Source organism: Oryza sativa, chromosome 2 (genome assembly GCF_034140825.1).
Source record: "Oryza sativa Japonica Group chromosome 2, ASM3414082v1".
Lineage (NCBI taxonomy): Eukaryota > Viridiplantae > Streptophyta > Magnoliopsida > Poales > Poaceae > Oryza > Oryza sativa.
This window is the reverse complement of record NC_089036.1, coordinates 29805117-29874878: the sequence shown is the minus strand read 5'-3', so window position 1 is coordinate 29874878 and position 69762 is coordinate 29805117. Positions and strand designations below refer to the sequence as shown.

The 69762-nt window shown below is 41.1% G+C and overlaps 8 protein-coding genes across 11 annotated transcripts in view; 5 read left to right on the top strand and 3 right to left on the bottom strand.

The window, feature by feature from the left end:
• Positions 1-984, top strand: part of LOC4330487 (protein CROWDED NUCLEI 1) — a 6184-nt gene extending 5200 nt beyond the window's left edge. Inside the window, exons 8-9 of the mRNA NM_001401949.1 lie at positions 98-281; positions 449-984. Of these exons, the coding sequence (NP_001388878.1) occupies positions 98-281; positions 449-658 (394 nt within the window). The 3' untranslated portion in view covers positions 659-984. The remainder of the gene's footprint in view (positions 1-97; positions 282-448) is intronic.
• A 1419-nt stretch (positions 985-2403) lies between these two features.
• Positions 2404-10219, top strand: LOC4330486 (uncharacterized). Its single transcript, XM_015771208.3, has 15 exons — positions 2404-2576; positions 2978-3136; positions 3558-3624; positions 3723-3830; positions 4044-4128; positions 4550-4604; positions 4845-5246; positions 5806-5862; positions 6726-6824; positions 6903-7013; positions 7406-7477; positions 7613-7729; positions 8064-8213; positions 8705-8805; positions 9597-10219. Exons 1-15 carry the CDS (start codon positions 2448-2450, stop codon positions 9922-9924), a joined length of 2040 nt encoding a protein of 679 aa, XP_015626694.1. The 5' UTR covers positions 2404-2447; the 3' UTR covers positions 9925-10219.
• Positions 10220-15826: 5607 nt separating this feature from the next.
• Positions 15827-19216, bottom strand: LOC4330485 (protein MIZU-KUSSEI 1). 2 transcript variants are annotated; one of them, XR_001542940.3, is made up of 3 exons: positions 18602-19216; positions 18083-18477; positions 15827-17434 (listed from the first exon to the last, which is right to left on the bottom strand). XR_001542940.3 is itself a non-coding variant. In XM_015768219.3 (2 exons), exons 1-2 carry the CDS (start codon positions 19155-19157, stop codon positions 18161-18163), a joined length of 873 nt encoding a protein of 290 aa, XP_015623705.1. In that variant the 5' UTR covers positions 19158-19216; the 3' UTR covers positions 17828-18160. The 2 variants fall into 2 exon arrangements, 1 of the variants encoding a protein (XP_015623705.1); XM_015768219.3 differs by lacking the exon at positions 15827-17434 and having other exon boundaries at positions 17828-18477.
• A 6254-nt stretch (positions 19217-25470) lies between these two features.
• Positions 25471-42107, bottom strand: LOC4330484 (calpain-type cysteine protease ADL1-like). 3 transcript variants are annotated; one of them, NM_001401943.1, is made up of 32 exons: positions 41854-42107; positions 40185-40371; positions 39513-39763; positions 38852-39034; positions 38620-38755; positions 38347-38477; positions 38157-38271; positions 37035-38073; positions 36840-36950; positions 36528-36586; positions 35091-35253; positions 34419-34692; positions 34174-34324; positions 33977-34088; positions 33711-33876; positions 33523-33593; positions 33289-33380; positions 32971-33133; positions 32649-32720; positions 31944-32315; positions 31748-31863; positions 31356-31653; positions 30715-31034; positions 30171-30522; positions 29552-29869; positions 29327-29431; positions 29078-29206; positions 27473-27853; positions 27250-27387; positions 26669-26905; positions 26164-26590; positions 25471-25979 (listed from the first exon to the last, which is right to left on the bottom strand). In NM_001401943.1, the coding sequence occupies exons 2-31, from the start codon at positions 40310-40312 to the stop codon at positions 26285-26287; spliced, it is 6489 nt and encodes a 2162-aa protein (NP_001388872.1). In that variant the 5' UTR covers positions 40313-40371; positions 41854-42107; the 3' UTR covers positions 25471-25979; positions 26164-26284. The 3 variants fall into 3 exon arrangements, with proteins under 3 accessions (NP_001388872.1, XP_015625426.1, XP_025878634.1); XM_015769940.3 differs by having other exon boundaries at positions 25482-25979; positions 40185-40374; positions 41854-42095; XM_026022849.2 differs by lacking the exon at positions 41854-42107 and adding an exon at positions 41601-41728 and having other exon boundaries at positions 25482-25979.
• Positions 42108-51879: 9772 nt separating this feature from the next.
• On the top strand, positions 51880-52832 carry LOC4330483 (uncharacterized). The gene has a single exon (XM_015769374.3). The coding sequence runs from the start codon at positions 52146-52148 to the stop codon at positions 52698-52700; it is 555 nt and encodes a 184-aa protein (XP_015624860.1). The 5' UTR covers positions 51880-52145; the 3' UTR covers positions 52701-52832.
• A 2152-nt stretch (positions 52833-54984) lies between these two features.
• LOC4330482 (histidinol-phosphate aminotransferase, chloroplastic) lies at positions 54985-58583 on the top strand. Its single transcript, XM_015767604.3, has 9 exons — positions 54985-55313; positions 55571-55654; positions 55974-56128; positions 56251-56348; positions 56485-56593; positions 56693-56850; positions 57216-57358; positions 57453-57593; positions 58172-58583. The coding sequence occupies exons 1-9, from the start codon at positions 55059-55061 to the stop codon at positions 58304-58306; spliced, it is 1278 nt and encodes a 425-aa protein (XP_015623090.1). The 5' UTR covers positions 54985-55058; the 3' UTR covers positions 58307-58583.
• Positions 58584-60319: 1736 nt separating this feature from the next.
• LOC4330481 (uncharacterized) lies at positions 60320-62376 on the top strand. The gene is made up of 2 exons (XM_015768558.3): positions 60320-60974; positions 61751-62376. The coding sequence occupies exons 1-2, from the start codon at positions 60362-60364 to the stop codon at positions 62203-62205; spliced, it is 1068 nt and encodes a 355-aa protein (XP_015624044.3). The 5' UTR covers positions 60320-60361; the 3' UTR covers positions 62206-62376.
• Positions 62377-62446: 70 nt separating this feature from the next.
• Positions 62447-64869, bottom strand: LOC4330480 (RNA exonuclease 4). Its single transcript, XM_015768561.3, has 7 exons — positions 64696-64869; positions 64157-64308; positions 63912-64045; positions 63647-63816; positions 63185-63394; positions 63014-63094; positions 62447-62917 (listed from the first exon to the last, which is right to left on the bottom strand). Exons 1-7 carry the CDS (start codon positions 64731-64733, stop codon positions 62689-62691), a joined length of 1014 nt encoding a protein of 337 aa, XP_015624047.1. The 5' UTR covers positions 64734-64869; the 3' UTR covers positions 62447-62688.
• Positions 64870-69762: the final 4893 nt, after the last annotated feature.

The window sequence follows — 69762 nt, the reverse complement described above, 5'->3', positions numbered from 1 at the left end:
TTTATCCCACGTTTAATTTCTACTCAAGGTTATCATCCTTTTTTTAACTGACTTGTGGAGTAAATTGATTTCCTTTTTGCTTTATTTTGTTGGAAAGTGCAAATGCGGCAACTGCAGCCCAAACCAACAAAAAGAAAGCTGCGAAAAAGGGAAGTAAACAGACAGTAGAGGCTACCGCAGATGACACAGAAGGAACCTCAAAGGCTGAGGAACCTGCCACTGGGAGCAAAGGGGCCTCCCAATCAGCTGATGATGCATCTCAATTACCCGAGTACTCGCAGGTAAGATCCATTCTGCATTGTTTGCTATTCTGTATTTTATGTAATACTTTGAAAGGCTTTCAGTATCTTGGATGCATGCCTTTCTGGGTTGAGGCCAAGCTTTCTTTTTGGGTTTGTGTGGCATATACATTCAGGATCACAGCTAACTCGAAACTTGCTCTTGTTAGGCTGAAGCTGGTGACACACATGGCCCTGTAGAGGTCACTAGTGCAGAGGGGGTAGATATTGTGGATGGTATAGATGCAGCACCAGATGCGATGCCTATGACACCATCAGGAAGTGAACTTGGAGCTGAACAGGATGATGAGGAGGACGATGACTCCGAAAGGCGGAACCAATCAATTGGGAAAAAGCTATGGTCTTTCTTCACTACATGACAATTGCAGAGGGCTACTGAATAGGTTATTTCTAGCGTTTCTGTTTTCGATTCATGACATGCCATTCTTGGAACTCTAGGTTGTGTGCTTGGTGATGATGATGATGTACTAGTAGATTTTCCCACTTCAATTATGTTCTCCCCCTGTAATTGAAATATATTTGTAGTAGACATAGCTTTGATGGGCGCTCACAGAAGTTAGCTTTTGAGAATGTACAATGGCGCGATGCCTGTAACTGTCAAGGGTTGAGGCTTGTAATTGTTGTTCATTTTGTTCCAGGATCAGTTTACGTGGTTGACCACCTTGCGAAGTTTGTGGCATTTGTCAACGCGGGAAGCTTTTTTTTTTCTCGTCCAGACGACCAGATTGTCTTCCATGTCTTTGTGCATCTTGAATTATAGGACTTTGTTGACTGGCAGTTCTTCAGCTTGTGAAATAGGGGGCTCAACAGTGGCATCCAGGATCAGTTACATGCAAAGTTTGTGGCATTTGTTGACGCTGGAAGCATTTCCTTTTTCTCGTCCAGATGACCGGATTGTCTAGCATGTTCTTGTGCCTCTTGAATTAGAAGGCCCTTCTGTTGACTGGTAGTTGTGCAGCTTGTGCAATGTCTTATCAGTGCTACCTCCATCCCTCCCAGTAATACCTCTATTCCAGATTTTTAGGGGTAAACATGATTATTAAAAAAATATATGTAGATTTAAATGGAGATGTTGTGATTGGATGAGAAGTATAATAGATAGAATTAAATAGAGTAAGTTTGTGATTGTATGCGAAATGGAAATATATGGTGTAATTGAACGGCGTAGAGCCACGAGTTGGGAAGAGAATGTTAGTGAAAAAAATATTATATTTTAAAATAAATTTTAAAGATTAAAAATTGCTATATTTGGCAGGAGTAGTGTATTTTTGGCTTGTATATACGTCAGCTGTCTGGGCCTTCCAATGGACGTCTGCTTCGATGCAAGCAATCGCCGGTCTTCTGGCTTACGCGGCTAAGGAATATCTATGCTGGACTCTTTGCCTTTGTCCCTAAGGCATGCTGTTCTGTTCTGTTGTGATATTTTCTTTTTCTTTCGAGACGGTTTGTTTGCAGCATGTGCTCACTTTCATTTGGCGTATCTACGCTAGCCTAAAGCAAATGCATGTATGTCATACCCACAAGTAACTACAAATTCTCTTGACTTCACCTTGCAGTATACTAAATAAAAAAAATTGTCTGTATTTCCAGCCATAAATTTTGCATAAACAAATCATATTTACCTTCTAAAAAAGAATAGTATTTCCAGAAGGAAAGCACATAGTACTTCACCAATCTTTTGCCCAAAAAAAAAACAATTGAGAGCAACTCGGTGTCCCAGTCTAGTAGCTTTGTTTCTTGTGGCTACTTTGGAACGCAAAAAATCTCACAAAAAAATATTTTTCATATAAATCAGTTTAATACCTAAAGAACCCCAGGGGGAATTCCTCAGGAGTACGCCTAAAAATACATATGCATTGTTCCAATATTTATACGTGTTAATAAAATAAAATAAAATAAAAATACGTGTTAAATATCTCATTATCCCATGATTCTTACCAGGTTATAGGACTCCGTATAGCACTTTCGTATGGTGTTGTAATCGCTTCATTGTCCAATTTTATTTAGACGTAAGCAGGCAGTACTACTTATGTACAGGTGCGGAGAGTTGCATCGGGAGAAAAAGCCTACTATATGATAATTCGACGGATTTGCTGTTAAATCCGAGTTAACCAAACAGAAGCCGATCAGAGACCCTACCCTCCGCCGATGCGTCGAGAAGAAGCCTCCGCCGCCGCCGCCGCCGCCGAGGCTGGGACCCCGCGCTCACCGGACCTCCACGACCTCTCCGACGACTCCGACTACGCCGCCGCCGCCGCCGCGTCCTCCAGTCACTCGGTGCGCCTCTCTCCCCCACCACTCGTGTGCTTCCTGCCGTTCCCCGTTCGCCTCGCCTCGCTTGCTCCCGACGCGAGCGCGCGATTCGGTCGCGGCGCGAGCGAATTCGCTCGATTAGGTCGATGATTTTTGTTGGGAGGTTTTGGGGGGATTTGGGATCCCGCTGCTCATCAGATGTTGTTGGGGCATCGGGGTTCGGGGGTAGTGCTCTAGTTCCGCACGTAACTAGTTCGGCAGCTGTCACCTCTTCCTCCGTACATTGATTGGTTTTATTGGTTGGGTGGGTGTGTGCGTGCTATGGATGGCGATGAATGATAGCCTATGTTGAGTTCCCAATTTGGATTGAATTGACGTTCGTTTGGTTGGGTGAACTGAATTTGGTGTTTGTTTGGTGATCGAAGGCGATGCGGAGCGATCTGGTGGATCAAGGGTCGGGCGAGACGGCGAAGGTGGATGTGGTGTACGAGAAGGAGCGTGTGACGATCCACCCGACGCAGTATGGCTCCGGCCGGATCAGCGGGAAGCTGCGCCTCTACTTGCAGCAGGGCTCCCTGTTCCTGGTGAGTTAGAACCCCAGTTAGTCTGAATTGTTGATTGTTCATGAATTTGTGGTAGGTTTTGATATTATTGTTACCACATTTGCTGTGAGGATTGAACCATGGTCCTTTTGGCTTGATGGCCAGGGCATTCGTGTTGCTACTTGAATTATATGTTGGTTGGCTTATATATCTTTGCTTATCATTGTACTCCATATATGCTAATGATACAATATGCTACTATTCCTGCATAGACGTTCCTTCCACATTTTCTGCTAAATGTCTGATATTAGAACAAGAGAACTGAAATTGAAAATCCATATGATTGTTGTTGGTTGGCACCTGAATATGGTTTTGTTACACATGACATGTTATCATATTGGTACCCAAGTTGCTTAATTTTCTTCTTCATTTGCTTATGTCTTTGTTCAAATCTGTGTGACAGAGTTGGGAGCCAAATGAGGGAGTTGATTCTTTATCAAGCAATTCAGCTACCATGGAAATAGAAAAATGTAGGAACAACACAATATATTTCTTTTGTCATACTTGGTAATTGAAGTGCAGCAGTGATTACACTTGACTCTTTCTTTACTTGCCTGACTATGTACAGATAGAAACCTGTACACTATAAAGGCCTTGCCATTAAGTGATGTACGCTTCATCCGTAAGCACACCCCGACATTTGGATTCGAGTACATAATCATTGTTCTCTCATCAGGTGAAGTGCTCTTCTAGTTGTTTGCTTTCTTGTGGTTAGTTTGAAACTTTTTGGAATTTCTATAGTCACGGTGATCACTGATCACATTAGCTTTTAGGTACTTTATCTTACAGGCTCATTGCATTTCTGCTTCTTCTAGCTACATAATACACATGCTGACAAAAATGAAAAAAAATGATTTATTGTATTGATGTATCTTTTCAAGTTTTGCAGGATTGGCTTTTCCTCCATTCTATTTCTACAATGGTGGGCTTCGTGAATTGTTTGCGACACTAAAGAAGCATGTTTTTATTATCAGGTTTTCTTTCTGGGTTCACTCTAATTAAATAATTAGTCAAGCTGTCCCTTGTTTGTTAGTGCCTAAATTGCTCATTCCTGGAAATGCAAAAATTGCTATCTGGATTATGAGTGGACTATAAGTGAAATCTACATACAACAAATCTACCAAGTATATCCATAACTGGATTTTCAAAGCACTTTTTTTTCCTTCTATATGATAGGATACTGTCATAAATATTTAATATTTATGATCTAATTAACCTACACTTGGGAAGATGCTTCACTGGACATTTCAACATATCTAGGAGCGTTTAGTAACTCAGCCTACAGAAAACTAATTAAGTAATGGAGCATTAGAGTGTCATACTACAACCAATCAAATGTTTACAGAAGTATCTTTTGCTGCATATATGATTGGATTTTCTCTACTCTATCTCAAGGTCGGACGATGATCCTAATGTATTTCTTGTCAACGACTTTCAAGATCCTCTACAGGTATGTTATTATACTTTCTTGTAGCCAGACCCATAATTTCTTTAAGACCACCATGCCCTCAATAGAAACTTTACTGTCCTTGGGAATATGCAAAACAATCCTTTTAGTAGGAGTCCCTTGTAAAGCTATATAGTCATCTTTGTTTAGAAGTCCATGTTCTGGCCTATGTCTTGCATAAGTTTAACTTAGAACGATTACTTACCCATGAACCTCAAATCCACTTTATTTGATGCCTTATAGAAAAGTTTGTCATCACTGGAGCTTCCTGGTGTTGCCACCGTAGCAAATGCCATGTCACGACAGAACTCACTCAGTTTCACTAGTTCAGTTGATGAAGCCAGACATGGGAGTGATGCCAAACATGGGGCATCTTCTAGCATGACTGAATATGTCTCAAAGCAAAAGCACAGATCGAATGATCCGGGTCGTGATCTTTCTATCCAAGTACTGGAGAAATTTTCTCTGGTTACAAAGTTTGCACGAGATACCACGTCAAGTCTTTTTCGGGAAAACCACAGTAGTGGTGGTCATACTTATGGAAGGCAGCAGCAAGAATATGTTTTGGACAACAGAGCAAATGATAAGTACAAAGATCAGCAAATAACACCAGATAAGGATTCTTTGCTGTCAGATTCAATGGAGGTAACCATATCTTTTTTTCTATTGTTCTTTGTTATTCGTCCACTACAAATTTTGGAAGAGAGCAACAACAGAACAACTTTTTGAAGCACTCACAAGTCATGGAGACAAGCCTTTAAATTTTACTGTTATGGTTAATTCATTTTTATTCTAATTTTTTTTGTCTGAAAACAGTAGGGGATGCACCTGCGATATATATAAAAGAATAAGTAATACATACAGAGAGAGTAAAACTAAAATACAATTTCATATTCACAATTAGGATTAAGGCCATCTGTAATGAGAAGAAACCTAAGCTAAACTAGTATTATCTTCTGTCATCTGCTCATGTTCAAAACCATTATCTGCCAACTTCCTTTCTATTACTAGAGGTAGTATTAGATGTATCTTCTATGTATTATTTAGCACATATTTGTTGTCACTTTAGTTGGAAAACTTAAAAAAAAAGATTTTTTAAATAAAAAATAGTCAGTTTTTTTCTTCTGACCCCTGGTACTGTCCAAAGCTATTACAATTTTGCATACTGCAATGTGTGTAACATCAGTTTCCTTGATCTTGGCAGTCTAATAAAATTCTAGCGTGGGGAAAACCAAGAGAACAACCGTTGAGTGTTGATGAGGTATTGAATTCTCTGAGCACTTATTTTACATATCTGTCCCCTTATGTTCAAGTGCTCTATGGTGCTAAAATTCCATGTGCTATTATTCTGCTTAGCGTTGCAGTTCAAATAATTACTAGATCTGTAACTCAATCCACAAGATACATCAGTTGTCTAACCTCTAACATACAATTGGATGAGTTCAACATTTGATTTCGGATGTATTTACTATCACAGTAAAGTATTATGATCCTCAAGACAGTCATACTTCTGTTCAATCTTGTGACCTTTGATATTTAAACCTCTTGTTTCTTGGAGTCATTATGTCTTTGGCTCAGACTCTAGGCATATGCCTTGGGGCTTCAAGCAAGCTAAGAAATCCTGCAGGATTTTAGTGGAACTCAGGAACTGTTGCCTCATAATTTGCAAGCCATGCTTCTCCTGGCAGGAGAATTAGCCTTTAGCAGATACTGTATATTTGATACTAACAACTTGTTTTCTGGAGGTATAAATAGATTGAAAGGGATAGTTACATGGAAAATTATTCCTTTTATCCAGTAAACATCTAGTTATCTGATCATGTCAAGCAGAGGAGCATTGTGCTGGATACACACATGAAATATTGTGCTGCACACACTTCCATTAGTGAAAAGATTTGTTTTACCAAATGGTAGTTTGACCTTTTTCTTCAACTCAACGGAAGGCTAAGATTTAGTCTGGCATTTTACATTAATTAAGAACTGTATGAGTTTACGCTGCACATAATGTCTTTAGTTTCATGGATCTTCTCCACCAACCATCTAATAATTATCATGTATTGATCATGTTGTACCACTGTTCCTCTCAGAAACGTCTTATGTTTGTCTGAAATTTTTATTGCACAGTGGAGATCCTTCTTAGATCCTGAAGGTAGAGTTATGGATTCGAAGGCGCTGAGGAAAAAGGTTTTCTATGGAGGGATTGACCATGTTCTGAGAAAAGAGGTTTTATACTTAACTTTGATTTGCTATAACCACTCAACAAGGCATTCTTGTACATGAGTTTTGATGTTTAATATGTAGGTCTGGAAATTCCTGTTGGGGTATCATGAATACGATTCAACATATGCCGAGAGGGAATATCTTGCTGTCATGAAAAGAACAGAATATGAAGCCATAAAATCCCAGTGGAAGGTCAGTCAAGGTTCATAGGTTCAATGTGCTGCAATTCAGTGTGCTTATTAATGCTGGCTAGGACATGCTACTACCATATATATTGAGTATATTTTTAAAGTAGAGCTCAAGTGATGTAGACTGTCATTTGCTTTTGCTCAGTTTTGTTAGATCTGCGGTATGTGATTTTGCTTGATGGGAGCAATGTTTCTGGACATATGATTATCCATTTGCTGTTCTCTTTATCCCTAAGATCATGCTGATAGTTTGCAGTAGTAACATTACAAATGTTAAGACACTTTCAGCTGTTCGTCATAACAACAATTCATGATTCTTTTACATTATGGCATACATTACTCATCTTTTACATGACTATTCATGAATCATGATTCTTCTTGATATATTATTTGCAGAGTATTTCGTCCACACAAGCTAAAAGATTTACCAAGTTTAGGGAAAGAAAAGGCCTTATCGACAAAGATGTGGTATGAATTTGTCTACTTTTTTTTCTATCTGAACTTTTCCTCCTTATTTCCATTTTAGCTTCCTCTCTGACCACTTTTTATTTTTAACTGATATCCAAACTGATCACTTGTTTTAACTGTTTTTTGGATATCAAGGTGAGGACAGATAGATCAGTTCCATATTATGAAGGAGATGACAATCAAAATGTTCTTGTGCTACGGGATATCCTGTTGACGTATTCCTTCTATAATTTCGACCTTGGCTATTGCCAAGTAAGTTTGCACGTTCTATTACCCTTCACCCGCAATTATCCAACATCAGCTGATGAAGAAAACTGCCTGCCAGTTTAAGTCATTTAAGTGAAAAACACTGCATTTGCTAGAAAGCTTCCACTAGATCACATAACCCTGATTCTTGTTAAATATAAGGAATGTATACATGCTGAATCACAAGGCACTGCAGAATATTCATTTGTTTTGTAGCCATATTATTACAAGTGACAGGGTTAATCATGCTACACTAAATATTTAGACCTATAAAGCATGAAATTTCGTTGTCTAGGTTTCTTTGTTTGTTTGCTCATGCAGCGAGCGCTCTTTCTTCCAGGGAATGAGTGATTTTCTGGCACCTATACTTTATGTGATGGAGGATGAGTCTGAGTCATTTTGGTGCTTTGCAATTTTGATGGAACGACTAGGAGCCAATTTTAACCGTGATCAGAATGGCATGCATGCTCAGTTACTTGCATTATCCAAGGTATTTTAGAATTTTCCATTCTTCGAGTAGATAAGCAGTATCATAGTATCACAATAGAATTTTTGTTAATCCGCATATCCTGTGCAAATCTTGCAAAACCGTTGTGCTTAAGTCATATCGATTGATTATGTGTGTATCATTTGTTATATGGCTTCATTAATTGCCTTCAATCATGCGATGTGGCCTTCGATATTATGCCAAAAATACATATTATATAGATTGTAAAAAAATGTTCAAGTGACAAGCAGTTCATGTTTATACTTCTTAAACGGCATAAAAAAAATCCCCTCTTTAGTTTTCATAACTTTTCATTATTCCTTATTACTGCCTTCAATCCTTACCATGTTATGATTATCCATTATACAAATGTGTCTGACAAACACTGCCAGCTTAGGTGTCAGAATAACTACTTTTATCAATATAGGAGTATTATACTTTTTGTGACTGCACAATACTAAATTTATGTGAAATTTTCTATGTACCTCATGCAGCTCGTGGAGCTTCTTGATCCTCAGTTACATAACTATTTTCGGAAGAACGACTGCTTAAACTACTTTTTCTGTTTTCGTTGGGTTCTTATACAATTCAAAAGGTAATATTTCTATCTTTCCCTATTTGAGTTGTATGCATTTTGCACCTTAAACAGAAAATCTAAGTTTTCGTCTTTAGCTTTGTAACACTATATTGCTATGTTCTAGTTCCCTGCAGAGCCCATTATCTTATATAGAATCCATAAAAAATATTGAAATCTAGATGATGAATTAATGAAATTCTCTGTAGCTCCAATATTTAGCTACATTAAGCAAATCTAATTCCTCCAAAATGTTCTCCCGAAAATGGAGGTGCATTTTGTGTCTAAGAATTAGTGACACGGATTTTCACCAAAGATTTTGCCTAGAAGCATGTTTCATTGTTCACACCTGTTGGGCTGTATACAGACTGTATGATAGTACGCTGCTGTCACGTATATCGGGTAAAAACCACAGGCTAGTAGGACCAGTACCTTCAAGTTACCTTATTAGTTGGTCGGTTGGTCCAATGGCATCAATCATCGCGCAACAATTTTGAAAGTTTATGAGCTATTCCTACCTTTATTAACAACAAACTGCTTATGAGCTGGTGCTCAACTGAAACCTGTAAACTTTTGACATGAATTCAAACCTGGGTTAACCTGCAATACCAGCACCAGTGGTAACTTGTCTAGAAGTTAATTATCTTCTGCTATCTACTATACGATTTTAATTACATTAGTTTGCTAAGAAATTTTACACTGCATCATTAATGCAGTACTCCCCACCCAAGCACTTGTAGAGGAAAATGCAGCCTGCACTCCATCCCCTCTAATAGTCTAATTAAGTTACTCCAATTTCTTATGGATTGCAGGGAGTTCAGTTTCGATCAAATCATGCTGCTGTGGGAAGTTCTGTGGACACATTATTGGTCAGAACATTTCCACCTCTACTTATGCGTCGCGATCCTGAAAAGGTACCGGTCGCGGATAATAGGAGAGCAGATGGATTTCGACACCCTTCTCAAGTTCATCAATGAGCTCAGTGGCGAGATAAATCTTGACCGGGCAATTCAGGACGCGGAGGCATTATGTGATCAGGCAGGCCCTAACGGGGCTGCCTGCATTCCTCCTGGAACCCCGCCTTCTATGCCCATCGAGACGGACGGTGGCCTCTACGTACAAGAAGACGAGGTCATGTGAGATACCGGCGATTCAGTGGTCACCTCATACGACAACTGCCATAGAAAGCATTGCACTGGTTTCCATAATTCCATTGGGTGCTTGGTACGTTGGTATATATAAATTATGAAGGTGATCAAAATAATGAAATCTGGCTGTTGTATATATGTACGTTGAAATATCAGTTCTCGATGAACCCAACAATAGTTAACACAAGTCTCTTTTTTTTGCTTAATGGAAATGGATTGTCTTTTAGACGCCTATGTTTGGCTTCACTGCGTAAATATATAATATTATGTCACGTGATACTTATCAACTGGCAAAGTTTTGCAGTTGGGTATTTGGATACCAGTAAAATCGACTGTCTGAGTACGATTTATAGCCTTCAAGGCTGTTTGGACTGAAGTGATGTTGAGCACGTAATTCGTTTGTTTCACATATCCTCCAGTTCTCTGCTCAACTATAATCCAGCAAACCTGCGAGCTGAATGAACACAAAGCGACCTTGTGAATTTGTGATATTAACGGCCATTAATTTTATGTGGCTCTGTGTAGCTTAGCCTGCATAAAACCGTGATGATATTGTTTTCGTACGTGTCTTCCTCTCGCGTGATAATCACTCTGTTGGGAAACACCACATCCACACGTTGGAATTCTAAATTCGTTTCCTTTGCATCATTGCACGAATTGGGATCACATGCAGTTTCATTGCACTAATCTTTATAATTTGTGCTTTGCTCTATAAGACCACCCTATGTTTGATATGAATAAATAAAAGACCCAACAAAACACACAAAGTAACATAGGCTAGAGGTCAACACTAATAACGCGATAATGAAATCGTGGATGTGGGACTGCACCCACTATAGAATCTTTTTAAGGATGTGTTAGAGACAACCTGTTTTTTTCTTAAAGATAATGTAAGTTTTTTTTGAACTCAGTCAATTACATTAAGATTAAGGTGATATAATTTTTTTAGAACACTTTCAGCCTTTGCATTACTAAAATGCACAAAGCCGAGCATATAAAACCACACTCAAAAAGAAAAAAAATGACATAGAGCGTTGAGAATAAAGAAATTCTTGGAGCTATCATTTTCCTCTAGCATTAATAAAATTCATTGGTGTTAAGAAAAAACTTCTTGTGGGAAGGTTGGCTAGAGATTTCTTAGAAAAAGACCAGCCCCTGCAAAGGCAACAGTCTAGAACGAGGAATGAGTGGAGGCGAGCCCGGATCCAGAGATAGATGGATGAATGGTGTCGATTCAAGGGTTTTTTCTATTAATTGAGAATTAAAATGTAACTAAATAGTCGAGTGCTATTGAGGGCCATCAATTCAAAGACTAAATCGTCACCCATGAACAACTCCTTGGCCCCCTCCTTCAAAAGGTCGGAGTATTAAGAGCCACCAATCCTTACGACTAGATCGTCATTCATATCCCTAGGTAAAAAACTACTTGACCACCTTCTCCAAATGTAGACATGCCGCAACCACATCCAAACACACCGCAGTCACTAGATCCGCTGCATATGGTAGGTGTTAGTGTGTCTTCGGTGCATTTTTTTTTAAAAAAAAAAGAGAGGAAAAGAACACAAACTGTGGGGAAATATGTTGCGTCAAATGATTTTTTTTCTTCTAAGTTCAAACATGCAAAGAAAGATCAACAATATCAAGAAACTGAAATTGCCCTCAAAACTCGTGAAACATTGCTAGCCCCACATCCACACGAGCTAAACGCTTCGCTTGCCTTTAGGAACAAAGCGGAATCTTAGGTTGGATCTCTCGGTCTGTTCAAGGGGCTACACTGTAACCATCTATCCATCCATGAACCCCCGACAAGCAATCACGCAGAAGTTCAGTGTCCGGGCAAGATTTTATCACCCTGCCCCACAAAACATTCTTTCTCCTCTTCTTGTCATGGCAATGCACACCTTTTCTCGAGAAATTCATCTCCCTTTCCCTCTTGTCGCCGTCGTCAGATGAGCTGAAATTCAGAGCTTTTTTTCAGGGGAAATTTCAGAGTTCGTTCAGAGTAAATTGCTGGTGGCTGGATATGTAATGTGTTGTGACGACGCACTATGACTATGCTGTTTAAAAATGAGAATCGTGGACTATATAATGGCGAATAATTAGAGGTTTGATTGTGAGCTTCCAGCTCGGAAGGCAACTGACAACTTATTAAAGAATTTCCTTTTGGGAGGAACTAACTTGTTAAACCAAAGACATCTCAAGCAGCAGCAGTATTAAACTATTAGTTAAGAACTGTGGATAAGTTAGCTGCACATTCCAAGGTAGTCCTTAATCCAAGGGTTGAGGTCCCATGTAGTCGTGCACAGGCTCTAATAACTGAATCACACTTTCTGAAGAAAGACGATTACCATACTTGTACAACTTGTACTAAAAGGTGTAGTTCTACAGGTAATTATAAGGGCAAGTTTTATAGTAGAGGTGACTACCACATCCAATTTCATGCATAACATATATCATTAAATTAAGAGGTAACATGTATTATAGGTTACCTCTATCATACAATCCCCAATATCTCTAACACTCTCACATGTTTATTGAAGTTTGTGTAGGGGTTGCCCCTTGTATGAGAGGTAACTATTTCTCTCTCATATTTCTTCTCTCCTCCACCTCATTATTTACTCCTATGTGGCATCTTGGGGCTTATGCTTAGATGCCCATAGTACTTGCCCTAAGGGCAAGTTTTATAAAAGAGGTGGATGTTGCATCTAATCTTGACCACATCATCAACTAATAAATGTAGAGGTAACATGTACAATATATCACATCTATACTAATTCTAATACACTAGCCCCAATGTTTGTTTGCCCAATCTACTCTTATCCTCTCTCCTTTTGTCTTGAATTTTGTCTGGTGGTTGCCTCTTGCATGAGAGGTGGCTGCTTATCTCTCTCATCTCTTCTCTCCTCCACCTCACTATTTTAGCTTATATGGCATTTAGAAGATTGTACTTGGATACCTATAGTACTTGTCCTAACCATTGTTCTTTTGGCGTACTGTGTAGTATTCAGTATTATGAATTTGCCAACTTTTGTCTCCTGGAGAGCAGAATCGTCAGCCTTTTCACTTCATGAGCACCAGATTAGGGTAATCAAGACACCAGGTTAGTACTAGTATTATAATACCTGCATGTAGAGGATGATTTGTAATTGTGTTAGTACAAATGGACATTAGAATTTTAAGGGTACAAAGTGAATGTTTGTGAAGGACATCATGAGTGAAACTTGATGGGAATACTGGAATATTTCCACTCTTTGTATGTGAAATCCTGAGGCAGGATTGGACATCGGGCTATGACGTTCCCTGCATGTGCAGAATTCCACTTCTGAAAAAGAGATACTCCAGTAAAAGTCATGAGATTAATCAGTGGCTACTGCCACTAGCTTAGCTTAGCAGCGCTTTTGTCTTTAAGCTGTGGCTAGGCTATGACGCGAGGCCTAACCCTGATTAGAGGTTCGGACACTAACACGGTCGGCCATGATAATCTGTTCCGAGCCTCTGTGATTTCTGTATCCTGAAGCATCACTTCCTTTTGTTTCAATCGGTTCATTTGCAGATGTAGGTAGTTTCAGTCTCGTTGCAGAACCTTTCCCCCTCGGATGAACATACAAAAGCCTATAATGCGTCCTCGGAGACCTAAGCTTACAAAAAATTGCAAGTTGCATACTGCCCGCTGCCCTCATATATGCGAATATGCGATAGATTGTCCAATTGAAAAGACATTTTTTTTCGAAGATACATTGGAGATTTGGAGATAGGCGCATAGCTTAATTAGCATGGAGCCAAAGAAATTTTCAGAGCCTGGGCAAGTTGTCATTCATTGTACATAGATGCATCGTACCAAGATTTTGAATACATGTTTCACTGAAAATTCCGGTGTTGCAAAGTGAATGTAGCTATTCTCAACTGTGTAGATTTTTTTAGTGGGATCTGTCCATCCGGATTCAACTCCTACATTTAGCATAAACACGTAGGGATAGTATGTATGCATACCTTATGAGGGTGTGCACAGTGTGCATGTGAGTGCAAAAGAATATTGCCGCTTTTTTCTTAGCACTACGTCATTGATACTAAGGGCTCATTCTAAACTACGGTTTGGATAAGCTAATACCTTGATTTCGTTAGCAAGTTTTTCAAACTAATAAACAACATGTTTCGTGTGAAAACTTCCTATATAGAAATTACTTTTAAAATAATCAAATAAATTCATTTTGCAAATTTTTAATAATTAGTATTCAATAAATCATATACTAATGCTCCTCGCTTTACATGCAACTAATAATCAAAAACCAACTCCTCAAAGGTTTCGTGGTGTTCTTTTCTCCTGATGAAGATAAGATAAAGTGTTTTACATAAAACAAGGTTGTATTAACATATGATTAATTGAGTTTTAATTATTACAAATTAAAAAAATAGATTAATCTGATATTTTAAAGCAACTTTCATATATAAAATTTTTCCACGAAACGTACCGTTTAGCAGCTTAAAAAATATGCCACTGAGTATCCAAATTTTCATCCACTTTTTTCAAAACCGGTTACCGACGGCCGACGGGGTTACCATGCTGTCTCACAAAGGCGTGAGCTAACTAACTTCTTTGTCAATCCGACAACCGCGCATGCGCGGCCGGCTCATCCATTCCCCAGCTCACCGCCGTCCCCACCCCTCCCGTTCCGTTCCTAAACACAACACAACACCACGGTGGCCCCCCACCACGGCCGGCCGAAAAACCAGCTCGCCGCCGCCGCCCGGCCAGCCGGAGTGGCGTGCAAGCGACGGCTTTCCCCTCTCCGCCGCAGCAAAATCCTGGCCGTAACAGCAGTAGTGCAGTACAGTGCACACTCCAGTATGGCCCAAACAGCAACCTGGGCCTCCTCATGACGTCTACTCTCTCTGTCCCATAATATAGCAGCCTAGTACTGGATGTGACATTTTATAGTACAATGAATCTAGACATCCTCCTGTCCAGATTCATTATACTATGAAATATCCCATCCGATACTAGGTTGCTATATTATGGGACGGAGGGAGTATTCATTTGATTGGGCCATGCTCCTGGGTAGACCTGGTCCACCGCCCTGGTCCATGAACCATGATGCTTTTGCACAGCCAACAAGAGAATAAAGTTTTTTTTTTTTTTAGATCAGCAGGAGAATAAAGTTGGCATGGATGAAGGGAAAGAAGTAGTAAAAGAAGAGGAAAGGCAGAAGGAAAAGGGAAAGGATAGTTCCACTCTTAAAAACCCTAATGATGAGGAATAAGTGGGCTTATGAGATAAACAAATGGCTAAGGCCACTTTCAGTTGTGTGACTTGTGTCTTAGCTTTGGGACAAAAGAAAATTAGAGAGAGAAATGTTTTGGTCCCACGTTGTTGAGAGTATTTAATTAGTGATGGAGGACCATGGTTTGGAATATATAGTTGCAAAACATTGGTTGTAATGAAAGAGATCTCACTTAGTACAGGCCTTTGTGATCTGCCAAAAATATTTTTCAGATGTCATTTGCGAATTTGGTACTATGTTTAATTTTTTTGCAGAGTGGCCGCGCTGATAATCATTGGTTATGCTTAGTGAGTTCGGATGATGATAAAGAAGGTTTAAACAAAGACAAAATAATATAGCATTACATTTTCATAACAAGGACAATCATGATTCGGAAATGGGAATCTACTAATTAAAGGTTCCATCCGTTAGGTTTGGTACATCAAAATCTCTGTAGTTTATTGCAGGTTATCTTCAAGTGAGTAAACCTTCAGTCTTCTTGCTCCCAATTAAAAGAAGATGCAGAAAAAGGCGATATATGTATCTTACCATCTGGTTTACTTCGCTATCACTTGTTCATAGTTTAGGACAAATACGACCAAGTACTAATTTGGTTATCTTTTCTTTTTTTTGAAAGAACTCAGCAAGCTGGTTTTATATTATAGAAGAAGTGAGAGAAACTGTACAGAACAGAAGGCAGGGGAGACGTTCCCGGAGGAATTCTTCCTGCCTGCACTCCCTAAAAAACAAAAGCCTAATCTCTTAATATAATACACTTCACTCCCTTGGCACCTGCCATTTCCCACAAACGAAGCTCATCTATGATCTTGCTAGCAAGTGCCGATGGTGTAGATTCTTTCCCTCTGAAGATGCGATTATTCCTTTCCATCCAAATCTCCCAAAGCGTGGTCAAGACTGCTGAACGTAGCCCTTTCTGTTGCAACTTTTCTGCCTCATCTGTTTGCTCGCGCTGCCAATTGAGGAGAGTGTTGTCTGTGGTCACATGTAGGAAACATTGCGGTCTGAATTTGCGACCAATGTCCCGCCATACCTGCTGCATGAAGGGGCACTCCATGAAGAGGTGCTATACCGTTTCGAGATTTCTGAAACAGAGTTGGCAGAAATAGTTATTTGGCCAGCCCCTGCATTGCAAACGATCTGCCGTCCATATTCTATTTTGTGCCAGCAGCCACGCGAAGAATTTGTGTTTCCCTGGTGCCCAAGTTTCCATACAAGCTCAGCAGAATCCGAAAACGTTTTGCCCATGAACTGCATGACATATGCTGATTTTGCCGTATACAAGCCACTGGCCGACCACCTCCAGAGGATTGTGTCCTCAGCCCCTTCATGGATCACCTCTCCTGCGTTGTGGAGCACTTCCCATACGCATATATATTCCTGAAGCAGCTGTATTGTCACCCCTCCGCGGATGTCTTCGATCCAAGCATCATTAGTTATTGCCTCAAGAACCGACCTGTTTTTCCTTTTGGAGTGTTTGAAGAGGTTTGGGGCTAGGTATTTCAGCGGCTGATCTCCTATCCAGTTGGATTCCCAAAATTTCGCCTTTCGTCCATCTCCGACCGATACTTTGGTGGCAGCAGCAAACAGAGCACGATCGGTGTCATCACAGGGCGGCGGGGTTCCTATCCATGTTTTTTTCCGGGCTTGTCCACTCATACCAGAGCCAACGTAGCCTCAGCGATCGTGAGAACTTCTCCAAACAAGGTATGCCCAATCCACCATGTATTGTCGGAGAACATACTTGCTGCCAATTCACTTTACATTTTCCGCCCAAACTTTCTTGGTCTCCGGCCCAAAGAAATTTTCGTTGCGCTTTGTCAACATCATTTAGGAATCCTTTTGGTGGTTTAAGAACGGTCAGCAAGTAGGTTGGAATGGCATTGAGAACTGATTGCACAAGAACCTTCCGCCCGCTTTGATAAACCAGCTTGTTTTTCCAGCCCCCCATCCTTGCTCTGATTTTGTCCATTACCGGCTGCAAATGGACCCGCTTTAACTTCCCCGTAGTAAGAGGCAGTCCAAGGTAGGTTTGGGGAAAAGCACCCAGCTGCCCATCGAAGTTTTGAGAAATATCTTGGAGATCTATGTCGTTGCATCGAATTGGCGTGATTGAACTCTTTGTTGTGTTTACCTGCAGGCCCGTGGCATCCCCGAATTTGTTCAGGATTCCCAATAGGGTTTGCACTTCTTGGCGTGAAGGATTTAGGAACACTGCTGCATCATCTGCATAGAGAGAGGTTCTGAATTTTAGTGCCCGCGGGGCTACGCTTGACTAATTTGGTTATCATTTCAAAAGAACAGAAATGAATGGAGATAAGTTAAAAGTAGAATGTTTATCTCACAACTGACACTAAAACTGTTACTTATTTTGGTTGGCCATGAGTTGTAATTCCTCCATAGTATTATACTTGCTCTGAGATGCTCTTCAATGAGCTAATAAAGTGTTCCGACGGCAAAACACTATCTTCAGTAGACAGTGACACTTAACTGAAAATTATTGAGCATCCTTGTAACTGGCCGTCAGCTACTAGTATTATATACTGGACTAAGGTAAGGTGAACGCATAAAAGTGCATAGTATTTTTTAAGATGCATGAATTTATTAGCCATCAGCCAATGAACCAAAGTTTCAGCATAGATTAGCAAAGACATTATGAATTAGTCCTGAAGCACACAGACGTGAAATGTCTCACAAACAGATAGTACAGCAGCATCAGTGCATCACACCAATGTTTACCAGATTGATATATTAAGCCCCCCCCAAGTGATCAGTAATACTGTACACACCTTGACACCCTTCAAATTACATGAAACCCAAGAAAGTAATTAACACAAGCCAAACTATGCATGCATGGATGGATGGATTACGTACAATTAATTGCAAACATCAAGATGATTTCTTCTCTCATTTTTTCTTTTCGATTTTGCTCCATGATAGTATGATCCATGGTCAGACTCTGAGCAGGTAGATGCTGAGCTCCGGGCCGCCGCTGCCGTCAGGGTTCATCATGTAGAACGCCTCCGAGTCCCTCGACCCGACCACCCGCTCGAACCTCGCGCGCATGTACATCAGGTCGCCCTCCTCGGCGGCGGCGGCGGCGGCGGCGTCGTCGGGGAGAACGCCGGCGCCGACGGACACCGGCTCGACGGCGCCAAGAACCCTCCACTCGTCGGCGCCGCACTCCCTGCGCACCGCGAAGCCGCACTTTCGGCCGTTGCAGTAGGCCCGCCACGTCGGCTCCTCCAGCAGCGCCCGCCGCTTCTCGCCTGTACATGGTGCAACGCAACGAACGTCGCCGGTGGCCGACAGGCCGGCCGTCGTGGTGTTAGTGCTCGCCGGCGCTGAAGAGGATGAAGGTTGATTAATTCGTGTGTGTGCGTGTGTGTGTACCTGGGTTGATTGGTTGCTTCTCGCACTCGAGCGCGAGGCGGACGAGGCCGGAGGACATCTCCCTGACGAGCGCGCCGGTGGAGTAGGCGGCCATCTCCACCAGCAGCACCGGCGGCGAGCGGGTGTCCGTCTGCAGCGCGACGTGAACGCGGCCGCGGCGCCGCCCGAAGATGGTGCCCGTCAGGCTCGACCCCAGCTGCCGCCGCCGCCGCCGGTGCGTGATCGCCGCCAGGAACGCCGCCCGCAGCCTCGCCAGCGCGTCCGCGCGCTTCCTCGACGACGACGACGACTGCACCTCAGCAGGCTCCGCGGACGACGTCGCGGAGAACCGCGCGGCCCTCGTCGTCGTCCCCATCCCCGCCGCCTCATCTCCACCTCCCTCCCTCTCCTGTCCACCTCGCCGCTGCGGCGACGGCGGCTTGGCGCCCAGCCGCTTCCTGCTCAGCCACGGGAAGTTCCCGCCTCCGCCTCCGCCGGTGCCACCGCTCGCCGCGGCCGCCCTGGAGCTGGAGGACGGCAGCGGCAGCGGCGAGGCCGCGCGGAACGCTCTCGCCATGGCAAGCCACACCTCCAAAGCAACCAAGCAAGCTAAGCTAGCTAGCTCTCCCTCGACTTGTCCCCTGCGCGCGCGCGCGTGCGTCCCGTTAATAATGGGCTTTTGCTGCTGGCTCCAAGCCCACCAGTATTTGGTAGGGGGTTTTTAAGCGGGTTAGAACAGGTACAATAGCAGACTATAAGCTAGCTGTAAACATAGTTTAAGAAGATAAATAAGAAGAGAGAAAAACATCGGGCTATAGATTTGTAGCCAGCTATAGCACAGACTTTAAGATGCAGGGTGTGTATGACAGGTGAGACCAGGTATTAATAGTGTATTATATAAATATTGTATGAATGAGTTATTAGATTAGCTGTATATGAATTGGAGTTAGTAGGTGGCTATAATATTAAACTTGCTCTTAGCCGAGCAGCGCGTCTCGCTCTCGCTCCCGCGCTTTTGCAGGTGGCTCGCGGCCGCGCGCGTGCGCTGTCGGGTGTTGTTGGGGGGGGGGGGGGGGGGGGGGGGGGCGGCGGCGGCGCGCGAGGTGTAGGACATAAATACCGGCACGAGACGGGGTTAGCGTCGCGAGACCGAGACGACGATTGCTACTACCGTGCGCGCGAGGAAAGCGGAGTTGGGGCGGTCGATCGATCGATCGATCCGCGGGCGATGCGATGCGACGCGGCGACGCCCGCGGGCGGCAGATGGGAGAGGGCACGGGGCATCGTCGCCGCCGTACGACGTGTTTACGGCGACACACGATCGCGGGGCAGGCAGCAGGTGGCGTCTCTACACGAGGTGCCCGTAGCACTGTAGCAGCAGCTAGAAGCCGGCAGCCGGGGGGCGTCGTCGCCCTGGCTGATTGGTCATATGCTGCATTGCTGCCTCGTGTCAAATGCATGCGTGCAAAAAGAATGAAACTTGCGTGTGTGCGCCGGTGCAAATAACTCGGCTGCCTACTGACTAACGGGCAGCCATGGATCGTGCCAAGGAAACGGAAAGCAGTTTGGTGCATTGGTACTGTAACAAACTACTAGTAGCAGGAGGAAACCACGAGATCGTTGGAAGGCAGCGGGTAGCAGTGCAGGCGCAATGTAAATTATGGTCAGGTGGGGGTAGTACGTATAGGAGTAGTAGGCAGCTAGCGGTCCCGGTGCCGGCGGCACGCGTGAATGCGTGATACCGGTGTGCAGGGGAGGGGAGGGGAGGGGGCCGGCGACGTTCCATAAATAACCTTCACCTACTTGGGCGGCGGCAGTGCAGATCAGATCACTCTATACGTACGGGTGTGGGATCGCCGGGTTGCCAGATAAACGGCGAGACGCATTTGGAGGTCCCTTGGATTAAAATGGGTTAATTGAATTCATATATTAAAAATTTACAGGTTTTAAAAATACTATTACTATGTACTCCCTCCCTACAATTCTAATATTGTTGACGTTTTGGGATAGAAACCAAAGTATGCAATTTTTTTGAAGTTTTAGGCCCTGTTTAGATCCCACTCCAAAATTTAACACCATGTCACATCGAACGTTTGAACACATGCATGAAGTATTAAATATAAGCTAAAAAAATAACTAATTGCATAAATTGCGGCTAATTTACGATACGAATCTTTTAAGCCTAATTGTTCTATGATTTGACAATGTGGTGCTACAGTAAACATTTGCTAATGACAGATTAATTAGGCTTAATAAATTCATCTCGCAGTTTACTGAACTAATTAGTTTTTTTTATTAGTACCCGAACACCCTATGCGACACCCTGTATAATACCCGATGTGACGCTTCAAAACTTTACACCCCTGTATCTAAACACCCCCTTAGTCTCTGCCTAAGCCCTGTTTAGATTCAAACTTTTTTCTTTAAACTTTCAACTTTTTCATCACATCGAACTTTCCTACACATATAAACTTCTAACTTTTCCATTATATCGTTACAATTTCTTTAAACTTCCAATTTTGATGTGTAACTAAACACAGCCCTATATATAAAGAACTTACTTGCTCCTGCATGCATGCATCCCATTACTTCAGAGTGCTTCGTTTCTCGAAGATAGGTTCCAAACCACCTAGGATATACAACTTGTTGATTCCAATTAGCACACCGGCACATTTAATATGGGTAAAGTAGAAATTAGGCATATAATAAATCATTCCTTGGTACGTAAGATTATGTCTAAAACGTCAATTAAATTAGAACCGGAGGGAGTATCTATTTATAGTTATGCTATTAAAATTTAATGGTTACTCAATACATTCATCATAATATTTAGGTCATTTTGTTCTCGTCTCTCTGTTTTTCCCTGTTACCTCTCTCTCATTTCTAGTGAACCCGACCTGATGAATTGATTTGGATTGGTGCCCATTAAGACCTTTCCTACCGCCGGCTATGTCACTACGCTGCAAAACAAGATATCTTCAGCTGATTTTGCCGATGCATATGGTAGAGAAGGTGACAGACAGGCAACGGGCATGCATGCTGCACATGGCACCACCGCAGCTGCGGTAACTAGGGTTGAGGAAGCTGAAGAGCATCCCCTGTTAGTACAAGTACGACATGAGCGTGCATTGCCAGATCTCCTTCACCTCCGCCTGCCTGCTTGCCTTACAGCTACTCGTGTGTGTCGACCTCACCTGTCATCACGATTTCTCCTAGGAAATGCACAGCCTCTCGCCGCGACATCCCCCGCCATGACACTACCTGTCACTCCTTGCCGCCTCACCGGGGACCCAGGCATCTAGCGCACGTCACAAATTTTCAAGAGAAATTTGATAAAAATACCACCTAATACTCGCAATTTGGTTATTTACCACCTAATCCGTACGTTTTCTTTAATATGCAACTAGTATTGCAAATTGCTCTATTTTGATACCATTTTTTCCTTTTTTTTTCTTCTCGGGTTGTTGGACATTTTTATCCCTGACCCCACATGTTGTATGAAAGGAGGTTTTTATTACACATCGATCGATGGAAAAATATATGATGGAAACTTAGAAACTATCGTTGGATCAAAATATGTACGTCTAAGATTTATCCACGTCATCACTGAGTAAAAATATTACTCATGAGTAAATCTAAGAATAAAATTTTTAGTTGTGATGACTTGGACGAATAGCATCCATTTTTCGATTCATTTGCACTACACATGTGGCTTGCTATACATATTTTCCCTCGATCGATCCATTCACCGCTCCCGCGACGCCAAGCGTTCGCACCAGCGGCACCGGTCTCGCCGCCATGCGCCCAAGCCGCCGAGCGCTACTCCAGCCACCGGCCCATGCCCCATCCCGCGCTGCCGTAGGTACAAATTTATAATGGCATGGGTATAATTAACCTAAAAAAGCAGACATTTGTAGGAAGTGCAGACTGCAGACGGGTAAGAACCCTAGACCAGATCAGAGTTTTAGCCGAAGTGCGAGAGGATAGAGGGAGGCGGCGCGATCATTCACTACCGGAGCACCCCTTATGTGGGGCGCTTCCACGGCTTCGTGATGATGGCGGCTAGGGCTAGGGCCAAGCGTAGGTAAGATACAGATAGGGAGTTCTTTGTTGATGGGATCGAAGAGATGGAGGAGGAGGGTACAACTACAATGTCGATGCCGTGGCCATGGATTGTCAAATACCATGGTAAACTTTACCATCCATAACTTGTTATCATGGGATTTGATCTGGAAATTGTAACCTAATCGATGCAAAATAGCTAACGGGCAATCGATCGCCCCTAGCGCGCCCCCCTCTTCTCCACGTGGTTTCCTTTTTTGCACCACATTACTTTTCAATTTTAGTAAATTTATGCACCTAAAGTTTGTACACCTCAAGTTTACATATCTAAAGTTTAGAGACCCAAAGTTTATAAATCAAAAGTTTATATATCCGATTCAAATTTGAATTTGAATTCAAATACTTTTTATATATAGTATTTCTATACATCTAAAGTTTATACACCTAAAGTTTATAGACCCAAAGTTTATAAATCAAAAGTTTACATACCCGATTCAAATTTGAATTTGAATTCAAATATTTTTTATATATAGTATTTCTATACATCTAAAGTTTATACACCTACAGTTTATAGACCCAAAGTTTATAAGTCAAAAGTTTACATACCCGATTCAAATTTGAATTTGAATTCAAATATAGTTTATAGACCCAAAGTTTTATAAGTTAAAAGTTTACATACACATTTTAAATTTTAATTTGAATTCAATTTTTTTATATATAGTATTTCTATATATAAATTTTTTCAACTTTATTTTTTTAAAAAAAAATTATGGTGTACTGTAGTAGGAAGAGAAGAAGGGGAGGAGGAAGGGGGAGAGGAAGAGCGTATAGGGGGAAGGACAGGTGATCGCTAGGAGGATAGGGAAGCAATCACCCGCCCACTAGCAATATCCTAATCGATGTATGTATTCCCCCGATTTTTTTTTATTTTTTAGACCTTTTAATGCTTTGATTTTATTAATAGACTTTCTAAAAGTATTTTTAAGAAATAAACCTTTTGGCCACGCCTGCCTGGCAGTGGCAGGGTGGTTTGGCCATGCCAGCTACAGTGCGTGGCAGACACCGGCTGCGTGTGGCGTGAGAGTTATTTGGGCACCAAAAGAAAGATTCATTTCTTGAAAATACTTTTAGAAATGGTCTATTAATAAAATTAAAACATTAAAAGGTCTAAAAATAAAAATAAAATTATATTCCCCCTTCACCCTTTTGTTCGTTATTGATGAAATCTTAGCGTGCTGATGTGCTAAATTTCTTAATGCTCCTTGACTTTCTATTCCGCCCATGCCCATTACCTTTTCCTGTTAGCGACTATTTCCTTAATTGTTTTTAGTCTTGTTAGGGCATGTACAATGGTCTTTATTAGCGGTCTCTTTTTATTGTCATGCAAGCATATTTGGTGACGTGAAAGAGAGAGGAAGAAGGAAAGAGAAAGATAGTTGCTACACATGACAACGGCATAGAGTCGACTCTTAACATTTATTAGAATTTTTTTTGTTGCATTAAGTCTAATAAAGGAAAGATAACTAGTAAGAAAGTATTTTGGTACATTAATAGTTAGAGACCGTATTGTTTTAACTATTGTAAACGTGATAGTCTCTAATTAATGTAATTAACGTACCGGTCTCTATCTTTATACTTGCCCTTATAATATTTTTGATGATCTGTTTGGCAAACATGATAAGTCAAGAGCTTACCATGTCAATGATTTCATCTTTTTTTTTCCCTTTTTGGGTAGTTTGTACTGTTTGGAAAGATCTTTTGGCGCGAGCATTGGGATGGAACAAACTCTTGCTCACAAACTTGAATGGGACAAAGATCTTATCGGTATCGATAACAGATCACTTGGATCATTTCAATTTGCGATACGGTAGCTCATGGCATTTACCTATATATGGTCTTAGTGCATTTTTATATTTTTGAAGAATTCCATCTATTTTTAGATAATGTACCAAACTTGTTTTTGGAAAACAAAGGCGTAAGCTCTGCCTTAGAGATACACATCGACGGCTCACACCGAAAACACCATCCTACAAGACCAAACTTAGGGCCCCTTTGAAAAGCAGGATAGGAAAAATACAGGAATAGGAAAAACGTAGGAATTGAAGTTGTATGTTTTTCCAATCCTACAGGAATTGAAAACATAGGAAATGGAGAGAAGAGCCATTTGATTACACCACAGGATACACTCAACAAAGGAAAGTTTCACAAGAGGTCTAACCTCTTGCTTATTTTCCTATGGAATTGATCATAGGAATACAATCCTATGGAAGTTTTCCTATCCTCTTCCTATGAATCAAAGGGCTCTATAGGAAAAAATCCTTAGGAAAATAAATCCTTCAAAATTCCTTTGCTAATCCTCCATTTCAAAGGGACCCTTACTCTCAAAATGCAAACACGGCAAGCATAGCTCAAGCTTTTGCGGTCTTCAGTCTTCACCAGCCAGTTCTGCTCTCATAAGCAAAAACCGTGTACTAGAACACGTGGTGATAAAACTTCTTTGTGCATAATTTTCATGTCTTAGCTCACTATTGTATTTTTTAAGAGTAATTCAAGCTTTTAGCAAGATGTACGTATATAGGGCATTTAGTTTATTGTGGTTACTCCATCGATGTTGCAACTTGTAACATAATCTCCATACTGGTGGTATGGATGAATAGTGCTATGCCTGCATGACTGCGTCCTTTGCTTACCTGGTTACTTCACTTACCCTTTTAGCACAAGCAAGAAGACAAGATTACACAAGTCTTCAACTTCTAGCAATGTTGAATAAATGCTGGTCATTAGTCGCACTTGCTGCGTCACAAGTATATCATGAAGGAGGCTTCAATGCTTCAAAGGGTACCAAAAAATAGCTTCCATTGAATGAGATCAGATTTCGATTACATACAGGCAATCAATGAAAACGCTATGGCCGACGACTGCTCGCCTTGATCAGCAAAACTGCAGCATGCTAAAATGGTATTTCCCAGCTGCACAAGAGCTCTATTTCGCTAACAGGAAACGACACCACAAGGTTAACTCATCTAATTCTATAGTATGTACACGGTGACATGGGATACCTATACACGGGATGGGGCTACCAGGTCTAAATGTTAGTTGCCACCACTATCTACAAGCATCGACTAGAAAACATCCAGAGTCATGCACGGCGATCAAATGATTCTGATGTATCAACACCATGCCTGCTGACAGAAAGATTGCCTTTCCTGTCACGTTAGGAAGCAATCAAGCTTATGCGGTTGCATGTAGCGTCTGATGAAGCCCAGAATGTTCAGGTTCAAGAGCAGAGCTGCTGCTTCATATCTCCCAGGTACCGGCATATTGCTGCAGCAAACACCTGAAATGGTTGCGAGGTCAGTTAGCTGAATCCCTTTATTTGCATCCGAGGCAAGCTTTTTGCAAAAACTAATTCCAGTTTGGAGCCGGACTAAAGCATTAAAGTAGCACTGCAATATTCTCTTGCACTGATCGAGTAGGAAGCATGGAACTACTCAAATGTTTTACAAGGATCATCTACTTACCATTATCTGATCCTCTTGAACCCACAGCTGGAATCTGCATCACTTGAACCCCAAAGGAGCCTGGGCCAGCAACAGCAAGGCACAGCTACCAGCAGCGAACACATCTAGTATGAATCTTGCATTAAACAGCTTCTAGCTTGATTGGTGCTTTTGTAAAAACTGATAAAACAAAAGGTGCTTCCTCTCCAGGATGGATGGTTGTGGGCACAATTGTGTATCCTTTTGGATAAGGCTCCAACACTAATTCACATGATATCTCCCTTGAGTTAACATAATCTGTTCCACCCACTGATTCATGCATGTAGATATTGTAAGCAGCACGGCAGCCCCGTGTCTTGAGTATCCTCATTCCAATGTAAAACATAGAAGAGTCATGGCTAGATTGATAGTTCCGGAAACCATTTGTCTTTCTAGAAAAACCAACACCCTGGCAAAGCATGGAATTTGTTTATATCAACATCATAGTGAAATCTCCAAGTACATTAACATTCAGGATGGAATATACCTGCGTAAGGGTAATAAATACATGTACAGGATACAGTGCATCCCGTCCTGTTACTCTAAGCCGGTACTGAGGATTTTGATGCCATGAGTCATAATCTTGGCAACCACCTGCACTATAACCACGCCATTGGCCATGGACAGAGTAACGCATCTCGGGTGGATAAACACGACAGACATATATTGACCGAAAGTGGATCTGAAAATCTTGCCAAGACATCCAGAATACCCCATTCTTTGACTGCAAAAACAAATATGGGTAGGGTCAAAACTGCACACGGAAATAAAGTTGGGAAAATATATTTTGTTTTTGTAGGTACAATGCCTTAAGCTGAAATCAACAAACTGGAGGGGTGACAATCAACACATCGGTTTTTTTCTCATTCTATTTTAAATTAAACTGTAGTGTGCTCACTCAAGAGCACAGTCAACGAGATAAGCAACAGACCAACAATTTTATCATGCTAAAAGGAACCAGTATTTGGTGGGTTCATCTATTAAATTTGACGCAGTTGTGTATCTTTCTAATCACAATTAGTGGAATACCAGCTGTTCAAGTACACGGTCACAGAGAAGAGCAAGTACCTGTGGAACATGCTTAAGTTTGTGCTTCATTCGCTCAGTCCACTCTTGTGATGAGTCTGACCACGGACCATTCCATTCAACTTCATTTGCCCACGGATTTCTAATTTGCACGAGCTTATGGCCATCAACTTCTCTTACCTGTAACATACAATATAAATTTGTCTAGCGCAAAAAGAATGGGAACTAAGTGATTGCCAAAAGATACAGACAAGTCAGAGCAAACCTGCAAAATTGAGTAAGCATGTCCCTGAACAATGCCACTTGATGAAATATGAGCATCCGAGCCAGAAGGACTTCCAGCACCAAGAAGAAAGCCCTCTTGTTTAAAATGCAACAACTGAGACCACAATCTTCCACTAGCAAGATCAATCTGCGCTTGGGGGCTCCGCATGTCAATCTCTTCACCAGCTCCTCCTGTGAGATCCACTAGAGCATCTTGCACAAGCCCACCCTCCAATGCCTCATAAGAGCCATGAAGCTTTGCATAAGCTTTTTCAAGAATGGATACCCACAGCTCATTTTGCTTTCTACTAGTAGCAAATGCCGGTTTCCCCGGAGACTCACAGGGGATCCAATCATCAACCACCACTGCCACCCATTCACCCTAGTAATTTACAGAACATTGAAATATAAGCTCAGATCAAACTGGTCAAAGATAGTTCTTCACAGGACAATCTCAAGTCTTTTTTGTGTTGGTGGGAAATACTCCCTCCTTCCCAAAATGATCATCATATATGTTTGTGCACCAAGACCAAGGATAATTTAAATCACATCAATCAAGACACCATACACACATTCTCCCACAATGCATGCATCGATCAAAACACCATGCCAATTACACCTAGCATGCACACATTCTCCCATGCTGCATTAATTGTATTCTGATAAAATCCGCGTCTATGCGGTTATATGATGATCAATTTGAGAAATTTTGAATTCCATTACATGATGATCAATTTGGGAAGGAGGGAGTAATCCACAAGGTCTGGTGAATATGAGCTATTTATACTATTATTTCACTTTTATCAACTTACCTTTGAGTTTCATCGTAAAATTTACAAGCATATACTGCATATGTAAGTTGTGCATTAGTGACTTGTTCACTCATGGTTTTCAATGTTGTTTATGCAGGGCATAATGCACATGTGTAATTGTATATATTGTGTCATTCCATTTGGGAATTTCCCTAAAACTCGAGCAAGATAATGGTATGCATTATGTTCTTCATGGTGGTATGCCCCTTACTAGGGTCTCGCAATGTTAGCATTTCAGAAGACGTTGGCATTCTTATATGCACCCTATGGAATATGAATAGCAAATCTAAAGTCATGAATCCCATTTTTCTTAATTAAAGCATATAGGTTGTAAGCCTATGTATAAATATATATTAGACAGCTCTAACAACTGTTTATGTATTTATGTAGTATCAACTTGTCCAAATTAATTATTTCGAACTAGCGGAATTTATCCAAACTAAAATCTGCAAGTCAAGGTTTCACTGAGCCTCTAACAGCACTATTAGGTAGCACACATATCCACCATAGCTCTAGTAACTTGTGGCTGTTGTATTATTTCTGATTAGAACTTCTTTCCCACAATGCAGAAGAAAATGGCTTGTTGATATATGTTGAACACAAAGTAACAAAGAGAATCAACTTGCAGCTCACAAATCTGTTAGTTTGCTTAACCAATTCAACTTTGATATTTAACTCTGTATGAGACTAAAATGTTAAATCTCACCAAGATGGTGTGCTCTACCAATATACTTTACCAAAGGAACAACCCAAGAAAATGGAATGGAGGACAGATGGGTCAGATCATTGAATACCTGGATACAGAATCTGACAGTGTAAATCCCTTCTTCATTATACTCAGGAGTGATTATAACTTCAGATATACGGGCCATCTCTGTCAAAACTGCAACAGCGCTCAAGAACCAACAGTCGCCCAACCGACCCTGAAAAGAACAATCGGACAAATTGGATTGTGTGTCATGTATAGGAAGATGGAAATGTATAAAGTTGAAATTCTAGTATAGGGGAAGACCCCACATCAGCACAAAGCAAAATCTGCGTACCTGACACACATCTGACGAATTCACAGAACCAGAAAATAAGCACGGTTGTGAACTGATAGATACCTCCTTCGCAATATCAGAAGGCCTCATCCACTCAGAGACAACCTAAACTCAGAAACACAGATGACAGATCAATGTCAAAGACCAAGCCAATTCTTAGTGCACAAGTCAGAAACTCAGCCAGTTCTTAGTGTACAAGTGGTAGACAAATGCATGCAATAGTACCTGCAATTTTAGAGATGGGTTCATCGGATCTACAAACAGAGATCGATCATCCGGAGGGAACTCTTGATCAGTAAAATTTCTCTCTCCCTTCGCAATAAGAGCCTCTCTAACAGCCCTTTCGACAGAAAGCATGCGCTGATTGACTTCCTCTCGTGTCTCAAATCTTGGTTTCCTTGGTCTTCTAGCAAAGGAGTCAATGTCAATAGCTACAGAATCACGCGCATGACGTTTCCTACCACTGGAGTACTGTCCATCCCATTCAACGTCCTCTTGATCATATAGTTCAAAATTTGCTTCTTCACTTTCCCAGTCATCCACCTGTTGAAACAATATTAGATGTATGAATATCACATGCATAACTTCATAATCCCTTCCATTTCATGGCTCTCAAGAAAGGTAGAAATGAGTAATTGTTCAGGCCTTGTTCGTTTAATCCCTCCCAAAAGAGGATTTGGAGGGGATTTGTTCCACACCTATTGTGTTGTGGAATCATTCCCCCTCAATCCCTCACTATTGGGGATTAAACGAACAAGGCCTTAGGAGTTTCATGTTCCCTTCTAATTAATGAAATAAAAGCAAGATAAACAGTAGGAATAGATTGGTCGAAACAAGAACTTGCCCTTGCAGAATAACTTCCATGCCAAGCATCCTCAGCAGCAAGATCAAAAAGGCCATATTCAGCAGAACAGATGGCTGTATGCAACATAGCAACCTCATCTTCAGTCAGACATCTTCCCCATAGAAAAGCATCCATGATCTGCATCTTTGAGTCTGATCCCTCGCTGTCTGACCTACCAAAGGCATCTAAGTCCGTGGGTGGCCTAGCACCAACCCAAATATCTGTCCCAGGTTCCCAGATGCCATTATTTCTAGGCAATGGCAACGCATTCTGATATCCATCGTAGACTCCGTCTATGAAAGAAGTTGCTTCACCTAGATCAGCATCTATAGTCACAGTGACAAGATGCCACCTGAAAATTAACATTGGTTACAGTCAGGCATTACCAGGAAAAAAAAAAGTTGATGAAATGTTCCACCCAAAAAGACATGCGACAAGTCCATGTAAGACTAGTATTTCGATGTGAATCTGAACATAAACAGGTTGGCTCTCTTGATTCTTTTTTTTTCATGCAAAAGAAACAGCAGTTGTCACGAGCTGGTACCTGCCATCAGCAATACTTGATGCACCAATATTCCACTCTTTTGCAACGGTTGTCATCCTTTCACCCTTAGTCACCAATCGAAGACCAACTTGGCCAGCTTCCATTCCCTGTTCTGACCCTGCCACCAAGATTTCCCAGCACACTTTTTTCTGGAATTCTGTTCCAAAAAGACAGACTGGACCTGACACCGGCTGCACCATTACTGCAATGGAGAAGCTAACTTTTTTACTTTCACAAAGACACAAATCAATCTCTCCACAATGACGCCCAGTACTCCTTGGTTCATCATCAAGTATGCAAACAGTGTCTGGAATGCCAGTCTGCACAGTTCGTAACAAGTAAAAGATCCAAAGAGCATCAGTAAAAAAGTAATTACAAGAACTGCATGTATAACATATGGTACTAAATTTATAAACAGAAGAAATGATTCCAGGCTATTACACGTAACTAACTGTCATGCAAAAATTGATGCTTTGTCAGATAACCAACTCCAAAATGGATGGCAAAAACAGATAATAAATATCCAAAGATGAATATGTTCAGTTCATGCACTCAAAAGGTACACCATGAGAACTATATCATCATTAAGGTGTGCTTTAGAAGTTGATAAAATCTAATGATTACAGGAACAGTAACAGAACCTGCTCTGCTCGCCGAGCCAATTGTGCCTTTCTTATGTGACGAGCTATTGACGAGACCCTGTCCCTTGCAAAAGAATCTTCCAGAGCAGAATCACCACCCACAGCTCTGACAGCTGCTGCCATGGCTGCAGCATCCCTGCTTCCAGCATTAGGAATAGAAGATAGCAGTGATATTTCAAGCTCCTTCCATTTTCGTTCCTCTCTCTCCAACAATGCCTTCCTCCTTTCCCTTCCCTTCCCTTCTTCCTCGCGCCTTTGCATCAAGACCTCCTCTTCCATTTCTTTTTCCCTTATGTAGCTGAATAAGCGAATAAGAGAATTTAGATGGCGGGCACAGAGGTTTACAGGGTTGCAGATAGAAACATTGCATACATAAAAGTTTTAACAATAACCTTTCTTGAATAAGTTCAAAATGTCTTCGATCTTCAGGCATCCATTTCTTGATTTCTTTGGCACTTAAGTCAGAAAGACCTATGCTGTCCAGAAAAAGTCTAAGACGAACTTCATCCTGAAACAACAGACATTTCCAACATTGTTACAGATTTTAAGAACAAAAAAGATTAGGTGGGAGTAGTCCCAAATGCATACCTGTATTTGCTCAGCTTTGGCAGTCAAGCCAAGCAGAAGAAGTAAATAACCACCAAACTTGTCCCACATGTAAACCCATTCAGTATCAATTGCTTCTTCCAAAGCCAAAATACGTGCATGGGCACACATATTCCTCCGATAATCTACATCTACAGGGGATCCAATCATTAAACAATTCTTCACTCCACAAAAGAACGATCCTGCCGTAATTTCTTCATTTCTTAAACGATCTCTCAGCTTCATGACATCAGCCCTAGGAAGCACAAAATTCCCAGCCCTGTCCAACGTAATAGCAGGATCTCCAACCAAAAGAGCAGCAGAACTTGCGGATCTCTGAGGCGCCGAGTAAGTCCCAGAAATAGCATTTCTCGTCTGATTGCACACAAAGCATACTATTAACAATACAGAAATAATAAAAATCAGAGTCATAATAATCTCATTGATAAGTACTGGTCCTGGATATTGGAGTAGATAACACCAGCAGCACTTATGTAAGTGTCAAGGCTGACAAGGAGTGGGAACATACATGATTGAACTTGATGCACTAGATTAAGAAAACATAGTTCTGATCTCAGCGCTAGATGCTAAGTGGTAGGCTTACTGAGGCAGGTTTAACAGAAAAGTATGCAAGCAAGAACAGCATTTACCTATGTTACGCAGGGATATGTTGAATATCTGAATAATACAAATATACAGCAAACTTACTTTGTTAGCAGAACGTGACATTGCTTGTACAACTGTATCCTTACTGAGAAAGTGAACAGCGTCCTCCAGCATCTGACAAAAATTTCACAATTAATTTAAGAAGGATCAAGAAAAAAGAGGAAATAAAGGAGTGTATTATTGCCATTGGTATTGGCACTTCAGGATTTGCCAACCAATGTGCCACTGATGTGAGCGGCTACATGTGGTGGAGTTGCAACTGGCAAGTGCTGAAGTGCATATTTTTGGGTGACAAATCCTAGATTTTCCTAAGAGAGAGCTCATTTCAATAATCTGCTGATTTTGGATAAACAGAAATACTAACCTTGAGAGTCAGGCATGGTCGAGAAACAGCAAAACTGAAGGCAATTACAAGAGTGATAGCAGAAATAGCAGCCCCAATAAATGGTGGATTCAATATTAGACTGGCAATGACACCCCAAACTTCAGTAGCCAATGCAATCCCATACAAGATAAGGAAGGCATAACTGTAAATACAGCAATGTTAGGGTGTGTGCTCAGATGACAATAGTACTTCTAAAAATAGCATAGAAGAAAGAAGTTATGAGTTATGACCAATCCTGGTCAAAGGAAAGATATATAAGCATGTAGAATTAGAAAGGCCATATCCTGATATCCGTACCTAACATTTTTAGCAGAGTCTGCATGGGCATCATAAACATAAACAGGTAATACCCTCGGTGAATACACGACAATTGGTGGTGATAGAAGGACCTGAGAAGAGTACAGTAAATTCAATATTACAAGCATAACTCTTGAGATAACTCACAAGTAGCAAAACTAGCATGAGATGTTCAACAGAAATTATCTTAAACATGTAGCTAACTTAAGTTAAGAAAAAAGATATGAAACTTACAGTCAATGCTCTTCCTGTGAGAAGAAATAGAAACGAGAAATAACCTATAGATGCCCCAACGAAAGGTTTCTCTGCAAAAAATCATCAGCTGATTTAAGCTATGTGCATAATATGGGAAACTATTATGTAACTCGGAGAAAGAAAAATAGCAATAACAGGTTGAAAAGCATATAAGAAGATGTAGTCACCCTGAAATAAGCCCATCAGGAAAGCAGCCAAGGCAAGGAGAAAAGCAAGGGAGCAAACAAGTAACATTTGTGTCCTTGTTAAATAGAAATTGTTAGATGTCCAGTAGTGAATGACACCAATAGCAAATACAAGGAACAAGATGACAAGGAGGCATGCAACTCCAACCTGCATAGCAATGACAGATCAATTATGCTGTCTCTTATCACAAATGAAATGAATATTATGATAAATTTATTTTGAAAACCAAGCCACAAACTTTACTTACAGTCCAAGGTCTAATTGTAACAATTACTGCAGATATTGCACCAAGCAATAACAGCACTCCCATGCCAACAAATAGGTAAACTCCACGGGAAATCTTCCAATCATCATCCTTCCTGAAATTATTTGCAATTTCATCTCAGAGGAGCAGAAGTATGCAAGGACGTACAAATAATAAACATGGTTTCCAATTTTCCATACCATTTATACATCCCAGTAAACAACGAGAACACAGCAGGAATGCAAAGTAATGGAAGTAAAGCTGCCAGGAAATCAGCCTTCAGAGGAACTCCATCCTGTCGTGAATTTACCACTCCCCAGTAGGACACACCACAAAAGGATACAAGGACAGCTGCAGAAAGTCACCAGTCAAGTGCCAGTTATCCAAAAGTGTGATGTGCTCTATTTAATATGCAATGAGAACGGAAAAGAAGAGTAGAACATACTTGCAAAAAGGCCAACACATATAGCTGATGAAGGTGAAAATCGATAAGTAGCAAACCAAGCGACAATAGGTATCACCCCAGTGGCAAGTACAGCAATCGTTGATGATAATGCCCATCCAAGATACATCGATGTTGCATAGGGAGAATAGAAACTCTTTTTATCAGCATCCCATCCCTTGTAGCCCAATGCATCTAGAGGTTTTGCTGATACTATTGCACCAAGGCCAATTACTGATGCAGTGAAAACAGTTATGCTGATGGCAAACAGAGCGCGCTGACAAGAAGATAACAACGATCAGTAACATGAAAATCATTAACAATGCTGGAAGGTCTGAATGCGTTCTACACTATTTATAATAACATTAGAGAGGTCAAGAGGTATGTGCTGTAAAACAGAGCCTGAATTCTTTTCAGTAGGATAGCCTACAAAACAAGATTTTATCTAATGCTGATAGGAATCACAACAATACAGTGAAAATTGATTCAGTAAACATATTCAGGCATTCATCCAGAAGTTGTTAACAGTATATTGACATAAGGCCATATAGTAAGATGATACTGGTTACAGTACTTCCCTTACAACTACGCAAATAGCTTATACAGACATTTATTGGATATCCAAATATATAAACAAAAGGGTGTCCTGCTGCTGAATTAACAAAAACAACAAACCTCTTTCTTTCCTGGAGCTTGGCGGATATTTTCACGGCTATCAAGCTCCCCTCCCGGAATCCAGAAACGGTAACCGTTACGCATCCATATGGGAATAGCAAATGAGAGACAAGCCACCATAAGTGGGACCGTGAGTGACAAACCCAAAATAACTGATGACTTGCTGCAGAATGGCAGAGGTAGTATTTCAGACAAAAGTGTAAGTACTTCCCCAATGAAATGAATCAATGATTATAAAAATCTAGTGGCTAGAGAGTCATACATATGTATAAACAAGGCATATGCAAGATGCTGTGAATATGTCAATTGTCAAAACAGGAACAATAGAATAATCAAGAAGCACATTTTAGCAAGCTAGGACACCTTATCCAGATAAAAGGAGTAATCCACTTAAAGCTAAAACTTTGCATACTAGGAACTCGAGGCAGCAGCTATGACTGGAATCTTAGAGGCAGCAGTGACCAGGAACTCTAGATGGTGGTGTTGACCAAGACCTGGAGGTGACAAAGATGGGGAGCTCAAGGCGGTGGTGGCGACTAGGATGTGGAGGTGACGGCGACAGGGAGCTTGAGGCGGTACTGCGTTAGCGATTGGGACCTAGAGGCCGTGGCAACCAGGAGCTCAAGGTGGATCCAGCGATGATCAGGACCTTGAGTAGGCTAATGGAATGGAAGGGGATCAAGTAAGAGTTTTCAGGCTGAGCGCTGGCAGTGGGTATGATGGCAAAGGTGGGTAAATTACTCAAACAAATCCCACAAAAGCCATGGAGGAGCAAGGAAATGAGATCTCCTTGTCTTCATGAATGGGCTTCCTTTTGTGAGCAACTCCTGGGATGAGCTAGCCGTGTGAGAAGTTTGCTAGCTTTTTTCTGTTCAAAAGCTGGCTAAAAGCTGTCCCAAAGGAGGTCTAAGACAAGACTACCATATAGCAGCGCAAAGCACGTCAGAGTATAATTTTATGTACATCAACTCAAAATGAGCTGTGCATAGAGAACTTAACAAGTAATTGTACCATGATCAGATAACAAGTGGTGAGGTTATCTTCATGAAAATAGATAGGTCTCTTTTGTTTGCAACAAACAAAAGAATGACTCGATGACATTTATTCGTACTAATGCTAATAATAACACACATGATCAATTCTACCAATATAAAAAGATTCCAAGCACAAGGTGGCGTAGCAAATGAACCAGGCAGAGACACAGTATTATAGTAACAGACTTATACAATAAAATGTACTTGTGTAGAATATACGAAACAAGTGGACATGGCTATTATGCTGTGCATGTATCATTTGATACCCATGTGAAACTTCTAGTCAAACCAGCAAGACACCAAAGCAGGGAAGGAAAACAAATGAGTACTCCAGGATTTACACAAGGCAAAATGCAGTAGTAACTAAGTGAAGTTTTAAATATTAAATAACAAACATGTATACCTCAAGAAAGACAGAAGTAGACCAACACAAGTACTCAGCAACCATGCGATGAAGCCATACTGTAGATGGGAAAAGAAAGGAAAAGTCACTATAGCTGAAAATCCACGAAGATTTTGAAAAAAAAAATCAACTACATGGTCAAAGTAAGATAAAGCACACATTGTAATCAGATTTGATATTTTGTAGACGAGTTAAGGAGGACAGAACATATCTAAATGTCTAGTGAAGAAGCAAAAGGACTTGTCCTGCCATGATTAAAAAATAAGTGCTTGGTATTAATACGACAAATATATTTCTTTTGTTCAACATCACCTTCCGAGGTTTGGATGTCATCGTCATCTCTTCTGCACACAGGGACCAAATGAATGCCATAATGGAGCAGACAACTGGTGATAGAAGCAGTATCGAGAAACCAAACTCAAACTGCCAAATTCGAAAAAGGACACTCTTGATTAACAACACAATCAACATTTCAAAGTTTTTATACTGTCTTTGCAACAAACTTACCTGTTCATGAGTTGCATTTATAACCTTGATGGGCTTCGGTCGATGGACAGCCACAGTAACTGTTTCTATGATGAATATTAGGGTAAAAACAACAAAAGCACGTATTGGTGAACCTGCTACTTGATGAAACATCAGCCTTGAAAGATTTAGCCAATTTTCTAGCCCACTTCTCCTAAGTTCCTCTGATAGCGAGATCTGGTTTGCAATAGTTGTATCTAACCTATCTGAATCAGTACCAGTGACATCTACATCATCTTGATGCTCTCTGTCTGCATCTAAGCTGCTTCTCTGCAGCAAAGCTAAAATTCGTGGGTCCATAACCTTGTCTTTCATCATATAGGAAAAATTTGGATCAAGGCCTTTATCCTGAAGAAGATTAGCCAATTCTACATCTCCTAGTCCACCATTCCTTTTTAGCATAGATGTGATTCTTGGATCATTCAGTCTGTCCTGAAAAATTGCAGCCAAGTTCAAATCCAATAGCTGCTGATTACCCGAGGCAGTAGCTGATCCACTAGACTCGCAGCCTTGACTTTCCAAACCACTACTAGAGCAAACAACGAGTGAAGCAGTTGGGTCCCCATGCCTGTCCGCTGAAACTACAGCAGTTTCAGGGTCTTGTACAGCTACAGCAGAAAGGCACGAATTACTGCGATGGGCTAAACTGGCACGTCCACTATCTATGTTCTTGTCAGAGCTCTGTCCTTCTTGACAACTATTCGATCGATCAAAAGGAACATTGTTCCAATTGACACAATCGCTTTGTGAGTTGCTTCTGTACATAGAATCAGTAGCATTGCCATGAGGACCAGCTTCAACACTGCCACTACTACGCTTCACACTAGATCCACAGCCATCTGATGAGTTTGAAGAACTAGTTTGCCCCTTCCTTCGAAAACCTTCTCGGAGTTTTATCACTGTGCTTCTTAATGCATCTATCCTTGCAACTGAGGGGTTTGAAATAGAAAGCCAGCAAGAGACAGCTGCAGCTAAAAGCACAGATGCTACAAAAGCATAACTGATGCAATGTCCAAGGTACCTAATGTAACACATTAATTAGTAAACACAAAGTACTAGATCATAAATATGTTCAACTATAAAAGCATAAAGATGAATACAAACCAGTAGTGCACCCCAAAGCATATAAGGAAAACCCTTGATGTTCCAGCTACAAATAGCGCTATCATCCGACTTTTAAGAAGCTCAAACCTAAATGAACACAGGCCCAAATTCCAGTCTGTAGAAAAGAAAATAAGATGTCAAAGAAATAGATACATCATGCACAATTAGAGATACAAGGCCAAATCATTACCGAGAATCACTACTGCAACTGAAGTTAAAGCACCCAGCCAGCGTGCTTCTTTTGATGTCAGACCATATAAGATGGAATAGACAACAAGAACCATCAATGAGCAAAGGTAAAGAAGCCCTAGATGCAAGACCCTGCATTTTAAGGCATTGATATGTTACCAAAACTACTAGAAATTATTGCTTACCCCAGTAACAGCATAATAGAACAAGCACGTTACTTGGGGAACATATATGCCTATGTAGTATTTAAGAGAGGAAAAGGTAGTGAAGTCACCTGCTGGATTTTGTCATGTATAACTCACTAGGATCTGGTGGGTCAGGCGAGCATGAAACAGGGGCCACTTCAACACAATCAGAATATGCAAATTTGTACAACCTTCGGACATACTCATCAACATCGAATCCACTTCCTGTACATGTAATGTATGAAAAGTTATGTTTCTCAAATTTTTTATTTACAGGTGATAAGAAATTCAGCAAATAAAGATAACGGATAAGAATTTTACCATTGAACAGTATTTTACTTATAAAAAGCATATTTATGGCCAATGAAATTGCAGATACCCCAAAGAAGAAGCCAGATGGGGAATTGAGCTCAGAAGCACTAGCACCGGTTGTAACATAAACAGCACAAAACTCATAAGCGCACAGTAGACCGACTGCCAGGAGTAGAAGATAAGCAACAGCCTCTGCAACAACCAACATTTGTTAACATCAGTAAGATATTAATAAAGAACAATGAGATGATAGAGCGGCCCAATTTTGCAGAAACAGCACATACAAAATACCACATGAATCAAAGAGTTAGAAATTGCAGTTTTATAAAGTGAGAAAAGTTCAAATTTGTAGTAGCATACTAGTATTTTTAATCCTCCGTGAAGCTTTAAAAGTTTTCCTTTGAGTATGCCAAAATGTTCCATTTATACCATTTCCTAGTTACAATTGTCTAGAAACAAATTGGACCCCCAAAATAAGCAGAGAAGTCCTAGACAATCATCGCCTATTAGAATATCAAATTTAATGAACCCATGACTTAGAAGTCATGAATAAACAGCCACTTATCAGAATATTTGGTTTAATGAAACCATGACCCTAAGTACAAGCACATTGAGTAGTCATCACAAAATGTCCTAGAAAATAAAAGCATGTAAACAGTAGAAAACTTACTGGAGCTTTGCCATTGCGTTCTCCACCACAACATTATAGAGTAGAATGACAGAAGCAAAGCAACACCGACCATTATAACAGCTAGCCCAATTATGTTCCTTTCCAAAAGAGCAATAAGGATGCCTCCCCATACTAACAAAACTGTTATTGGAGAAACGACGACAAGCCATGCAAAAAGAGTGAAAAAGCTGCACAGTGTGCTTAGTTGAGGTCCTTGCACATATGCTGGCCATTTCCTTGCATATATCCAACTGAGTAACAAAACAAGAACGAAAATGTTAGTAGCTTAATGAGATAATCCAGCTCTCAGAACATCAGGAACAAATCAACATAAACAAATATGCATAGAAGATATAAGAATAGAAAAACATCAACGTTTTTCAGGGCACTACTTGTGATTGTAGTTAGACACAATTACATGATCGTATTCCATAATCTACATATGAATGGCAGGCTTAAAATATATAAGGTGTGGTGTTGGATTAGCAGCATAATAAAGACACAATAAATAATTTCAGTTGTTAGAGTGATAATGATACCAAATCTACATTGTTGTATGCACTCTGCTGGCTGAAATTTATGGAAACATAACGTATGATTAATAATGCAACCTCGCAGACTACAGATGCAAATGCTAGATGCCAACAGAAGCACGCCTAATCTCGAGCATACCTATATAGCCTCCACGGCCTCCAGTTCACAGCCCATAGGATCCAAAAGCTGAGAGGGCCAAGGACAGCGAAGAGGAAACCGCAGATGCTGCAAACAAGAACAACCCCGCGGTGTTCCTCCTCTTCCATCCTCCCCCTCTGCAATCACCTTCTGGAAGCTGATATCATGTATACAGGCTCAAACAAACCTGCTAAAAGGTAGAACATACAAGGTCCAATGATCAAAAGACCAAATATACATAAATGACACTAAGTATGCAGGCAACCAGATTAGTAGTAATTACTAAGTTAATTAAGACAAACTACGTTGAGTTCAACGCATATGGTAATATTTTCTCAAAATATTGGCCTAAATCAGTCCACTACAATTTACATGTAACAGATCAATATATATTCTATATACAACAAACACCCCCAAAGTCCCAATGTGGACATGGCTTTGGGGTTTTCCTTACCAAACCTAAGCACCGAGGATGAGAAACTTAAGCTTAATGCATTTTAATGAAGCCACCAGCCTGGGTGCGGCTAACAACTAAAAACTTCACTACCTAAAAAGGGTTATTCTGTGCATCACCCAGGTGCTATAGCCCTCTAAATATGGTATAGATAAAAAAGAAATCCCATGTATTTGTTCTTTATGCATACAACACTACAGATTAAGCCCTTCAAATGGATAACCAATAAACTAAACAAGTTGATTGAAAAGCACCAGCCTGCCAGCTGGAGTTAAACCATTCAGCCAGGGTGCTAAATCTACAGCAAATTTGGTGGTAACCCGATAAAGGTTCACTAGTTAAAATTTATTGAGGTACCTCGAGTTCAATAATTGAACCAAATATTTTCAGGGCCACAGAAAATATACCACAATCAGATTTTTAGCACGAATCGCTAAAAATTAAAGAATAAGGAACATTAATATCACCTGCCCCAACATTTACACTACACGTTAACGGATATTAAATAACTGCATTCTGAGGCTTCAATTATCTAGGAGACCATTTTGCCACGTAAAACATACTAAATCCGACCGTTCCTAGACCGTTTTATGCCCAGCCTTATCCCAAACATGAAGTAAGTTCCAAAGGTTGAGATTAAACCATCCAGAATGCATGCTACTGGGTCAGGACAGATCCAACCTTCATTGCCCGTCATAACCATCAAATCTCTATGCCCAGAATATCGCGAGCTGTACAAACACACTAAATTTCACCAAGCCGTTTGCTGCATGCCCTCCCAAAAGGCCACCAAATCTGTCACCGCGCGCCAATACAATCCTCCTAAGCAAGCGGCCTAATATAGGCTAGAGGACGAGCAGCCATCGCGACCTATAAGCCAAATCCCACTAAAACCTCAACCATCTTCCGCCCCCGCAGCACTCCAAACACGCCAGAAAGAACATCTCCTCAGAAATCCGCACCTCCCAGCAGCCAGTCCAACCGTCGGAGGCAGCAGCCTCCGCGCGCACAGGAAGCGCACCCCCACAATTCCACCAACCCCCCGCAATGCGGCGGCCCCGGAGCCCGCAATTCCCGCGAGGAGCGCCCCCGACAGCACGCCAGCCCCGCCAGATCCGGGGCGCCCCGCCGCGGAAGCCCCCGAATTTCCGCGCGAAAACCCTAGCCCCGCGGCCGCAGAAGCAGAAACAGCAGCAGCAACGGGGCGGCGGTTACCTCAGCTTAGGCGCCGCGGCCCCCCGGCGGCGGCGGGCGGGGCGGGCCTCCTCGCCGGCGACCGAAACCCTAGGGTACGGCCTCTCCCCACTTTTTTCTCTCTCCTCCTCCTCCCTCTCTCCCTCCCCTCTCTCTCTCTCTCTCTCTCCCCTCACGGGATGGCTTCGATTCGATTCTTCTCCGTGCGCTTGCTCGCGAGCGAGACCTGTGTCGTGAGCGAGCGGAGAGGGGGGGAGAGAGAGAGCAAGCGCAGCGCGGCGGGGTGGGGGAGACAAAGAGTGACGTTTGTCAACTTGGGTGGGCTGCGTGCTGACTGGTGTTTGGTTGGTGCGGTGCGGTGCGGTGCGTGTGCGTGTGCGCGAGCGTCCGCCTGCGCGACTGACCGCTCTCGCTTCGGCCTCGGCGCGAGCGAGACTTGGGCTCTGCTCCGACCGAGCGCGCGCGTCCGCGTCTCCGCGACCGAGGGGGAGAGTCCACTCCACTCCACACAACCGCGAGCTAGACGCGGAGCCAGCAAAGCCAGCCAGACCAGCGAGGCGCGCCGTTTCCCGTGCGATAACGTGCGGCTTTTCAGCGTGTTTGCTAGTGCGAAAGGCCGTATTTTGCTGCGATTTCCGCGCGCGTACTCGCAGTGTCTTTCTGGACTCACTGTATCTTGTGACTTTTTAACCGGGAGTGTAGTACTTTGTATGGATGGCAGTTTGTATCCTAATGAAAGAAGATACGTAAAGAGAGTGGACATGATGAAAGTCATATACGAAGTACTTGACGTGAGATGTAACAAAATACGATAGTTTCCTAGCGTAAGAAATTTTGGAAGACTTTGAAGGATTGGACCGAGAGGAATAAACGGTGTACTCTCTCTGTTCCATAAAAAAACTAACTTAATACTATATGTGACATATTCTACTACGAATCTAGACATACATCTGTACAGATTCATTGTATTATAATGTGTCGCATCTAGTTCTAGATTCGTTTTTTGTGGGACTGACGGAGTATCTTTTCACTATCTTTGTTAATATAAGATTATATACAAAACGTGGGGCCATCTAGCAATATATGGCGGGAATGACAAGAAACATAGTGGATATGCTACATGATCAGGAGTGAGAGTAATTCTATGTGTTCACCATGTTGCTCCGTAAATAGGTTATTAAGAAAGTGGTAGGACAGATAAAAGGTAACTAGCTAAGCGTGATAGTTTTTTTCACCGTACATTATGTTTTGGATCATACGCTAGAGTTTAATACTTATTTTCTTGTGCATAACTAAAAGACATAACGGTAACTCTAACTAGGGGCTTTCTCCATCCAGGATGATATTATTAGTCATTTAAGCTCAATTGGCAGTCTATGGTAAAATTTATCGCTGAAGCGATTCCATTGAGGTTTATCACAAGTTTGTCCCTATGTATTCCGGGTGTTATTGTTTACTATATCAACTTTTCTGTACACGAAGTGCATGCATGGCTCGCGTTCGACTCAGTTACTTCAGTGCTTCGTCTATTGCACCTGTCTTGGGACATAGTGGTTATGTTCACGCACATGTATACTCATAAAGAGAATTTAAGCGGGAGTATACATGTCCCAAGTTGTGTTAAGGGTTTCAATTGAGAGTAGAACCAATAAACCATAGTTTCTGACTCAATGTACAAGGCTAATGATGAGGAGATCCATATTAACAACTCCATGGTCGTAGTCATGAATTCCATGTATGAGGTCGACAATTAAGGCTTCATGGCCGCTGACTCATTGGGAGAGGCCAACGAAAAAGTGCCCGTGGTTGCCGACTCCATGATACATGCATTAATCCAGCTGAGAGCAATTTGGTGTTGGCTTAGATGACACGCTCGACAGTATTTAATAGGAGTCGTAGAATAGGAAATAGGAATCTCAATAATTTATTGCTTGTGAGGACATATCTAAAACGACCAATGATATCAATCCAAAGGGAGTATAAAATTAAGGTGGCGATATGTATATACGACGGTCTAGGGTAAAATTAACGAGTGATCCGTGACTATACATACTATAATAGTTGCCATGGACAACATTTTCAAAATTCACCAAAATCATCCATTAGGACCTGTTGGTAGAGGTCATGATGACATATCATTATAATCTAATCTACACTCTGGTTGATCTTCAGTTGCTTTCATATCAAAAAGTATAAAATGGATTCGACTTTGTACGAAAGTTCAAAAGAAAAGCACCATGTTAACATACGCAATCAAGAAGCTTAGGGACGTCCTTCCTCTATATATCCATTCCGTTTAAGAAAAATATGCTTCATTCATCCTTCATTTATCCAAAAATATATGTATTACATTAACATAGTCTTAAGACTTCAATTCTGACCACCAATTTCCATGATAATAAAATAATAGTACTGCCGTGAAAGTGCAACAACTAATGAAATCATAACGTCATGGAGTATCTTTCAGACAAACATACACACGTCGTTAAATGAATCCAATCTAAAACATAAAAAAGGTATCGACCTAGGAATGTTTTTCACAACTGACAGGAAATTATTAACATTTTACCATACACAGTAAGTAATACAGTAAGTAAAATCTCAAACAAGTTCATCAGATAGGTTTTCCCTGAATTCCTGATACCTAGGCAAATAGCCCAAGAGAAAGAAGAACGCCCGGCTAGCATGGGCCGGGCCGTAGCATTGGTTGATTGCAGCCATCTTCTCGTGGCAGTTACGAGCAAACCTTGTTGCCTGCCTGGGTTCTGAATCCTTTGACAGGCCGTCGTCCTACTGTCCGACCGTACTCCCTCCGTTATAGATTTTGAGTTTTTACTTGCACTGTTTGAACATTCGTCTTATTGAAAAAAATTAAAATTATTATTTATTTTCTTTGTGACTTACTTTATTATCCAAAGTACTTTAAGCACAACTTTTCATTTTTTATATTTACATAATTTTTTTGAATAAGACGAGTGGTGAAACATTGTAAGTAAAAACTTAAAATCTCTTATATTATGGGACGGAGGGAGTAATTCCGTAAACACAACACCTTGCCGTAGATTGTACTATACTGCTCCAGTAATAATGCTTACCACTACTCCTACCATGAAAACCAACTGCCTGGAGAGCCTGGACTTCTGCTCAAGAAGTGAAATCCTTTACAATGTTAGCTTCAGCTGTTGCCGACTCGCTGTCATTTGTCAACTACCGCCGCCTTCTGGTCACCCTGGACTTCTACTACACTGATTTTGATAGCAACACCGCACGTCCCATTTCGAGGTTGATATCTTTCGTACCTGCAGAATCAGCCGCGATAGAAGCCAACTCGGCGATGCTTCTGCTGCCGCCGCCGCCGAACGATGATTGTAGCGTGGAATTAGACTGGCAGAGTGGCAAATGTAGCGAGAGATGTGGCCGTGGATAGATAGGCTGTGTTTAGTTCACACTGAAGTTTGGAAGTTTGGTTGAAATTGGAATGATGTGATTAAAAAATTATGTGTGTATAAAAGGTTCGATGTGATAAAAAGTTAGAAGTTTGGAAAAAAACTTTGGAACTAAACAGAGCCATAGATAGCTGGTTGGTACTTGGTAGCAGTGGTCTGGTACGTACACGGACAATTCTTCTGCCGTCCATGTGGTGGGTAGGCGTACATCCTTTATTGTGATCACCAACCGTGCCATGCACGCACACCTAACATTCCGGCACAGGTCTGTCTGAAAATGTAATCACTGCTAAACCAGCTTAATTATCACAGCGGAGAGGGGTCGCCAGCCCACCACAACTTGATTATGTTATTAATCACTAGTGCTGTCCACAGATGATCTCCACTAATTAGCTCTCTTATATATCTCACAGAGATTTTTTTTAAAAAAAAACAGAGTCAATAACTGAAGACATGTTTCCTTCAAAAAAAAAGGAGAGAACTGAAGAAATGAACTTTGGTATAGAACATCCATAAGTTTGTATCAAGAACTGAATGTATAATTTATCCATTAATCAGTGTACAAAGAAGGGGGGCTGAAATCTAAGAACTTCTAATGGTAACATGAAGAACAGAAGGATTTCAAAGAACATTTACGATTACAGACTCTACCACATTGACATACATGTGTGATCCTCTTGGAAGCTTGGAGCTTGGATGTGTAGTAGGCTGGAACAACCTGGGAAGCCGAGGCGGCGGCGATCTCCAGTTCATGGCTCCGGCGGTGGCAGCTCGGCGGCGGGCGCCACCTCCTCCACCACGGGCGGCGGGGGCTTGGCCTCCCGCCGCCTGGCGACCCGGCGAGGCGGCGGCGACCCCCAGCAGCACCACCGGCAAGCCAGCGTGGCGCAGTCGTACCGCTCGTCGGGCCCGTCGGCGTGGCGCGCGCACACCCGGCCGAGGACGCAGGACAGCAGGGTGAGCACCAGCACCGCCGCGAGCACGGCGAAGAACGTGCCGATGGACCCCCCGCCGCCGTGGCCCCGCGCCGCCGCCCCCTCGGCGGCGGCGGTGACGGAGCCCTGGTAGTCCGGCTGCAGCGGCGCCGCGAACGTCGCGATCGCCGGAGGCGGAGGCGGCATCGACGACGGCATGGCAGTGGCCGCCATTCTTGCATCCAGTGGGGGGGTGTGATCGATGGAATGGACCAGCTGAGTGGGATCGTCGTGGAGTTGGGGAGGAGACGATCAGAATTCAGACGAGCATAGCATGGGATGGGATGGGAGCAGGAATGGAATATTGAGAGGTTTCGTCGAAAGCGTCAGCTCGCTTTGCAAAACTACTACTACTACTCCACGATGGTGATGTGTCGAAGGATCAGAGGAGGATAGGTGCAGAAAAGTTCAGAAAAAAAAAAGAGGGAGAGCAAACAGCAAAGTCTGCATTTCTGAAACTGCAAGGATGGCTTTTGTTTGGATCGAGTGGAGGACTACATGGAAAGGGAACAAAAGTGTGATGGCTGGTAGTCATACTATCCGTGGAAAATTCAGGAAGATGCAAGGGGTTGCGAATTAACCTTGAGAAATGTATACATCAGGGACTTTACTGGTGTTGTTTGATTAACATGCAAGGTGGTTTCCCATGAAACATTTCCAACTTTACGTTTGTCTTTGTGACTTTGTCCAGGCACAGGGTAGATGCAGTTATTTCTACCATTTGTTCCATACTCTCGCCCTTTTCCGTTTCTACTTTCTGCTGTTGTTAATTATGGATGAACGTCAACTTTTTCTTCCTTGAGTCGATGATGTGCTGCGCCAGTCGCAAATACTGCCGATCAAGCCCAAGCAAATCCTACTTTAAGGAGGCCCAAAGGAATTGGCCTGAAAGTTTAAATTGGGTCTAAACATGGCCCAAACCAACATAAAAACTGGACGCTGCTGGGCCTCGCCCCACATTCTCGAGGCCCTTGCACTCTTGCAGGCATGCACAGCCTTATTTATCCAGGCCAGCTGTAAATCCTTAAAATTGAGCTTCAGATTTCGCCATGAATCAGAGATGTTTCGCGTAATCAGAACTAGCTGGGTGGCCCGCTCACTTGCGCGGCTAGCACCTAAACAAAATCATATATTTTTTAAGTATGATTTTACTTTAAATTTATTAAATAGTTATCCCCGTATCATCCCCGTATTTCTAATTATATAGTTTTTAAAAGTCACATCAGCTGCTACCCCTTACTTCTGTCATATCCTTCTTTATTTGCTTGCTCGGTCTACCACTATTTCTATTCATTCTCCTTGAAACCTTTAAAAATTGGATCTGTTTTTTGAGTTTATTATTTCGTTGGGTTTCGTTTTTATAATTTCTGGAAGTCTCGTCAAACGCTGCCATTATACTCCTCTATGGCCCGTCCACTGTCTTTTCTCTTTATTGTCATTGGGATTTTACAAATCGAACATAATTATCGTTCGAGTTCATTTTTTTTACTTTTTATAAGTCCCGCCAAACCGTCAGCGTTTTTGCCATTGTACTTTTTATGGCTCGCCCGCTGTCTTCTTTTTTTATTTTCATTAAGATTTTAAAATCGAACATGATTATCATTGTTTTTTTACTTTTTAGAAGTTTCGTATCTTTAAAAATTGGACCCTGTAGTTTTTAAAATTTATTGTCTTGTTGGGTTTTATTTTTTATAATTTTTAGAAGTCACGTCAAACGATGCCACTATACTCCTCTACGACCCATCCGACGCCTACTCTTTATTGTCATTGGGATTCGAAAAATCGAACATAAGTATCGTTGGAATTCTTTTTTATTTTCTAGAAATCCCGCCAACCGTTGGCGGCTCTGCAACTATACTCCTATACATCCTGCCTGCTGCTTCTCCTTTTTATTATCATTGAGATTTTAAAAATCGAATATAATTATCAATGGGGTTTATTTTTTTTACTTTCTAAAAGTCCCGGCAACCGCCTTACCCGTTTGCTTCACGGCCTACCGATGGTTGGTGGGACTTCTTGAAAGTAAAATATGAATTCCAACGATAGTTTTGTTCAATTATTAAAATGCTAATGACAATAAAGATTAAGCGACGGATGGGTCATAGAGGAGTATATTGGCAGCATTTGACGGGATTTCTAAAGATTCTATTTGGTGTATTACTAACAGTTTTTATATGTCGAATCAACCGCCACCACTCTACTCTTTTATAGGCTTGTTATTTAATTTATCTCACCGTGTGTTTTAGATGGTCTCTTTTTTAATAATCTTTATTTTTATCACCAGTTTTAGTTATTTATAAATTGTATTCTATTTTAAATCTTTTTTCTTTTTCTTTTTCTAATTTCAGAATTTTTTTTAAAAAATATTTAATACCGTATAGTGTTCTTTTAATATTTTTATTTTTCATTTTTGAATTTTAGTTGTTTCAAAATTGTATTCCTACTTGAACTCTCTTTTAATTTTTCTAATTTTGGATATTATTTTATTTTTTATTCTGAATTTTAATTAATCTCAGATGGGGTTCTTATATGGATTCTTCTTTAAATATTGCTTTTTTTTAATTCTGAATTTTAGTTGATTTTAAATTGTATTCCTACTTGAACTCTTCTTTTATTTTTTCTATTTTTGGATTTTATTTTTATTTTTATTTCGAATATTAACTAATCTCGTATTGGGTTATTATATGGACTCTTTTATCAATATTCCTTATTTTTAATTTCTAATTTCAGTTATTTTTAAATTATATTCCTACTTGGACTCTCGTTTTATTTCCTAATTTCGTATTTTATTTTATTTTTATTTCGAATTTCGATTAATCTCGTATTGGGTTTTTATATGGACACTTCTTTCAATATTGCTTTATTTTAATTCCGAATTTCAGCTATTTTTGAATTGAATTTCTACTTGGACTCTTCTTTTCTTTTTCTCTGATTAATGTGGGAATTTATAGCCCTACAGCGAACGTAGTGCCTTAGCATCATTATATTTTCTCTCATATAATAACATATATGTTTTCTCAATGTATTATTCAAATATATTAAAATGACAATATAATTTTAAATTTCTAAATTGTATTTCTATATGGACTCTGTTTTTATTTTTCTCCGATTAATATGAGAATTTCGCGCAATTACGCGGCTAGCACCCAAACAAAATCATATATTTTTTTAGTATGATTTTACTTAAAATTTATTAAATAGCTATCTAGCTATCTCATTGTCTTAAGATTTTGAAAGACCAAACCTTATCATCCTCGTGTTTCTAATTATATAGTTTTCAAAAGTCACACCAGTTGCTACCCCTTATGTCATCTCCTTTTTTATTTGCTTGCTCAATCTATCACTATTTCTATTCATTCTTCTTGGAACCTTTAAATTTGGATTTTATAGTTTTTAGAGTTTATTGTCATGTTGGGTTTCATTTTTATAATTTCTAGATGTCCCGTCAAACGTTGCCATTATACTCCTCTACGGCCCGTCCATTGTCTCTTCTCTTTGTTGTCATTGAGATTTTAAAAATCGAACATAATTATCGTTTGGGTTCATTTTTTACTTTCTAGAAGTCCCGCCAAACCATCAGCGGCTTTGCCATTGTACTCCTCTACAGCTCGCCCGCTGTCTCCCTTCTTTATTGTTATTGAGATTTTAAAATCGAACATGATTATCATTTGCTTTTTTTTACTTTTTAGAAGTTTCAAATCTTTAAAAATTGGACTTGCAGTTTAATTTTTTATAATTTTTAGAAGTCCCATCAAACGATGCCACTATGCCCCTCTACAGCCCGTCTGCCGCCAAATCTTTATTGTCATTGTGATTCTAAAAATCGAACATAACTATCGTTGGAATTCATTTCTTATTTTCTAGAAGTCCCGTCAACCGTCGGCGGCTCTGCAATTATACTCTTATACACCCCGCCCGCTGCTTCTACTTTTTATTGTCATTGAGATTTTAAAAATTGAATATGATTATCAATGGGGTTTTTTTTTACTTTCTAGAAGTCCCGGCAACCGCTTTCCACGTTTGCTTCACGGCCTGCTTGACGTCCCTCCTTTTAATCGTCATTAGGATTCTATTTTGGTGATTTATTAACAATTTTTATATCTCGTATCAACCACTACCACTCTACTCCTTTATAGCTATGTTACTTAATTTATCTCGTCATGTGTTTTAGATGGTATTTTCTTTCAATAATCTTTATTTTTATCACAAATTTTAGTTATTTATAAATTGTATTCCAAATTGAAATCTTAATTTTCTTTTTCTAATTTCAGATTTTTTTTTAAAAAAAATAGTTAATATCGTATTGTGTTATTATAATGTTTTTATTTTTTATTTTCAATTTCAGTTGTTTCAAAATTGTATTTCTGTTTGAACTCTCTTTTAATTTTTCTAGTTTTAGATATTATTTTATTTTTATTCTAAATTTTAATTAATCTCGTATTGGGTTCTTATATGGATTCTTCTTTCAATATTGCTTATTTTTACTTCCGAATTTCAGCTAATTTTATATTGTATTCCTACTTGAACTCTTATTTTTTTATTTTCTTTTGCCAATTTTGGATTTATTTATTTTTATTCTGAATTTTAATTAATCTCGTATTGGGTTCTTATATGGACTATTCTTTTAATATTCCTTATTTTTAATTTCGAATTTCAGCTATTTTTAAATTGTATTCCTACTTGGACTCTCATTTCCTTTTCTAATTTTGGATTTTAATTTATTTTTATTTCAATTTTTGATTAATCTTGTATTGGGTTCTTATATGAAAATTTATTTCAATATTCCTTATTTTTAATTCCGAATTTCAGTTATTTTTAAATTGTATTTCTACTTGGACTCTCATTTCCTTTTTTAATTTTGGATTTTTATTTTATTGTTATTTCGAATTTTGATTAATCTCGTATTGGGTTCTTATATGGAAACTTCTTTCAATATTGCTTATTTTTAATTCCGAATTTCAGCTATTTTTAAATTGTACTTCTACTTGGACTCTTCTTTTTCTTTTTTTTTTCTTTTTTTTCCGATTAATGTGGGAATTTCTAACCCTCACAGCGAACGTGGTGTCTCCTTTCAAAGCTGTTTTAATAATATAATAGATAGATAGATATGGACGCTCAGCTGTTCAGTTTGCCTGGACAATGCCTTATGCTTTTCTATTTTCTGTTTAAAACAGGTTTGAACAAAATTAAAAAGAAAAAAGTTGATCTCTCCCCCACGCAACCACATCATATGGTCCATAATGTTTATATCATTGGCTAATTTTTAGTCTAACAGCAGCTTTCAAACCGCATTCTTTTTTATTTGACTATGTTGTACTACTTTATCCAAGCCTCAGCTGATGAAGAGGTTCAGAGAGATATTTAATTATTTACACTCTTTAATTATTCCATATCTTATAAACAACGAGTGGTAAATAGTTAAACATGATATCTTAAAAGTAGTAAATAGTTAAATGTTTAGGAATTAAAAGAGAGAAACCGGTTTACGGGCCGTCATACCATTACCAGCAGAAAACGCTCGTTAAGATTCACGGGAAATGCGTGGCTTTACCTGACGCGTGCGTGGCTTCCGTGCATGCCTTATTAGCTCCAAAGACCAAAACTTCAGTACAAGAAACGCCAATCTAGGCTAGCTGTTAGTTGCCTGTTTAAGGGAGATGAGCAATGAGTTGGCTTGAAAGAATCAACGAGATCGATCCGTCAAGCCACTCGAGCTTCTCAAGCAACCTAAACTAACACCTCCGTCTCACTCCTCCAGGCACGCTAGCCACGATGCAGTTAGGCATGGGCTAGCTATAGCTAATAGCTAAGCTCGATCGATCTCTTCTTCTCCTCCTCCTCCTATCCACTGTCCAAAAGACGGTGATCGATCTGTCTCCGACTGCCGCCGCCGATGTCGTCGTCGTCGTGCGCGGCGGGCGCCGAGGCCACCGGGCTGGTGGCCATGGACTGCCTGGTGGTGTGCTGCTGCTGCCCGTGCCTGGTGCTGCAGATCACCGTGTTCCTCTTCGTCAGGCTGCCCAAGAAGGTGGTTGTCAAGTCCAAGAGGATCATCCTCCGGAGATGGCACGGGAGAAGATCATCATCATCGGCGGCGGCGGCGGCGGCCAAGAGAGGCTGCAGCACGGTCGACCCGGCTGCAGGCGTGAAGAAACAGCTGGAGGAGCTATTTGACGACGACGATCTATTCCAAGGCGCATTCGGCGGCGGGATCAACGGAGGCGGCGGCGACGACGAGGAGGGGTGGTGGAAAGAGAGGTGCTTCGCCGTCGACGACGACGACGGCGGCGTGTGGGAGGCGCTGATCGAGCAAGAGGGGCTCTTCTGGTTCGGGAGCTTCTGGGGCCGGACGACGGAGCAGGTGGATCGTCCGGATCAGTTTGGAGACGACGAACATGCCCACCCAGCCTTGAGGTTTCCTCTCGTTCTCGAGAGAGTTTGTGACTAAATTAGCTAGAGTACTTAATTTATCAATGCAAGCTTAATTAGGGACAGTCGCAACATAATTCAGGCGTTGAGCTCGGTTTCTGGCTGATGATTGCTCATTGAGTTCTTAATCAATTACATCCTGTTCCGGCCATTTCCATTTGCATCGCTCTTCAGTGGACAACTAACAAATCACAAATGTACATGTCACAATATTAACTTCAGAGTCGAGAAGGGACAATGAATAAAAAACACACGGCATTAAGTCTGTAACACAGACGCTGACGGAGCCATTTTCTCTGCTGGCCTGCATGCATGCTCACCCTGCACCTGCAGCGTCCACTTGGTCTGTATATTTTCAGAGGACTTTGAATCTCCAGACGGAAGTGTATTTACAACTTCGCGCACACTTAACAAATCACAAATGTACATATCACGATATTACCAATATCATATATGACATGTATGATTAAACATATCACTTCACAGACATAATACATAGAATGTAAAGTTCAATCTACACAATACTCCAAAATACACAAATTTGGCTATGAACAATAATGTTGATTGAATCTATTTATGTTCTTTTTTGGCTGTGTGGATTGAATCTGTATGTTTACGGTGTTCACATTCTAAAAAAAAGAGTAAAAAATCAATTGTAGTGAATGACATGTATAGAATTAAAGCATTGGTACAGGTACCAAGGATAAAAATATGATTTTGCTAGTAGAGAAAAAAAAGAACATAACGGTCCCTAAATTTAAATCGGTATACCGCGTAGGTACTAGTTAAGTCGTTTGTCTGGTATTGGCGTACATGTTCTTATTTGCGTCATTTCCCCTAGATATACGTCACGTTCTCTAAGATTCTCATTCACATGGTTTCCTATATATTTTTGTTTTATTCCAAATAACACGTTACTAGTGTAAAAGTTCTCGTTTGTATGGTTTTCTTTATATTTGTGTTTTGTTCCCAAGAACGCGTCAAAACTCCTCTTTTTAATTATTCGTGTCACTTAGATCTTGCCATAGCTTCTACCATGTCTCCTTGCGGGTGCACCTGTCCAAAATGTAGAAGAAAAACATAGAAGGATATCTCATTCCAGTCCCTTATACAACAAAATTTATGAACTATATGTAAATAACTAATCAACTACATAAAATAAATCTTATTTGATAAGATTCGCTTAGCCATTAACCGTTCGATCTCGTCCCATGTTGAATCCTCAACCATGTAGTGCTTTTCCCTTTGTTTCATTCCAGTGAACCACTTTCAACCCTATAACAAGAACAAACCGAAAAGATAGAAGAAATAAGACAACCTATTTTTCCCCATAAGATCTATTCAATGCCCAAATTAAACGCATGATTTACATTTTTTCCACCAAATGCTACCGAGCAATGCAACCAGGTATTCGATTCACTCAAAATGCCCATATTTTATATAGTTAATTACTCAACTACCATGATTTTTATTCTATATCTTACCACTTTTTTGATCCATGGTCCATACTGTTTTACCTCTCAATACCTCTAAGTAGCTCGCAGGTATCATAAAAGCTCTTGTTGTATAAATTTTTTATTTTGTATAACCTTTTGATAAAAGCTCTCGTTGTATCAATGGTATCACGGTTTTTATTTTGTACAAACCTTTTGATTGATACTCCTCCGAGAAGCAAACGAGTACGCATGCACTTGGAGTTATAGAAGCCCATTCCCCAAATCCAGTCACCGATCCGTTAGGTTCCGTGTTAGCTAGCTCCCAGAGCGTGCCGGCGACATATGTATCGCTGCCGACCGCCGTGCACACAGAATCCATCCAGTCGGTGCGCGGTGCGCCGTGTCTCGGTCGACAAGCGACACCGGACAACGACCTCAGCTCCACGCACACGCACGTGATGATTGGATTTTGGATCGTATACGTACCCCACGCATTACGCCAATATAGGCTCGCGTAACAACATCAAACACGCCCGCGTCCGTCACGCTTTGGTCCCCTCCGCAACCAGCCGCCGCCTCTGCAAGGCTTCGTCCGCGGGGGACGCTGGTGAGCTGGTCTGCGCAGCTCACGCGCCGCGCGCGCGCGAGCGAAAACAACGCCGCCGTGTGTCGCGACTCGCGACGAGCCGACGACGGCGACTACAACGCCCAGGCGACCAGCGGCGCGGTGACGGGCCACTCCTAAACGCGAGCGTCGTGAGTGGGTCGACGTCGACCCGACTCCCTGGCACGAATCTCGAGGCGGTCGCGCGCGTGGGCCCCGCGAATCTCGTTCCTACTCCTCTCCTCTCCTCTCCTCTCCGTCTCGCTTGGCCCTCCGTGGTGACACGAGCCGTGGCCACCTGAAAAACACACTCCGCCCGCGCCGCACCTCCTCGTTGATGGATTTCAGCGTCCGAGCTCGCATCCAGAGCCCGCACCGGTCGGCCGCCCACTTCGTCGCCGGCGAGGGGGGACGCCGCCGCCCGGCAACGTCCAGGGTATCCTTCCGCTCCATGGCGTCGGCCGCTTCCGTGGAGGAGCCTGCCGCTGCTGCGGCGGCGGCGGCTGAGACGAAGAGGGGACCGAGCGGCGCCTCCTTCATCCGGGAACACCTCAGGAGTCTCGCCCCGTACCAGCCCATCCTGCCCTTCGAGGTAGGAGCAGCACTCTTTCCCACTGGTGGTTGAGTTTGTGGAGAACGCTGCACCGTTTCCCGTGCCGCGCGAGGTGTTTGTGGAAATTCCCCCGAGGCCCCCGAGGCTGTTTGGTTCTGTATTGTGAAAGACAGCAGTAAAGCTTAGATTACTGAGCTTATATAGGAGTAGTATTACCAAGCTTACTGTTGGTTTTGTGATGCGCCACTTTTATAGTGGTTTTGCTGTTATCTGAAATTTAGAACTCTCCTTGCTAGGTGTTGTCCGCTCGGCTTGGGCGTAAACCAGAGGATATAATCAAGTTGGATGCAAATGAAAATCCATATGGTCCACCTCCGGAGGTGAGTTTCTTGTAATACCCAAACAAGAGTAGCATCTACCTCTAATACTTGAAACAATACATTCTTAAGAAACAGTAGTTTGACCATGTCAACATGAACCATGTGTTATAAGAAATTAAGAATGAATCCTAATAATTCAAATTCAAAATAGTACTAGCATATTATAAATCAATTCAAAGTGGCATATTAGAAACACTAGCTATCTTTGAACTTCCAACAGAAAATTTAACAGATCTTTGTATGAGCATACGAAGGGCTGGATTCTCATTGTACATAATTTATACCTTCTCTCCATCTAATGCATATCTCTTTTATACAGGTAGCTAAAGCATTAGGAAATTTGAAGTTTCCCTATGTGTACCCTGATCCTGAAAGCCGTCAGTTGCGTGCTGCTCTTGCTGAAGATTCTGGTCTTGAATCTGAGTACATACTTGCTGGATGTGGTGCAGATGAATTAATTGATTTAATAATGAGGTTAGCATGTAGCTTGTTTTATACCTGCTTTTTGCACGAGATTTTTGTATCCGAGTTGAGTAATAGCCTAGTTTTTTTTTTAATAAAAAAGTAATAGCCTAGTTTGAATGGTGAAAATGCAGATGTGTACTCGAACCAGGTGACAAAATTGTTGATTGCCCTCCAACTTTTACGATGTATGAGTTTGATGCGTCAGTCAATGGTGCACTTGTGATCAAGGGTAGGTAGTTCTTTCTTGAGCTGTACTTCTATTTACTGAGCCTTCTGTAATGTCTTAATTCGGTGTTCACTTCTTATACTGTTTGACATGCCAGTTACCACCCTCTAATGTAATCCTGATTTGAACTCTTATGTAGTACCGAGACTTCCTGATTTTTCTCTAGACGTTGCACAGATTGTCAAAGTGGTTGAACAGGAAAAGCCAAAATCCATATTTCTGACATCTCCGAACAACCCAGATGGCAGGTACACCTTTCTCATGCGAGAATGGGGCTGTTTTGGTTGTATGTTGTCCAGATTCTGTATCTTAGTATTTCGCTGAATTACCTCAATTCTATTTTTCAGCATAATCAATGATGAGGATCTTTTAAAGATCCTTGATCTTCCAATACTTGTAGTGCTGGATGAAGCATATATTGAGTTTTCGAGTCTTCAAACAAGGATGTCATGGGTTAAGAAGCATGATAATTTGATTGTTCTTCGGACATTTAGCAAACGAGCAGGTCTGTAGTTTCTGTTTGCCTTTTTCTTCTCTGGTCTGCACCGGGCTATATCCTCTGAAAAATCCAAAAACCTCACCCGTTTTCTCATAGTACTGCATGGAAATCACTTATCTGTACTAGAATTTCTATTTTTCGTTAGATAATTTTTTTTAGTGCTGCTGCATTATTATGTGATGTCCAGACATTGCTAAGGGAGCATTTAATAAAATAATCAATTCTTCTTATGTTGCCAACTCATTTTACTGAATCATGCTAATTTTTAGTAGTTACTAGCATGGCTTTGTCTAGCTGATTCATTGAAGGCATTTTTGCCACACAATTATGAACCAAAAATGACACCTCATTACAAATTATTGATAATGCAGGTTTAGCTGGACTTCGTGTGGGTTACGGAGCATTTCCTCTAAGCATAATCGAGTATTTATGGAGGGCTAAGCAGCCCTATAATGTTTCTGTAGCAGCAGAAGTTTCAGCCTGTGCTGCCTTGCAGAACCCGACTTATTTAGAGGTATGTGCTCTGGAAACATATCATAAATAAATTTTTGTTTAGTAATTTGGCATCTGCTAACTTTGTGCTTCTGTTGAACATTTCATTACTGAAGGAAGTGAAAAATCTGCTACTACAAGAGAGGGACAGGCTGTACGATCTTCTCAAAGAAATACCATTCCTAAAGCCATTTCCCAGCCACTCTAACTTTATTCTCTGCGAGGTCACATCAGGCAAAGATGCAAAGAAAATAAAGGTTTGCACTGCTTGTTAGTACTCCCTCCATTTCTTTTTGTTTGAAGTTGGTTAGTTTGAAATTGAACTAACCAACATCATACGTTTACAGAGGTAGTATATGTTACTCCCTTCGTCCCAGAATAGAAACATTTTTAGCATAGTGTCAAGTCAACCATTCTTAATTTTGACTATTAATAGCAAAAAAATAAAAAAAAGATCAATAATGTAAAATTGATGTTGCTAGATTTATCATTGATCAAACTATCATAATATGTAACTCTTTTTATATTTAAAACATTTTATTTTGATAGATATTATTGGTTAAAGTAGCATCTCGAAGACTGTGTCGAGATCCAAAAATGCTTATATTTTGGGATGGAGTACAAGTTTCTGCTGTATTTTGTTGTGGTACAATGTAATAACTGCTTCTGTTGTTATATTCTTAGGTGGTAAAATGTCAACCTGGAAGTCAAAATATAGTTATTGTGTCTAAGACCATTACTATTCATACTTTGAAAGGAAATGCTGATGATTTAGTTTCAACAATATAATGCCTGCAGCATCATTCACATAATTTTGTTCAAAAACAATTTTCAGGAAGACCTTGCGAAGATGGGAGTAATGATCCGCCACTATGACAAGAAGGAACTAAAGGGATATATTCGTATTTCAGTGGGCAAGCCAGAGCATACCGATGCACTAATGAAAGGCCTGAAAGCACTTCAACTGTGATCATCCCATCTGTTTGACGGAAGCACTGAAGCACTTGCCCGTGGTAGTGCACTAGATGCAGTCTCTCAATGGAGGTTGCATCAATCTAACACAAATAAGGTGCATCCTCTAGGGTCGATTATGTCTCAATAATACACTCTTCTGTTTTGACCAGTGGCGTTTTGTCCAGCATTTTTGTGTTGGTCGACTTGGGTTTCTTCTCAAGGTGATTGTTCGAAGCAAGAATTTGTACTGCCGTGCCCTGATTGGAATAAATATGAGCGTAAAAGTATGGCAAGTCTACTGGCTAGATTGTTTATGCACCTTCTTTTTAAAAAATAAAAATAAAAATCTTCAGACATTGCAAATCCCATGTGACATCACAAATATGGAGAGTCATGTTCAATTATAATTTTTCAGTGAGGAATTGAAGCACATACTCCCTCCTTCCGAAAATGTTTGACGCTGTTGACTTTACTAAAAATGTTTGACCGTTCGTCTTATTCAAAAAAAAAAATAAGTAATTATTAATTCTTTTTCTATCATTTGATTTATTGTTAAATATACTTTTATGTATATATATATTTTTACACATTTCACACAAATTTACATTTCACAAAAGTTTTTGAATAAGACGAACAATCAAGCATGTTTAAAAAAGTCAACAGTGTCAAACATTTAGGGGAGGAGGGAGTATTAAGCTATTGCCATTATGGTTCGCAACCCGGTAGGCCTGAAAAGGGAGCATCACCGCATCTGATTATCCTTTTCGTGTCCTAGCGAATAGCGAGGCTAAACGCCATCAAAAGGCACAAGTTCTTTCCATGTGAGCAGAAGAAAAAAGTTCGATGCGGCACAACATTTGCCCATACAACACCACAAGCAAAGCAAAGAACCTCCCGGAGGGCTTCATCTAAAGCTTCTTCCATCGCCTTCGTGCAGGCGCACCAGGAGTTCCGCAGTTAACAATTAATATCGAATCCCTTATATAACAATTAATATGTTTAATTTGAAAAAAATAAGGGCAATATCATAAAGTTAGAAAAATAGGAGTAAAATCTCTGCTAAAGTTGAAAACATGGATAAAACATAACCACCACAAATATTTCATAGCTATATTGCATTTTTGAAACACAAAAACTAAATGCAATTACAATACAAATATTCTTAAATATGAGGGTCCACATGACTAAAACCATTGTCGAGGACATATCTCTTTAATACGGGTGAGGGTCCTGTACCATAATATCACAACTGGTATATGGGTCCCACCCTCCTATTGTCCACACGTCAGTGTCTATAATGGTAGTGCCATTATAGTAGAGGATGTGAATCCCCTTACTACATAACGGTTTCAATGGGTCAAAACAACCATAATGACGAAACTGTTCACACATTGTGATTCCTTGTGCATTAGCTCCGCACACTAGGTTACTTTGATGAGAGCTATGTTCGCACAATGTGATTTCAAATGTCCTTTTGTGTTGGTGCCTGTTTTATCTTATGCCTAATCCTATTTCGCCCTTTTGTATGAGATTGAGAGGTTTGCTGCTTTCATCTAGTTGTTTTCACCTATTGGTGTCATATTGTGTTTCCTTTGTAAAAATGGGTAACCCCCATATCATGACTCTTCCGTATGTGGCTTTCAAAAAAAAAAGCCGGGCCGTGAGGCCTTCTCTCTAAAAATACAATGTGATTTCAAGCTACATTCTAAGCCAAAGCTTTTATACCTTTAATATGATACGTATATATACCTTTAATAATCTCGGATACAAAATAAATGTACAAGGCCACACATCATGTATTGTAAATACGATAAGTAGAATACCACAGCTATCAAAATTTATAGGTTGCAGGTTAGTACAAATGACGCATTCCCCGACATTCCATACTTGCTCGTCATGCAGCTTCGTCGAAAAGCCTCCATGGAAATCTCCTCCAAATCTTCGCAAAAGCTTTGCCACTGTGCCTCCATGGAACTGCAAACCTGCGATAGTAGTACAACAAATGCATAATTTATCCACTTCAAGCCCTGGGAAAATCCCATATTACAAAAGGGTCCCTCCCTTCTTTTCGATGCCCATACCGCGGCTTCCCCTCCTCCTCAAGATCGCCGCCGCGACCGCCGCCGGCGCGTTGGCGCTCATTGTCGCGGCGGGGCTCCGGCGGGATGACGCCGTCGCCTCCCTCCGGCGGGAGATACGCGACGCCGTCGCCGCCCTCGTGGCGAGCAACGAGGACGGCGTCGTCGAGGGGGAGGGCGAAGGCGAGGACGCCGCCGAGGCCCCGGCGCCGTCCGTGCTGATCACGGGGTTCCGCGCCCACGGGAAGAGCTCGCTGGTGAACACGGCGTGCCGCGCGCTCGCGGCCGAGGAAGGCCCGCTGCTGCTGCGCGCGGAGGCGTCGCCGCCGGGCGGCGGGTCCGACGGCACGCGGAAGCGGCGGAGGGTGAAGGCGGCGGTGGCCGGGGATAGCGGTGACGCGGGGACGGACGAAGCCGTGGTGGAGCTTCTGGACGCGCCTCCGCTCCCCGAGGCGACGAGGGCCACGAGAGCTGACATCGATGCGGCGATCAGCGGGGGGAACCCGGAGTGCGTGGTGCTGGCGCTGCGCTGCGACGCGCCCGCGAAGGAGCGGAACGCCGCCGTGAAGCGCCTGCCGGAGATCTCCGCCGCCGTGAGGGCGAAAGGTTAGTCTGCTCAGCTTCAAGAAGGTTCTAGAACTCGGCAACTTAGCAACAGTAGCATTGAAGCATTATTCTCAATATCTCATTTACTATGTTAGTAGTATTCCTTTTGCGCGTTTGCGAAAAAAAAAAACTATGTTAGTAGTATAATTTTTCGTAGATATCTCGGATGCTTAGACAATGCTATATTGCTATGTCCTTAGAAGAAAGAAGATGATGCGATTTCGCATCGTCCAATGTAGGATAGTTGTGAATTGTGATTGCTTAAAGAAATAGATGCAATTTTCTACCATGTAGGTAAAAGGCAAGGGATGGTAATTTCTGCAGGTTTGGTTTGTGGACACTTGATGGTTAACTAGATTGTCAGTTTTGAATAGTTTTCTGATAGAGATTTGCTATCATTTGGACTGGTCCCCTGGTGTCATGTTGTCATCTTTATGTTCAGGTGTGACCGTCAGCAGTTACCAAATATTGACTGTTTGATGGAGCTTTTTGTGTTATTAATACACGAGCACAGATGCTGTGCTGATATATGCTAATATGCATATTTTTCGAAACCATGAAGTAGTGCAGTATATTTTGTCTATAATGTCCTGAAAGATAACCCTTTCTGATCCAAACTTGTGTAGTTGTGTTAGAATCAGGGTATTGCAAATGTTCATGGAGATTCCTTTGTTTCTCTCTTTCTTCCACATCTATGAAGACCTTGCTATTACCATATTTTACTCAGCATATGTTAGCAAAGATGAATATATTTGTTGACGAGCACTTGTTAACAGGTCTGAATTTGATTGTTGTATTGACTTTCAAGAAGGCCATGAGATCAGCAAGACAAGCTGAAGAGCTCATACGAGAGGTTTCATTCAGGGCGAGAACAGATTGTGTCTACTTCATCGAGAACTACACCTGGAACAATAATGGTCCCAACCTTCGCCATCCTCCTGTCATCAAGAACGACTTTGAGACACATTTCACGGTTCTGACAATCATTCGACAGTGCCTTGAGTTCATCAAATTAAATAGGAGTCAATCCAAGCGGGAGGAAAATGGTGAGAAGGGTAATTCAGGAGATGTTAAAGGTATACTGGAAAAAGTCTTAACAGCAAATGCTAAATCTTCAGGAGAACTTAGCGTTAAACCTGCACTGGAAAAAGTCTTAACGGCAAATGCTAAATCTTCAGGAGAACTGAGCGTTAAACCTGCAGATGTCAAACCTGTTCTGACTGTTCAATGATTATTACTGAAATGTCAGAGCAATTCGTGCGCACACTCAATCATCACACATTTGCACAGGTATGACTTACTGCAGTACTTTGTATGCGTTGTATGAGGTAGTTTGCTACACTGCACAAAGTGTATGTTCATTCATTCATCCGTTCTGTATGATGTTATATAGGTCTTTTTATTTGGGTGTGTGGCACATAACTGATTTGTTGGTATTGCCATCATCTAGAGACATAATTAAAGAAAGTGCCTAGAAAAAAGCAAAGTGGAAAGCCTCTTGCTATATATCATCGCTGTTTAACATCACTCCATACAACTCTAACTCACCAATATTATATGATAGCATTACATAGGATAACTTTATACATTATAGTCAATTCCACTATAATCAAGTCCCAAGATATACTTATAAATATATAGAGATTTGGACGAAACATGAATAAACCATCAATGTTGGCTCTTCCTTATTCTCTTCAACCGATCAGTTCAGCCTTCAGAAATCCAGGCACCAACAGTAGTAATCTGAACCCGAGAGTGCCAGGAGTTCTTCTGGGCTCATCCTCTCTAGCTCCCTCTGCCTCCAGGCTGGGTAGTTGTTCTGCGTCTCACCTGAACCGGAGGCGTAGTCTCTCGGGTGGGCTTGCGATCTCATCCTAATGTACAGCCTCATCGCTGCCACGCAATCTTCATAGGGATCCTGAATGCCAGTGTGGATATCATACCTGCAATAGGGATTCAAGGATAGTATCTTCAACATTAATAATGCAAAGTCTAAGAGTCTATAGAGATTGTACAGCTGACTTAGCAAGTTTGCATACCCAAGATATGCCTGTGTAAGGTACTTTAGGGAGTTGCTCAGCTTGCTAGTTTTCATCAGTGGTGGGTACTTTGCAGTATCCCTGAAAAAAATGCAGAGATAAATTGTGTCAGCAAGGGAGAAACTGGCAAGGTCTAATTTGCAGCAAATTAATTTGCCTTGTGCTGCTGACCTGATCATGAATGCCGGGTACTCCAGTCCCAGGCGCTCAAGTTCATGCTCCAGGCCATGGCCAACGAGGATCCTTGCCCTCCCAGAGCTCCTTGGCCGTATCTTCCATAGTGGCTCACCGTTGCACAGGATGTCCTGGATCCTCCTCTGCACAAGCTTCAGTGGCATTGCGTCCCTCAAGTACTCCGGCCTTATCCCAGTCATTTCATACCTGAACAGAAACATCATAAATCATCCCCTCATTCATCATCTCATAAAACTATCCATCGATCTATGCCTTTAATTTCTACTGCTAGTTTCTATAGCAGTATGTTTATTGCTCGGTTTTCCATTATGTCTTTTCTGCTTTTCTGGTCCGATAGATCTACACATGCGAACAATGACAGCTAAAAATTGTACTACTAGCTAACACTCAGAAACATCATCAGTAATAAAATAATGGATCATCTCCTATATATTTTACCTGTAGTTTGTGACGGTCGTGGTGGGTTTCACATAGGTCTGGAAGATGACGTTCTCGTCCTCTCCGATCAGGCACACCCTCGCGCAGATGTCGAGCGAGCCATCGCTTCCTCCTCCGACCATCTTACACGCCATGGCCACCGCACGGCCTCCGTAGCTACCCCTGGGCATCTGCATGCAAACGCAAGAAAACCACGGGCAAATTCAGCAACAAGCCTTGCAAACTAGCATGCGCAGTGTAACTGAGGTGAGAGGGGATTACATACCGGGGCGGCGCGGGTGAACTGGCAGGTGGAGGCGCGGTGGTATCTGACGGCGGCGGCGCTGTCGAAGAGGTTGAGGCAGATGCTGCAGCCGCGGGCCGCGAACACGCGCGCGCACTCCACCTTGGGCAACGGCCCTGCATGCGCACGGCGTACGCGAGAAACCGTCAGATACCACGCGAAAACTCCACAAAAACTAGCTCGTTGCATCAACCGAGCAAATTAAAAACGGCTACTTGTGTACTCACCGATGAGGTGCTCGCGGAGGGACTCGAGGGAGCGGCAGTGCTTGGCGCAGACGCCGCAGCGGGGCTCGTGGGCGGAGTGGAACGACACCTTCATGTGCTCCACCAGGTGCTCCATCCGGTTGTACTGCCTGTAGCACGCCGCGCATTTGTTCCTGCGAGATCATCATTTTCATTCATCGATTGAGTTCGATCGCGTCTTTAGAATATCGCGAGCGAGGCACTATGCACGCATTTATGAAATTCTGATTCTTTGCACCGGCAATAGGGGATAAGAAAGTTGAAAAGGTACTCATTCATTCGTGCGCAGAATATGTAGTATCATATATACATGCATATTCAAGGTATTGAATGGAACTAGCTAGGACAAGAAAAAAAAGGGTCCTATATATCTAGCTCGATGTTTAGAGCACGAGAAGAACGTACTACCATGCATGATTAAAGCTTGATTAATTAGCTAGTTCATCACACACCAGTCTTGCATGCTCAGCTCATCTTGCAATACTACTGTAGTAATGGCATTCAGTTTGTGACCATCTTACCTCAGGGTCTCCGAGGACTCCCTCCTGCTGTCCATCATATATAGCACTACTACAACTCCTGCTGATCGAGAATTAAGGTTTCTGTCTCTAGTTGCTCTTACTGATCGGTCGACCAAGGTTTCTGATCGATCAGTTGTCTCCCTGAAACCTCGAGGGGCGCTAGTTAGCTAGGTTGGTGAGGACGGTAGGCAACATGGAGAGGCTATTTATAGAGGCAACAAACGTTGAAAGGATGGAAGAACCTTCACGAGGAAGAAGGAATGACCCCTGGGAATCACCGTCTTGTCGTCACTGCTGCATGCATTCTGAGGAATAAGCCTGCAGTTTATCGTAATCTAGCTAGTTTAGTATGGGATATATGCTTCCTAGTATCTAAGGTTCCTTTCTTGATCTGTCTTTACCTTTTCTTAGGGACACACAGACACCTAGGCTCCTTAAGTAGTTGTCACTCCTAAAACACTTTTAACACGTTGTTTGGAGACTTTAGTTAATGACATGTGTTAAACAGTGCAGCATCAAAACCCAGCCTTCAAACCTTCACGTTGGAAATGCTACATTTGGGACAACATGCTAGCTAGCTAGTGCAAGTGTGTGTAACTCATCAAGGTAAAGCACATATATTTACATTCTGTTGATCGAAAATCGGGGGCAAAGGTAGAAAAGATCTGAAAAATTAACCGCGCAGAATTTTATCTCCCCATCGGTCGAAAGCGGGAAATTCTGGCTGTCGCTACAACGTACTCGTTCACATTCTTTCAGCAACGATATGTAAATTCAGACGCCGATTTTTTCTTTTCCCCGGCCTCTAGTCATCAAGTGTCGACTCGATCGGTCAAGCGACTCATGAAAAATATATAATCTAGGTTCGCTGTTCTGAATCTTGTAAAGACCAAGTTGCGCGACGGCGAGATCAGTTTTCGATCGATCCGCCAAGGTGATCACATCAGGCTGCAGTGTATACGTCGAGTCCGCTTGCAAGCAACGCTGGTCACCTCATCTGTCGATCGGCTATACGTCGATGAGAAGAGGAGGGAGCTGGCCCGTACGTGTGCAACTGTGCATGGAGGAGGAGAGGAAAGCACAGTGGCATTGACCGTGTGCATCAGGTGCAGCTGAGAGGAGTGGCCTTTAATTTGCCCTAACTAATGGAGTAGCAGCAACCAGCAGCTAGCTAGATTGTTCTGTGCTGTGCTGCTGTGGTTTGATCGATGGATGGATCTGTATAGGTTGGGTTGGTCATGGGGAGGGAAAAGGTAGATATTCCCGGTCAAAAAGATGGCCGTGGAAAGGGGCCGGGGTGGGGGGAATGAGATGAGCGGGCGACGGCGACGGATCTCCGGGAAAGAGAGATAGGCGACGAGGAGCGAGGGCTCCATCTCTCGTTTCTCTCCGTCGCGGATTGGTGGCGCGCGGGGCGAGGTGGGCCGAGGAGCTAAGCCCCGGCCCGCCCGGAATTCCACCGATCGAGAGAGAGAGAGAGAGAGAAGCCGCGCTAGTCAAAGGAAGCTCCCGTGACGGAGACGGGGCCGGATTCCCTGTCCCCCGCACGGGCCGTCGCGCGCCTGTGCATGGTCGGTCGGTCGATCGCTCGCCCGCGCGACGTCGACCGCGACCCGCGCGCTGCGGTATCGGAAAAATCTCCTGCTGCATGCTTTTCACTGCAATCATAGGAGGGAGGAAGGTAGATAGCCCAGCCCGGCCAGCGCCTATTCTTGCAGCTGATTGATCACCATGCAGCACAGTTCTTCTCTTCTTACGTATATACTACAGCCGTCCTAAAATATTACTACCTATAATAGCGCCGTGTTTAGATACAAAGTTTTTCTTCAAACTTTCAACTTTTTCATCACATCAAAACTTTTCTACACACACAAATTTCTAACTTTTCCGTCACATAGTTCCAATTTCAACTAAACTTCCAATTTCGGCGTGAACTAAACACTCCCTAGGTAATAAATTAAATAACAAATTAATCTGGACTCACTTTGTCCAAATTCTCGTATTAGAATTTATTACATGAGAACATTTTCGGAGGGGGAAAGTATCTCTCATGTCGTTGATGCTTCTCTTCCGGCTAGCTCCACAAGGTGGTGGGTTAGACGACCTGGGTTCGAAGCCTCTCCCCTTCTAATGATTTGATATTAGTTCCTTCCCTAATATTCACGTCTTTTGTTGATGCTTCTCTTGTTTGTCCCACGGATGCTTAATTTACCGAGTTATTTGCAGCTCCATTTCGATAAGTTTGGACTTAATTAACTTGTGATATATTCTATCATGGCAAAAGGAACACATTTTAGATTCTCCATGTCCTAAATCCTCTACCCCGCCATCCACAATCTGGCATGTGGCTCGCATCTGTGCATCAGACGGCTATACTTACAATGACATATAAATTTTATGAGTTTTTTTATTAAAAAATATACATCTAAAACAGTTTTAAAAGAAGACACCACGTTCATTGTAAAGGTTAGAAATTTCAACATTAACCAGAGAAAAAAAGTTTACGTAAGAATACAATTTTGAAATAACTGAAAATTAAAATAAAAAAAGAAATATCGAAATAATATTCAATATGTATAACACAATACAAGATTAGTTGCAATTTAATATAAAAAATATAACTTAGACATTACAAAAATATAAATAATAGTCCAAGTAGGAATACAACTTAGAAATAACTAAAATCCAGAATAAAAAAGAATATTAAAAGAAGAGACCATATGGAACACATCACAAGATTAATTAAAATTCGAAACAACAAATAAAATAAATTCTAAAATTAGAAAAATAGATATTTTAAATAGGAATACAATTTAGAAATAAACAAAATTTGAAATAAAAAAAGAAATATTGAAAAACAATCCATGTAGAACCCAACACAAGATTAACTAAAGTTTAAAACAAATACAAATATAAAATTAGAAAATAGAAAAATAAAAATAAGAGTTCAAGTAGCAAAACAATTTAAAAATAACAAAAAAATAAAAATAAAACAAGAAATATTGAAACATAGTCTATTTTAGAACACAACGATGGCAAATAACGACAAAGAGATGAATAACATACAAGATGTAAAGTGGTAGAATGGTGGCGGTTGATGGGAAATCTAAAAACTATAAAACAACACCTCAATGATGATTGGGTATGATTTTAAGAATCACAATGATGGTTAAGAGGAGGGATAGTGGCAGGCCATGAAGAGTAGTGTCATGTGTCATGGTGGTTGACAGGACCTCTAGAAAGTTGAAAAAGGGACCCAACGATAATTACATTCAATTTTTAAAATTCCAACAATAAACAAGATGAGAGCGGGCATGGTTATAAAGGAGTATAGTTATGAAATTTGTCGGGTACTCTAAGAACTTAAAAATGAGAACCTGATGAGACTGATTTTTAAAGGTCCCAAATAAAATGAATAGAAGTTATGTCAGATTGAGCAAGAAAATAAAGCTGGCAAAAGAGTAAGGGGGTGACCGATGGTGTGACTTTTAAAAACTATAAAATTGAATACCCGATGATGATAATATTCGTTTTTAAAAATCTTAAGACAACAAGATGACTATTTAGCAAATTTTAAAGAAAATCATATGTAAAATTTTATATAATTTTGAATGGGTGCGCCATGCAATTGCGTGGACCACCCAACTAGTTTTTTAGTTACAATGTTATATTTGTCAGGAACATATCTTGTATGCACAAACTTCATGTGCACACCCCATGCATACCATGTCACAAAAAAAATCTAGAAAAAAAATCGTGCATATACTTTCAATAGTGTTACACCTATGTGTAAAATCTTAATATCAAATTCATTATATTTTAGCGGTATAAAAAAATCTGAAAGTATTTTTTGTTGCTATTTATGTAGAATGAATTCGAAGGCGGGACTTTACACGTAAATGTAATATTACTGAAGTACATGTATAATTTTTAATACATTTTTTAGTGATAATTGTTAGTTGGTATGCACGATGTATACACGTGAAAGTTTGTGTGCATAAGATACACCATATATGTCACTATATAAATTTTATCCGCAAGCTCTAGCATTCACTAAAGGAGATGTACATTAATCCCATGTGGATGAGGTATAATAACTGCGTAAATATTCCTTCCGTTTTAGATCACTTTTCACTATAGAATTTAAAGTTTTTATCAAATACTTGCCATCCTCACATTACAAAGTGAGACGATCTTTCATCTCCTCAATTCATCGATAGCTTTGGGAAACGATTAATGGAACATAGTTAATAAGGTAACGATGTATAGGTGCGGAATTTGCTAGAAAAATAAGAATAATCTGAAATGGAGGGATTAGAATATATAGTTTTGACTTAAAGTTAAAAAAAAGAGAGATACCATAATGCTACAATTTTGACTTTTACAGGCGCTAGCCAGTGCATTTTTCTAAAACTCACCTTTTTAATTGAATACATTTTTTACTTAAAGTAAAGAAAGCCACAACTGCACATTTTTTTTATGTACTAGCTTGTTCTCTGGTACATTAGATAAGTTGAACCGACAACAAACTGTTGTAATTTCGCCAATGCACTCGTGAACACTGAAACACACACACACACACACACACACACACACACACACACACACACACACACACACACATATATATATATATATATAGGACACTCATATGGAGCACCAAACAAATTTACTATATATATATATATATATATATATATATATATATATATATATATATATATGTATATGTATACATATATATATGAAGGTTACAAAGTAGAGAGAAAAAAAAGAGACAAATAGATATGCATATACATATGTATCACATTTCCTTGTGTTTTTTCTTTACAGAAAGGTGTATTCTGTTTTTTTTTATTCTGTATGATAGCCGTGGTGGAACAAGAAAAAGGTGGCAGGGGGAAAGAATTGCCGATGCTGCTGTTGGATTGAGCCTTTTCGCATCTAGGCACCCTACGATGAAATAGTGGCCTTGTGTGGCAGCTAAAATTTCTAATAATTGAACAGAAAAAAACTAGCGAAAATATCTTTAAAAATGTTTGTAGCAGAAACCAATGCTCGCAAAAT

Bases quoted from the DNA above. Each gene is read 5' to 3' on its own strand.
- LOC4330486 (XM_015771208.3), top strand. From the start codon at position 2,448: ATGCGTCGAGAAGAAGCCTCCGCCGCCGCCGCCGCCGCCGAGGCTGGG. The intron at 4,605-4,844 runs GTATGTTATTAT...GATGCCTTATAG, and splicing joins ACTTTCAAGATCCTCTACAG to AAAAGTTTGTCATCACTGGA. The intron at 6,825-6,902 runs GTTTTATACTTA...TTTAATATGTAG, and splicing joins ACCATGTTCTGAGAAAAGAG to GTCTGGAAATTCCTGTTGGG.
- LOC4330485 (XM_015768219.3), bottom strand. From the start codon at position 19,157: ATGGCGAGAGCGTTCCGCGCGGCCTCGCCGCTGCCGCTGCCGTCCTCC. The intron at 18,478-18,601 runs GTACACACACAC...CACCATGTACAG, and splicing joins GAAGCAACCAATCAACCCAG to GCGAGAAGCGGCGGGCGCTG.
- LOC4330484 (NM_001401943.1), bottom strand. From the start codon at position 40,312: ATGGAAGAGGAGGAACACCGCGGGGTTGTTCTTGTTTGCAGCATCTGC. The intron at 32,316-32,648 runs GTAAGTTTGCTG...GTGTGCAATCAG, and splicing joins TGTCACGTTCTGCTAACAAA to ACGAGAAATGCTATTTCTGG. The intron at 30,523-30,714 runs GTACCAGCTCGT...GTTAATTTTCAG, and splicing joins TCAAGTATTGCTGATGGCAG to GTGGCATCTTGTCACTGTGA.
- LOC4330483 (XM_015769374.3), top strand. From the start codon at position 52,146: ATGTCGTCGTCGTCGTGCGCGGCGGGCGCCGAGGCCACCGGGCTGGTG.
- LOC4330482 (XM_015767604.3), top strand. From the start codon at position 55,059: ATGGATTTCAGCGTCCGAGCTCGCATCCAGAGCCCGCACCGGTCGGCC. The intron at 56,349-56,484 runs GTAGGTAGTTCT...ACTCTTATGTAG, and splicing joins TGGTGCACTTGTGATCAAGG to TACCGAGACTTCCTGATTTT. The intron at 56,851-57,215 runs GTCTGTAGTTTC...TTGATAATGCAG, and splicing joins GACATTTAGCAAACGAGCAG to GTTTAGCTGGACTTCGTGTG.
- LOC4330481 (XM_015768558.3), top strand. From the start codon at position 60,362: ATGCCCATACCGCGGCTTCCCCTCCTCCTCAAGATCGCCGCCGCGACC. The intron at 60,975-61,750 runs GTTAGTCTGCTC...ACTTGTTAACAG, and splicing joins CGCCGCCGTGAGGGCGAAAG to GTCTGAATTTGATTGTTGTA.
- LOC4330480 (XM_015768561.3), bottom strand. From the start codon at position 64,733: ATGATGGACAGCAGGAGGGAGTCCTCGGAGACCCTGAG. The intron at 63,395-63,646 runs GTAAAATATATA...GTTTCTGTTCAG, and splicing joins ACGACCGTCACAAACTACAG to GTATGAAATGACTGGGATAA. The intron at 62,918-63,013 runs GTATGCAAACTT...TCCCTATTGCAG, and splicing joins CTTACACAGGCATATCTTGG to GTATGATATCCACACTGGCA.